The sequence below is a fragment of the Papio anubis genome, unplaced genomic scaffold (genome assembly GCF_008728515.1).
Source record: "Papio anubis isolate 15944 unplaced genomic scaffold, Panubis1.0 scaffold123, whole genome shotgun sequence".
Lineage (NCBI taxonomy): Eukaryota > Metazoa > Chordata > Mammalia > Primates > Cercopithecidae > Papio > Papio anubis.
Window position 1 is genome coordinate 1,545 of NW_022161170.1, and position 72,089 is coordinate 73,633.

Genomic DNA, 72,089 nt, shown 5'->3' on the forward strand with positions numbered 1-72,089 from the left:
TGGGCGTGATAGTGGGCGCCTGTAGTCCCAGCTACTTGGGAGGCTGAGGCAGGAGAATGGCATGAACCCGGGAGGTGGAGCTTGCAGTGAGCCCAGATTGCGCCACTGCACTCCAGCCTGGGTGACAGAGCAAGACCCCATCTCAAAAATAAAAATTAAAATAAAAAAAAAACCCAACACTTTACAAGATGTAATCCCTGTCTATCTATTTAGCCTTTCTTCATTCCTTTTATTTGCTATGCTTCAGGCACACTGACTTTCTTTTAATTCCTCAGGAGTCAAGCTCTTTCCTTCCTCAGGGCCTTTGCATACATGCTCTATCTGCTTAGTTACTCTTTTTTGGCCAATTTATTAAACTAGAAGATTCACTTTTTAGGTATCATTTTATTTTTATTTAATGAATTAATTTATTGAGACAGAGTTTTGCTCTTGTCACCTAGGCTGGAGTGCAACAGCATGTTCTCAGTTCACCGCAACCTCTGCCTCCCAGGTGCAAGCGATTTTCCTGCTTCAACCTCCCAGGTAGCTGGGATTACAGGCGCCCACTACCATGCTCAGCTAATTTTTGTATTTTTAGTACAGATGGGGTTTCACCATGTTGGCTAGGCTGGTCTCGAACTCCTGACCTCAGGTGATCCACCCGGCTCAGTCTCCTAAACTGCTGGGATTACAGGCATGAGCCACCATGCCCAGCCTCAGGCATCATTTTAAATGTGACCTTCTCAAATATATCTTTCCTGACACTCCCTAAGTTATAAGTCCTGAAAAAAGCAACTAAATTATAAATCCTGATAAAAACTCTCATAGCTTGTGATATGTATCCTTAACAAAATGTATCTCAGTAGAAATAAATTAACAATTATTTGTGTAATTATTTAATATCTGCCCCTTGTCAAACTAGGAGGTCCTTAATAGGCAGACACTATAGCCGCCTTGCTCGTGGCTGTATTCCGACTACTAGTGAGCACCCAGACATGATACATGCTCAATAAATATTTGTTAAATAAATGAATAAATCCTAGACTTGAAAGGTCAGGTTAAGTAAGAAATAAAATGATTTAGCAGTATTCACCATGTAGCAATAAATCTGATCCTTATATCCTTTGGCCTCAGAATTCTGAGGAGTATGGATGACTCTGGGCCCATATCTGACATAGACATAGCTAAAATGTTGAAGTTATACAAATGAGCTGTTGCTATAATCAAGATAGGGAGAGCCAGGGCTTTAAGGGTATTCTTACACAGGCAAACAAATCATTATTTTATACTACTCTGTGTAATTCACTGACTAAAGTGTTGAAGAAAATATGAAGATGTAATTCATGACCTTAATAAGATACTTTCGTTTAGAAAAAAAAATGACACATTTACATGGAAAGAAAACTGGTAACTAGGTATTAACCAATAAGGGCTAAAAAAAGATGATGTTGCCAATAACAGCTAGATGATGGTTAGACAATTGTACTCTGCCTTAGCTGCACATTAAAATCACCTGAAAAGCACTCAAAATTAATCATGCGCAGATCCCACCTCCATTTAATGGAGTTGGTGGTAGGTTCTGAGGACTGGCATTTTTTAAAAAGCTTCCCATACAGTTTTAGCATACAATTTGGGTTGAGAACCAGTGGTTTGAGGAAAGTAGAAGTAGCTTTACTGAAGAGTTAGTATTTGAAATGTTTCTTAAAGGATGGGTAAAATTTGGACAGGCAAAAAGGAATGAGAAGAGCTTTCCAAACAGGGCTTAAGGAGTGAGATATGGCAGGAAAGTGCAGAAATTAGAAGGTATAATGTATGTATGGGATGGAGGGTTATCAGTGAATAGACACCATTTTGGCTGAAGTAAAGTATTGGTGAATAGAACATATCTTGTATTTTTATCCCCATGCATGAAGTGCTACTGAACATTTTCGGTATATTATTGACGGCATCAGTACGGTATTCTACTATACTATTGAAGGAATCTATACCTTCAATAGGTATAAGGTGACAAACTTCTGAACTAAGTGAAAGCTCTAACAACAAAAAGAATGGCTATAAGAGATAAAAAGAGTAAACCAGTAAATGACAGAGCCATAAATGGCACTATAGGAAGAATTTAAAGCTACACATTATTAAAGAATTTAATGTTTGGTCACACCAAATTCATTAAACTTTAATAATAGCAAACCATCATAAAGGCAAATCATCTAAATAAATAAAAAAGTTTATTCTAAATTCCTTTAGCACTGAAATATAAACTTCCATCATTAGATGTCATCCTAGTTCTGGCCGGGCGTGGTGGCTCACGCCTGTAATCCCAGCACTTTGGGAGGCCGAGGCGAGTTATCACCTGAGGTCGGGAGTTCAAGATCAACCTGACCAAAATGGAGAAACCCCGTCTCTACTAAAAACACAAAATTAGCCAGGCATGGTGGCGCATACCTGTAATCCCAGCTACTCAGGAGGCTGAGGCAGGAGAATTGCTTGAACCCAAGGTGCAGGTTGTAGTGAGCCAAAATCACATCATTGTACTCCAGCCTGGGCAACAAGAGTGAAACTCCATCTCAAAAAAGAAAAAAAAGAAAAAAAAAAAAAAAGCCTGGGCATGGTGGCTTACGCCTGTAATCCCAGCACTTTGGGAGGCCAAGGCGAGCGGGTCACCTGAAGTCGGGAGTTCAAGACTAGCCTGACCAACATGGAGAAACCCTGTCTCTACTAAAAATACACAAAAATTAGCGGGGTGTGGTGGTGCATATGCCTGTGATCCCAGCTACTCAGGAAGCTGAGGTAGGAGAATTGCTTGAATCCGAGAGGCAAAGGTTGCGGTGAGCCGAGGTCGCGCCATCACACTCCAGCCTGGGCGACAAGAGCAAAATTCCATCTCAAAAAAAAAAAAAGAAGTCATCCTAGTTCTATCTCTAGGGTTTATCTTTTTTTGATTCTTAGAAAGAAAATAATAAAATACTTATTGCAAAGATCTGTGAAAAAGAAGTGGAGAATTAAAAAACAAAAAGTGATTTGAGGTGACACTTCAATTGTTAATCCATCCCATCCTTATAAAGTACTGTATTTAATAATTACCTTCATAATTTGATGGTTACAAAATATTATGCTAAAATCTTTTATTTATAAGCAGATCAAAAGACATCTCTAAATCAAGCTCTTTTGATTTAGAATCACAATTAAATAGCTATTTCTATATCATACCTTGTATTTGGTCATGGTGCTAAAATGATTATTCCGAAAGAACACACAAAGTTCTCCTTCCTGAACCGTTGAAGTTAGTTCACATAATCCATGGTATGTCAGTTGAGTGGCTGTGTTATTTAGAAACTGCTCAGCTACAAAGCCTATAGAACCAATGCATAATATTAGATAGAATAATTTCAAAATTAAAAAGTTATTCTTTTGCTATTTAAAGTGTGTTCCAAGCATGGAAAAAGGCCAATCATTATAATACTTTCCCTACTACTTTATGATGACTCCAAATTGGACATCTGTGATTTTAATTTTGCTATGAAATATGTGTATACAGAAATTCCTAACCTAAAGAAATAGTTACGTGAAATTCTTTTTTATAAACAAATGAATTTACTTATACCTCACCTACTATTACAAAGGATTTCATGCAGGTTGCAGTAAAAAAGCAGACACAATAAAACTAAAACTCATCAAAGCAAATAAAAAGACAGGTGTCAGGCAATTTTAAAAATGGGTAGGAAAGAAAAATGTCAGTCAACAGCTACCTTCCCAGTAGCAAGGTGTTTTCACATTAAAAGATTTTACAAAAATCGTAGATAATTCTTAAACTTCTCAATTCTTAATTGTACACTTCTCAATTTTTGCTTTAAAACTACAAGTAGGCATAAGGCTGAAGAGAAAGCCGTGGGATAAATGATGTCATTTGTAATGGTTTTTAATGCCATTTTTATTTTAATCTCCTCCAACATATGCCACTCATGTAGCTGTATCAAGTTTGGAAACAGATCTTATGGCTTTTGTTTTTGAAATACAATAAAATATGCAGAAGTGATCTGGGGTATAGTTTAAAACATATATATATACACACACACACACACACACACGCACACAGCTGATCTTCATAAACACAATTGATCCTCATTGCAAGTTCATATCTGCAAGTTCATCTGCTGGCTAAAATTTATTTAGAACCTTCAAATCAACACTTGCAGCATTTTTATGCTTGTTTGTGGACATGTGAAGACCGGTGAAAATTCTGAGTGGCCCAATGTGCACATTCCCAGCTGAGGTCAAACAAGGCAACATTCTGCCTTCTTGCTTCAGCTCTCTCACATACTGTAAACAAGTGTCCCTTTCATAGTCTATTTAGTGCCAAGTTTTTCACATTTTTATGCCTTCTGTTGGTGATTTTGCTGTTTCAAACAGCATCCAAGCATAATGCCAAAGTGCTGGCTAGTATTCAGTAGACAAAGGCTGTGATGTGCCTTACAGAAAAAATACATGTGCTAGGTAAGTTTCGTTCAGGCATGAGTTATACAGGTTGAGAGGCTGAGTATCACTTATCTGAAATGCATGAGACTAGAAGTGTTTTGGGTTTGGATTCTTTTGGATTTTGCAACCTTTGCATTATACTTATCAGCTGAGCATCCCTAATCTGAAAATGAGAAATCTCAAAAGCTCCAATGAGCATTTCCTCTGAGCGTCATGTTGGTGTTTAGATTTTGGAGCATTTTGGATTTTGGATTTTCAGATTAGGCATATTCTATCTGTAGTGCTGTTGGCTGTGAGTTTAACGCTAGTGAATCAACAATATATATTAAATAAGGTGTGTTTAACAGAAACACACATAAAACAAGTTTATGTATTGATCAGTTGATGAAAATGTTGTTACCAAAGGCTCCTTGGTAACTAACTCATATTTATCCTAGGGACAGTAGTTCAGCATTCACTAATTCAGTGTTCACAGCAACTTTATAGAACATAGCTACCATAAATAATGAGAATCAACTGTATACATATTTTTTTAAACTTGTATTTCTCTTCTTCCTTGCGTCCTTCCTTTTGGAGTAAGGAGACATGTCTCAGAAGCAATGGGAGAGGAGGGAAGGGAATGCCCTAAAAAGTTTCATAAGTGATCTGAGAGATATAGATATAAGGACTAAAGATAAATCTGTGGTATGAAAGTAACACTTCAACAATAAATTTAAAATAAAACTTGGTAGGGCCAGAAGCAGATAACATAGGTTTATTCCACTCCCTAGACATCCCTTAGTGTCAAACCATAGTACTTCAAGCTACAAAGTAGTTGTAAAAAGTTACCACACTATAGTTATCACACTACTGCAAGGACTTTGTTATGACAGAAGTACAAAAATTATAAAGAGGTCTATAGTCAAAAGAAATTCATTGAATACTTGCAACTTTTTCGGTTTATACATTTAGATATAAGAGGTTTCTTCACCTGATTACTGCTGTTACTTTGCCAAGTACTAAGTGACCATATACTAATGAATAGCATTTATGATGTACACTAGTAAATAGCATTTACTATTATGTAGCATTTAAAGAGTAGGCATTATGCCTGTGCTGAAAAGTACCACTGCTGTCTGTAATATCTGTATTACTAAATGTTCCCTTCAGAAAGATGTTTTTAAATGCCCCTTCCATACCTTACTCACACAATATCCTCTCTACAGATCCCTCTCAAAAAGATACAGAAATTCAGTAGATATATAGCACATTACTTTCATGTTAGTGTGAAATTCAAAAATTCAACATTAGAAAGGTCTTTCTCTGCTACTTCTTTTTACAGAATAGGACATAGGCTCAGAGAGAATAAGTGACTTGCCCAAGGACATAAAACTAGTTATGGCAAAGTGAAGACTGTAACCTAGGAGAATTATTATGGGTATTAAGTTTTAAAATTTATTGCAGACGAGTATTATAAATGCCACCTGAATTATATCTCTCCCAAAACCATAAAGCATAACTTATTAAGAACTAGAAAAAACAATGTTTCGTAATTCTCCTGTCATCTCTTAAACAGTGGTTTTAGTGGAAAAGGCTAATCTAGTTTTAACTTTTTACAACTATTTAAACAAACTTTGGAAAACAACTCTAAGTGTTACACAGCGGTTTATTTATCTGTAGACTTATCAGAGCATCATTATAACGCTCAAAGAGGTGTTACTGATTCAAATAATCCATGGTTTATTTACAACATTCACATTAAATCTCAATTTTATTGTTAGATATTGTTATTGATGATACTAAAGGTAAAAAAATTCATATAACGATAATAGAGCATTATTCATGAGAATAAATGTAAGCCTGATTTTCCTGAGAAGATTACTATATTTGAAAATATTTCTTATATTCAGAAATTCAAGGCTGGGTGCGGTGGCTCACGCCTGTAATCCCCGCACTTTGGGAGGCTGAGACGGGCGGATCATGAAGTCAGGAAATCGAGACCATCCTGGCTTACACAGGGAAACCCCTTCTCTACTAAAAATACAAAAAAATTAGCTGGGTGTGGTGGCAGGGGCCTGTAGTCCCAGCTACTTGGGAGGCTGAGGCAGGAGAATGGCATGAACCTGGGAGGCGGAGTTTGCAGTGAGCCGAGACTGTACCAGTGCACTCCAGTCTGGGCGACAGAGACTCTATCTTAAAAAAAAAAAAAAAAAAGAAAAAAGAAATTCAATAATAAATTAGTTCATTAAACTGTTTTCCTCTATTACTGGACAGTTATTAGAGAACATGAAAGTAATGAATGCCTTACAGATGGTGAAGTTAGAAAGACAGGTACTATCATTAGGTAAAAAGGAATAGAATGTAGAAATAGGAAGGAAGGAAATTTGATTTATTTAAAAATGTTGCCTAGATGTGGTCCTGTCTGAGATTTGTGTTCAAATTTAAGCTTAGTCAGAACTTAACTTGTCACTGTGACAGCTTTAAACAATCTAATTTTAAAGAATTTAATCTATATTTAAGTTTCAAAGATCAAATACATTAATGTATTTTTTTCTCAAAAGGATGGGCAAAACAATTTTTTTTTTTTTTTTTTGAGACGGAGTCTCACTCTGTCACCCACACTGCAAGCTCCACCTCCCGGGTTCACGCCATTCTCCTGCCTCAGCCTCCCGAGTAGCTGGGACTACAGGCGCCTGCCACCTCGCCCGGCTAAGTTTTTTGTATTTTTAGTAGAGACGGGGTTTCACTGTGTTAGCCAGGATGGTCTCGATCTCCTGACCTCGTGATCCGCCCGTCTCGGCCTCCCAAAGTGCTGGGATTACAGGCTTGAGCCACCGCGCCCGGCCCAAACAATTTATTTTAATGACAAATGCCCAGATTTTACTTGAAAAGATAAAAGCTCATATAATTTTTTTTTTCTTTTTTTTTTTGAGACAGAATCTCACTCTGTTCCCAGGCTGGAGTACAGTGACGCTATCTCGGCTCACTGCACACCTGGCTAATTTTTTGTATTTTTAGTAGAGACAGGGTCTCACCATGTTGGCCAGACTGGTCTCGAACTCCTGACCTCAGGTGATCTACCTACCTTGGCCTCCCAAAGTACTGGGATTACAGGCATGAGCCACCGCGCCCAGTCCACTCATATGATTTGATTCCAGGAGTACAGTAGGGAGCCCAGAACATTTTACTGTGCCAAAAAATAAGTGCTCAAGGAAAGATGAGGAGATACAAAAGAACACAAGACCCAACTTGAGGGCATCCCACTGGCCATATCATATTTAGAACAATTAAAGCATCAAAAAGAATAATGATAATGGATTATAATACACTGAATAAAAAGGAATCCATGAGTTTATATTGATATAATTTTTTTTAATGGGGAAGGAGGAGAAGGAAGAGAAGTGAAAACTGTTCTGTTACAGAAGAATAACAACTAATAAATAGAAGGAATAACAGAAATTATGACCACCACAGTAATAATTGATTCAGGCAAGAATCAATGGATGCCAGATCTACTGGGTGAAAGATTATTAAGGAATAGCATATTCACAGAGTTTAAAGAATAACATCACAGGTGACTTATTAACTACCAAGGGAAAAGGGCATCTTTACAGTATTAAAACCTGGCAGATATTATCTTATATTTGAACATCACCAATAATGAGATAATCAGGCTCATGTGCCCCCGATTTGATGCACTGGGAAAGACATAATCTCACCTATGTAGCATCCCTGCCAAAAATATATAACCTGAATCTACTAATGAGGAAATAATCAGATGAATCCAAATTGAGGAATATTCAATGGAACAACTGGCCTGGACTATTTTAAAAAGTCAATGTCATAAAAGACAAAAAAGGAAAGAAAGGAGGGAGGAAGCAAGGAAGGAAAGGAGGGAGGAAGCAAGGAAGGAAGGAAGGGAGGAAGCAAGAGAGGAAGGAAGGAAGAAGGTTATAGAACTATTCTACATTACAGAAGACTAAAGAGATGTGACAACTAAATGATTCTTAATTGGAGCCTACATTGAAAAAAATTAAAAGCTGTAAGGGGCATTACTGGGAAAATGGGATAATTCTGAATATGAACAATATATTAAATAATATTCTATAAATGCTAAATTGCTTGAGATAATTGTATCGTGATTATATAGGAGAATTTATATAAGAGAATTCCTTGTTCTTAGGAGACAAATGATGAAGCATTTACGGGCAAAGTGCTATATTTGCAATTAATTCTCACAAGATTTAGGGAAAAAAGAGTGTGTGGGGCTAGGTGCAGTGGCTCATGCCTGTAATCCCAGCACTTTGGAAGGCCAAGGCGGGCAGATCACCTGAGGTTGGGAGTTTGAGACCAGCCTGACCAACATGGAGAAACCCCATCTCTATTAAAAATACAAAATTAGCTAGGTGTGGTGGTGCATGCCTGTAATCTCAGCTACTCGGGAGGCTGAGGAAGAAGAATCGCTTGAACCTGGGAGGCAGAGGTTGTGGTGAGCCAAGGTTGCATCATTGCACTCCAGCCTGGGCAATAAGAGCAAAACTCCGTCTCAAAAAAAAAAAAAAAAAAAAAAGATTATGTGTTCGGTGTGTAGGAATACAGAAAAAAAGAAAACATTCAATATATTAACAATTGGTAAATTTAGGTAAAGAGCATATAAATGTTCATTGTGCCATTATAATATTTTTTATGGGTTTGAGATTTTTCAAAATAAAAGTTGAAGAAAGAAAAAGGAAACCAATATTATTTAATAAAAATAATAAGCCAAACTATAATGTTCAGTATTTATGGCACATAATAAAGGCTCAATAAATATTTTAATAAATGAATACATATCCTAGAAATATTTTTATAAGCGTATTTTTGTCCTAGGATCAACTGTTAAAGAAACATTCCTAGGCCGGGTGTGGCAGCTCACACTTGTAATCCCAGCACTTTGGGAGGCGGAGGTGGGCAGATCAGCTGTCAGGAGTTTGAGACCAGCCTGGACAACATGGTGAAACCCTGTCTCATCTAAAAATACAAAAAATTAGCCAGTGTGGTGACGTGAGCCTGTAGTCCCAGCTACTTGGGAGGCTAAGGCAGAACAACTGCTTGAACCCAGGAGGCAGAGGTTGCAGTGAGCCGAGATTGCACCACTGTACTCCAGCCTCCAGCCTGGGCAACTGAGCAAGACTCTGTCTCAAAACAAACAAACAACAACCACACACACAACAAAAAAGAACGATTCCTGAGAGCATCTGGAATTAAATGAATAGCTCTGGTGAAGTCTGGCTGCTGGTACTGTGCTTTTTTTTAAACTTGCTGATTTTTGCTGCCATGAAAAATCAGCATCATCACAACCAGATTCAAAAAGGTATTGTTTCTATTCATCACTATACTGGAAAAGAAGTAGAAAATAAAAAAGGTATCAACACCCAAAAGCACTGTGTTCTACAAATAAGTATTCTACGTAAAGTAAAAGTTCTATACCTTTACTTACAAGGTATTTGCATCAAGAAAAGTGAATGTTATCTAAAACAAGTTGAAAGAACACCTAACTCTATTTGATTATTTGCTAAATAACATTTCTTTTTCCTTAAAAAGGAATTTGAGGGAATATATTTCTTATTCTCCATACCTTGATAGGAAATAAAATGTGTGAATTTTTAAAAAGTTATTACCTGTGATCAAAACTTATTTTTTTTTTTAATAAAGATTAGAAATAAGTCAGCTTTGAGGTATTATACTGATTTAAAGGGAAAGCTACAATTGCAGGCTAAACAGAAAAAGAAAGCAGATTATTTCAACTGAACACCACTCAAGATAATATGATATATGATGGGCTGGCTGAGGTGGCTTATGCCTGTAATCTCAGCACTTTGGGAGGTCGAGGCTGGCAGATCACCTGAGGTCAGGAGTTCGAGACCAGCCTGGCCAACATGGTGAAACCCCATCTCTACTAAAAATACAAAAATTAGTCAGGCACGGTGGCACATGCTTGTAGTCCCAACTACTCGGGAGGCTGAGGCAGGAGAATTGCTTGAATCCAGGAGGCAGAGGTTGCAGTGAGCCGAGATCATGCCACTGCACTCCAGCCTGGGTGACAGAGCGAGATTGTCTCAAAAAAAAAAAAAAAAAAAAGATAATATGATAAAGAAAAATGATGAAGGAAACCTAATTGCTAAAAAGTAAGTAAAAATGTCTATTATGGTCTATTATGGCCTTTTATTTTCCATGATTTCTTAGTGTTTTATACAAGTAACCATTAGTGTTAAGTAATTATTTCAAATGAACTACATATTTGTAGTCACTTATGAACAAATATCTAGTTTAGCTTTTTAATTATGCTGAATGACACATATAATTATTCTTTAATATGGAAATCTGGCATGTAGAATTTCACCACTATGAAATTTATATATCAAGGAAGTAATCAATAAATATACCCAGTAGATATTCCTTAAAAATTCTATACCATTTTAGAGGGTTTCTTTCTTTGCTTTTACCATGATGTTCTTCCTAAATTATCAATAACACATATATTAACTATAGTTTTTCGTTATCCTGAGGAATCAATGTCAGAAAAATAATAATATTTGTGACATCAGGTTAAGGAAAAAGAAGTAATGAAGGGACTGACTTTTTTGTTCATTTTATTAATTATTGTAGTACTAAGTCCCATCCTTACTGTATTTGTAGACATAATTGGGAAAGATGTTAAAAGTGTTCCACATAACTTCATACTCCATAAGTCAGTTTATCCAAGTATTACTTCTTGGCTAGCATTCTGTCTGTTACCACTTTCTGAATCATATTGTTCCTTCAAGTACTACTGAATAGCATACTCTAGTATACTGGACATTACTGAAGAAGGATTCCACAGATAGACATTTTTAAAATAGGAGCTTCTTTTTAGTAATATATCTATGGTAATGAGAGCTTGTATAGGAATGCAAACTTCTAGTGGGTGGAGTTTTTCCCCCCTACAGTCTAGTTCATTGAGAAGGAATTTTGTTAATTGAGATAAAACACTTTTCTAACAGTTTTGTTGCTTCCTTCCCTCCTAAAATTTGAACATTGCTGCCTCATGCTGTAACGAAAGAGTTGTCAGAGAAATCAACGATCAACGACTGTATAATGTTTTTTGCTTTTTGGTTTTTTTTTAAGACAGATTCTATTCTGTTGCCCAGGCTAGAGTGTAGTGGCATGATCTTGGCTCACTGCAGCCTTGACCTCCTGGGTTCAAGTGATCTTTCAGCCTCAGCCTACCAAGTACGTGGAGCTACAGGTGCCTGGCTAATTTTTTATTTTTATTTTTTAGAAATGGGATCTTGCTACAATGCCCAGGCTAGTCTCAAACTCCTGGGCTCAAGCAGTCCTCCTGCCTCAGCCTCCCAAAGTGCTGGGATTACAGGTGTGGGCCACAATGTCCAGCCTGTCCCTGCATCTTTATATGTTTATTGCAAGTAGAAGACTAGCATAAACCTCCCAGCCTGATCAAGACAAAATCCCATCTCTACGAAAAATACAAAATTAGTGCATGCCTGTAATCCCAGCTACTCGGGAGGCTGAGGCAGGAGAATGGCTTGAACCTGGGAGGTAGAGGTTGCAGTGAGCTGAGATCGCACCATTGCACTCCAGCCTGGGCAACAAGAGTGAAACTCCATCTCCAAAAAAAAAAAAAAAAAAGATTAGGATAAACCTTAACTAAAATACTATGTATTTTCTTATTATTTTCCTCTTTTGCAAAAATGTGTTAAACTTCTGGATAATTAAGTAATATAATTAGTTGGGTTCTGATTAATATAGATGGAATTCATGCACATATCTTTTATATGCTCATATGTTCTTGTAGTCGTCAGTTTTAATTCTTAAAAATGTGATTATTGTAATAAACTTTCATTATATCTTATGTAAAATAATTGTGTGTCTGAGACAGACTAAAACTCATGCTCTACTTCTCATGATTTCTCTTTCTTTTTTGTTTACCTTTCATAGAAAGAAGAAGTATAGCCTCAGTATTTGTGTGTATTTTTGAAAGAGTAAAATGGGGACTAAGAAGGTATATCTACATGCTATACCTTTTGATAGCATTCTGTTTCAAATCTCCACTTCTCATCATTGACTGGAACACAGTTGAAAAAATATTAAACTGATTTTGTGATGATGAATTTAGGAATTTCAGTTAGCTAAGGATTAGGAAAACTGATTTTCAGAGGCATATTCTGATCCAGAATGGGGCTTTAATATATTATATTATGCTAAAACGTAAGGCAGTAGTCTACTAAAATAGAGTACTTGAGCACCATAATACTCATCTCAGTCAATTGAAGTATTCAGGATCAATGATAAAGTCCATTCAGTACTCCTAAATAATAAACCTTTTTTAAAAAAGTAATTATCAGTAACCTCTGGGTACATGACTATACCAAAGTTAGCAAGTGATTCCAAAGATTTTTAATAGAATCGAGGCCTGATTTTACAAGTTAAATGAAAAAGAATTCTAGGAAAAACCTTTAATTGGCACCTTTATGAAGGATTACTTCTTTTTTTTTTTTTTTTTTTTTTGATACAGAGTCACTCTGTTGCTCAGGGTGGAGTACAGTGGCGCGATCTTGGCTCACTGCAACCTCCGCCTCCTGGGTTCAAGTGATTCTCCTGCCTCAGCCTTCTGAGTAGCTGGGATTACAGGCATGAGCCACCATGGCCGGCTAATTTTTTGTTGTATTTTTAGCAGACACATGGTTTCACCATGTTGGCCAGGCTGATCATGAATTCCTGTCCTCAGGTGATCCACCTGCCTCGGCCTCTCAAAGCGCTGGGATTCCAGGCGAGAGCCACCATGCCCAGCCTGTGAATGGTTACTTCTTAAAATTCATACAAGTAATATGACATGTGTTTTTTAGAAGTCTTATTTAATAAATTTGAAAGATATTAAATTATTAGAAAAATTATCTTGCCAAGAATTTCAAAAGTCAGGAAACAGCAGCACTCACCCACCTTCACTAACCAGCTCACTATTGTCTGACTGTTTACAAGAGATGATCTTCTCCACTAGTTGGTTGTAGCTGCAGTTACCAACAGCTTTTACGATGTCATCAATCTAGAAAACAAATGACTGTCTCACTAATCATGGTAAGATTAGAAACAAAACAAAAGAGAGCCATATCACTCTTTATAATTTTATTCTAATACTAAATATAAAACTATTATTTAAGAAAAACAAAATCAGCACTAAAATCAACACCCAACAGTTTCCAAGTTTGTTTACAGCTCAGTATGACACATTACGAAAAATACTGCAGTTGTATTATTTTAATTATGCAAAAAAAGATTAAATAGGATTATTACATGCAACTTTATTTCTTAAGGTCATAAACATGTATTTAAGTGATCAAAATAAAACATAAACTATTTCAGGAGAAAAAATAAGAAAATATCCATTTTTTTTCACCCAGCATAAACTACCAAGCAACAGTTTTTTTTTTTTTTTAAAAACTAAAAAACAAATGCTGCATATTTAAAGCAAGGCAACTTTAAATATGTTAATTTATAAGATTAATAAAATTATTACATTTTATTACTTATTTCCTAGAGAAGTATAGTGGAGATGTGAGTAGAGATAACTAACGTTATTTTCCTGAAGAAAAGTATGTTAATCAGGAATGATATCTGCTTCATGATTCTTATTTAATCTTTGTTTTTGGAGGTACAGCAGAAGAGTAAATTTAAACTTTTAAGCTATAGGAAAATAAAACTGGGCTTCTTTACTCTGTCTCCATTACACTTTGCTTTGACTATAGAAGAAAAAGAGGTTTCTACTGTCTAAACAACTTATATAGTTGCCTTTCCATACATAAAAATATATTTATATTTATTTATAAATTATTTACGTGTATTGCTGTATTAACAAGTTATATACCTAATAAATACAAATTTTAGAATTATATAAATAAAAATAAGAGGAACAATGTTTTCTTCCTACATTCAAATGATCACCTTTGAATATCACAGGTCTCAACATATATCTGCACATACTCAGCAGTGGTTTTCAAAGTTGGGGAGCTTATTAAAAAGATGTAAAAGAATTTCAGGCTCAAGTTGCTTCTCAATTGTGTAAGTTTTCATTCCACTGAGCAGGTGATTCCGATGCATAACAAGTTTGAGAACCACCATTCTAGGCTATAATTTATTTTCCTTGTTTATGAAAAAGTCTACAATACTAAAAGACTCTTAACTCATTCAGGCATAGATATCCTAAACATTTTTTTTAGTGGGGGGAATCGAGTCTCATTCTCTTGCCCAGGCTGGAGTGCAGTGGTGTGATCTTGGCTCATTGCAACCTCTACCTCCCAAGTTCAAGTGATTCTCCTGCCTCAGCCTCCCGAGTAGCAGGGATTACAGGTACCCGCCACCACACCTGACTAATTTTTTTGTTTGTTTTTAGATGGAGTCTCGCTCTGTCACCAGGGTGGAGTGTGGTGGGGCAATCTTGGCTCACTGCAACCTCTGCCTCCCAGGTTCAAGCGATTCTCCTGCCTCAGCCTTCCTAGTAGCTGGGACTACAGGCGCCTGGCACCACGCCCAGCTAATTTTTGTATTTTTTAGTAGAGTCGGGGTTTCACAATGTTGGCCAGGATGGTCTTGAACTCCTGACCTCAAGTACTCTGCCTGTCTCAGTCTCCCAAAGTGCTGGGATTACAGGTGTGAGCCAATGTGCCTGGTCCATATCTTAAACATTTCATATTAACTTAAAACACAAAAATGTATTCAATGGTCAATCTTCTGACGCAGAGCCAAACAAATCCTTTTCTTTGCGAGAGGATCCTTGGGATAAGATTCTATGTAGATTGCACAAAAAACATCTATGAGTTCCAGCTTTGATTTATGTAAAATGAGAAGTTAGACCCTTAAGAAACAATTTGAGGGCACAATCTCTTCAGATGTTATTTTCCTCAACACCTTTACTTTATAGTGCTTTTCATTAGTGACTCAATTTCAGTAAGTCTTTTCAAAGAATCTGAATTTTCAATTCTAAGAAATCCACAAAAATACAGCTACAATAAGTTGGCTGTGGTGGCTCACACCATAACGCAAACACTTTAGGAAGCTGAGGCAGGAGGATATCTTAAGGCCAGGAGTTCAAGACCAGTCTGGGCAACACAGCAAAACTCCTGTCTCTAAAAATAAAATAAAATATTTTTTTGAGATTTTTTTCTTACTCTGTCTCCCATGCTGTGTCACCCACAATGGAGTGCAGTGGTGTGATCTGGGTCTCACTGTGTCACTCTCGCTGGAATGCAGTGGTGTGATCACAGCCCACTGCAGCCTCAACCTCCCAGGCTCAAGCAATCCTTCCACCTCAGCCTCCTGCATAGCTGGGACTATAGGCACACGCCACCACACTCAGCTAATTTTGAAATTTTTGGTAGAGACAGTCTCATTATGTTGTCCGGGCTGGCCTCAAACTCCTGGGCTCAAGCAATTCTCCCACCTTGGTCTTTCAAAATGTTGGGATTACAGGCGTTAGCCACCACGCAAGGCCTCTAACAAAACATTTTTTAAAAAATTAGCTGGACATGGTGGTGCACATCGATAGTCCCAGCTATTCAAGAGGCTGAGGCGAGAGGATTGCTTGAGTCCAAGAGTTCAAGGCTGCAATGAGCTATGATCATGCTACTACACATCAATCAGCCTGGGCAATGGGGCAAGACACTGTCTGTAAAACAAAACAAAACCCCCCAAAACCCAACTACAATAATAAACACAAGATCAACAGGCTGGGCATGGTGGCTTATGCCTATAATCCCAGCACTTTGGGAAGCTGAGGCGGGCAGATCACCTGAGGTCGCGAGTTCCAGACCAGCCTGGCCAACAAGATGAACCCTCATCTCTACTAAAAATACAAAAAATTAGCCAGGTGTGGTGGTGGGCACCGGTAAGCCCAGCTACTTGGGAGGCTGAGACAGGAGAATCACTTGAAACCGGGAGGTGGAGGTTGCAGTGAGCCAAGATCACGCCACTGCACTCTAGTCTGGGCAACAAGAACAAAATGCCATCTCAAAAAAAAAAAAAAAAAAAAAAAAGACCAATATACAAGAATCACATATATTTCTCTAGAGTAGCAATAAAAAAGATTTCAAATATTCATAGGCAGAATCCAGAATCTGTACATTAGTGTTTCACTCAAGGCCAGGTGTGGTGGCTCACATCTATAATCCCAACTTTAGGAGGCTAGTGGGGGAGGACTGCTTCAGCCCAGGAATTTGAGACCACCCTGGGCAACATAGCAAGACTTTGTCTTCACAAAAAATAAAAAATCTAGCCAGGCATGGGAGTGTGTGCCTGTAGTCCCAGCTACTCAGGAGGCTGAGACAGGACTGCTTTAGCCCAGTAGTCCCAGGTTGCAGTGAGCTATGATCATGCCACTATACTCTAGCCTGGGTGTCAGAGTAAGATCTTGTCTTTCCCACCCCAGAACTCCATTCATCCAATTTATTTGGATGTCTATTACATACTACTACATACAAGGTGCCATTAGAGAATCTATACACACAACAGTGAGCAAAATAGTTTATGCTTTCATAAAGCTTATATTCTAGAGTAATAATAAACCAAATCAACAAATACATAGTGTAAGGTTGTTGTATATAGTGGTATGCACATGTTTGTTTTCATTGTAGTATAGTATTCCATAGAATATACCATAATGTGGTTATTCATTTGTCTTCTGATGGTTATTCAACTTGTTTTCAGTTTGGGATTATGGCAAATAATACTGCTGTGAAAAACTCTAGGACATTTATCCTGTTCCACTCATCAGGAGTGTATGCCTTGCCAAATTGCTGGGTCTTAAGGAACGCTTAGCATCAACTTTAATGGATAAACTAAACTGGCTTCCAAAGTAAATGGTCAATTTCCATTCTCACCACAAGGAGTGAGACTTCTCTATGCTGCACATCTTTGCCAACATTTAATATTGTCAAATTTTTATTTTTTTATTTTTGTTTTTTGAGACAGAGTCTCACTCTGTCGCCCAAGCTGGAGTGCAGTGGTGCATTCTCAGCTCACTGTAACCTCTGCCTCCTGGGTTCAAGCAATTCTCTCTGCCTCAGCCTCCCGAGTAGCTGGGATTACAGGCACCCGCCATGACGACACCCATCTAATTTTTGTATTTTTAGTAGAGACAGGGTTTCGCCATGTTGGCCAGGCTGGTCTCGAACTCCTGGCCTCAAGTGATTCACCCGCCTCAGCCTTCCAAAGTGCTGGGATTACCGCGTGAGCCACCAGGCCCAGCCTACAGCAGTTTTATCATGATGGCCAGGGACTGGAAAACGCCCAGATGCTCTTTAACAAGTAAAACCACAGTATGTCCACACCATAGAATAGTACTCAGTAATAAAAAGGAACAAACTATTGATAGATGCAACAATCTGGATGATGCTTTGGAGACTTATGATAAATCTGAAATGCCAATCCAAAAAGATTACACACTGTATTATTTTGCTTATATAATATTCTAGAAATAACAAAATTATAGAAATGGAGAAAGATTAGTGGTTGTCAGGGGTTAAGAAGAGGGTAAGGGTGTGAGAGAAGTGGGTGTGGATATAAAAGGGCATCAGGAGGGATTCTTGTGTTAATAGAAATGTTCTGTATCTTGACTTTGTTTACTTATTTATTTATTTTGAGACAGGGTCTCGCTCTTTCTCTCCGGCTGGAACGCAGTGGTGTGATCACAACTCACTGTAGCTTCAACTTCCTAGGCACAAGTGATCCTCCCACCTCAGCTTCCTGAATAGCTGGGACTACAGGCATGTTCCATCATGCCTGGCTAATTTTTGTAGACATAAGGTTTTGCCATGTTACCCAGGCTAGTCTTGAACTCCTGGGCTCAAGTGATCCTCTTGCCTTGGCCTCCCAAAGTTCTAGGATTATAGGCATGAGTCACTGTGTCCAGCCATGTATTTTGACTTTATTAATGTCAATTTCCTAGTTTTGATATTTTACTAAATTTTGCAAAATTACTAAATTTTCCCATTGGGGAAAACTGGGTAAAAGGTATGAGGGATCGTTCTTTATTATTTCTTTTTTTTTTTTTTTTTGAGATGGAGTCTTGCTCTGTTGCCCATGCTAGAGTACAGTGGCACCATCTTGCCTCACTGCAAACTTCGCCTCCTGGGTTCAAGTGATTCTCCTGCCTCAGCCTCCTGAGTAGCTAGGATTACAGGTGCCCGCCACCACACCCGGCTAATTTTTGTATTTTTTTAGTAGACACGGGGTTTCACCATCTCGGCCAGACTGGTCTTGAACTCCTGACCTCATGATCCACCCGCCTCGGCCTCCCAAAGTACTGGGATTACAGGCGTGAGCCACTGCACCCAGCCCATTCTTTATTATTTCTTACACTGGCATGTGAATCTACAATTACTTCAAAACAAAAAGTTTAATTTATAAAAAAGGTAAATTCTCACCTCATACCATAAAACAAAATAAATTTGAAAGGCATTGGCTGGTAGGAGTCCTTTGTCTTTTTCTTTTAAAGTTCACAATTAACCAGTATTATTTTGAAATTTGAATCTTACTTATGTTAAAACATGTAAGTAAGTGAAAATAATATTACAACAGTATAGGAATAGACATAACAGATCAGTGGAAAAGAGAAGACTCTAACCTATAGAAAAATTTAGTATGTGATAGTAGAATTATTTTTTCCTTTCATCCTTCCAATTGACTCTCCATTTCTTCTCTATTCGGGAGACTAACCTCTATGGACTGCAGCAACTGGAATTCTTACTTTCTAGTTATCAGCTGAATTTGGCCACTGGGAGCTACTGGAGGAAATCAGAAAGTGGCAGTCAGAGAATGTTTTACCTATGCTCTTTCCCTGCCGGGCCATAGCTTGGTGGTAGTATTCCGCTCCTGCAGGTCACATCTCCTGGTCAGGAGCTCTGTGCTTTACTAATCAATCTTGCTGTGTTCTGCTAAGTATTCCCTCTCCTTGTCTCTTCCGAGTTAGGAGTGGCAATCATTTTCTGCTGTTGCTAGGTCTAAGATGCTTCACCAACCTTTGCTTTTCCCCTTAACTTTGTCCACACCTTTGTAAATAGTCTCTTCATTAAACTTCTGACAGTTATCCTTAAGTGTGTCATCTACTTCCTGCCAGGACCCTGATACCCTTGACAAGAGGCAAAATCTGGATTGCTAGAATGGATAGATGGCAGTGCCTTTTTAAAATAAATGTTTAGGTAATACAAAATCTCTTTTCAAAGCTATGCAATAAAGAATATGGTTTTGCCCAAAGAGAGGTTTGACCTTTGTCCCGGCTCCTATGAAATAACTTCTAAATCTTGGCAATTCCGTACCAACAGGACTGACTGTGTTATTTATCGTGGGCTCCTTGGGCCACACCTGCAGTTTATACTAATGATGGATCCCTTGAACCACATGGTGTCAGCTCAGCTTCCAGGGAGGAAAGGGTAGGAGTCTGGGTTCAATTACATGGGCAATAAATTAAATCATACCTACATAATGAAATCTCAATAAAAAATCTGAACACTGAAGGTTGGGTGAACTTCCAGGATTGGCAGCACTCCATGCATATTGTCATACATCAATTCCAGGACGGTATGATGTCCTGAGGATCCAAGGGGAAGCTTCACAGTTGGAACCCTCCGAGATTCTGCCATATATCTCTCTTTCCTTGGCTAATTTTAACCTGTACCTTTGCCCTGTAATAAACTGTAATGGTGAGTATAATAGGTTTCAGGGAGTCCTGTCAGTCACTCTGGTGAATTACTGAACCTGAGGGTAGTTTTGGGAAACCTCTGAACTTGTGATTGGTGTGAGAAGTAAGGGTGGTCTTCTATGAGCTCTTCCCTCTAACCTTGTAGTTGGGCCCTAGCTCCTTGCAGTTGGGGTCAGAGGTCTTGGGCAGACTTAGTAGTCTGGAGGACTGCGCTCTTAACCTCATAGTTTGGCTAACTCCAGGCAAAAGTGCAAAAAAAGTAAGTAACAAAAAATATAAATTGAGATTAATTTTCCAAATTAATACATTTTTCCTGCATTTGTGTTTATATAATTTAAATTCTTTGACTTACCTGAGGGTCTACTAACCACCCATGGTACAAAGGAATATCAAGAAGATCAAATACTATGCATTCTGGTGTATATTCAAACACTCGAACACCAGTGAATCTTACATTTACATCCAGGCCTGTCTGTAGTTTGTGCAGAATTGCCATGGCATCACTCATATTCTGAAAATAGAAAAGGGGAAAGTTCTAATTCAGAAACATCAAAACACGAACAAAAAAGATATTCAAGTACAAGCACATTTACTTTTAATTTTCCATTTTATCCAATAAATTCAATTCAACATATTTTTATTATTGAGTATCTACTATGTGTCAGGCACTAATTGGAGTTTGAAAGATGTAACAATGAATAAAACAGACACTGAGGTGGGCGGATCACTTGAGGTCAGGAGTTTGAGACCAGCCTGGCCCACAGGGTGAAACCCTGTCACTAAAAATACAAAAATTAGCTGGGCGTGGAGGCATGCACCTGTAGTCCCAGCTACTTGGGAGGCTGAGGTGGGAGGATCACTTGAACCCAGGAGGTGGAGGTTGCAGTGAGCCGAGATTGTGCCACTGCATTCCAGCCTGGGCAACTGAGCAAGACTCAGTCTCAAAAAAACAAAACAAAACAAGACAAAGTTCATGCTCTTATGCAACTAATATTCTATTGAGAGAGATAAACATGTATATATATAAAACAATGTCAAGTATTAGTAAGAAAAACTGAGCAAGAAGAGGTTGTAGAAAGTAGGAGAAATGAAGGACCTATGTTAGACCAGAAAGTCTAAAGTCAAATGTTTTTAAAGTCAAAGAGGAAGGCCTCTTCTACTGTTGAATCTAAAATAATTGAAAGTAGGATCTTGAAGAGATACTTGTACACCCATGCTCATTGCAACATTATTCGTAATTCTTTATCTATTCTTAGTTACAACTGACAAATGAATACAGAAAATGAGGTATATACATACAATGGAATATTATTCAGCCTTAAAAAAAGAAGGAAATCCTGTCCTATGCTACAACCTGGATGAACCTTGAGGACATCTTGTTGAGTGAAATAAGCCAGTCACAAAAGTAAAAATACTGTATGATTCTACTTACATGAGATATTTAGAGTCATCAAAACCATAAAAACAGAAAGTAGAATGGTTGTTTCCAGGGGAATGGAGCAAGTGGGAAAGGGGAGTTGTTTGATGGATATAGGGTCTCACTTTGCTGCTCAGGCTAGAGTGTAGTGGTGTGATCATGGCTCACCACAGCCTCAAACTCCTGGGCTCAGGTGATCCTCCCGCCTCAGCCTCCCATGTAGCTGGGGCTACAGGTACATGCTACCATGCCCAGCTAATGTTTTTGATATTTTGTAGAGATGGGCTCTTACTATGTTAACCACGCTGGTCTTGAATTTCTTAGCTCAAGTGATTCTCCACCTCATGCTCTCAAAGTAGTGGGATTACAGACACAAGACACCATGCCTGGCAAGTTTCAGTTTTAAAGATGAAAAAGTGGCCGGGTGTGGTGGCTCACACCTGTAATCCCAGCACTTTGGGAGGCTGAGGCGGGTGGATCACGAGGTCAGGAGATCGAGACCATCCTGGCTAACACGGTGAAACCTCGTCTCTACTAAAAATACAAAAAATTAGCTGGGCATGGTAGGAGGAAACTGTAGTCCCAGCTACTTAGGAGGCTGAGGCAGGAGAATGGTGTGAACCCGGCAGGCGGAGCTTAGAGTGAGCCAAGATTGCCCCACTGCACCTCCAGCCTGGGCGACAGAGCAAGACTCCGCCTCAAAAAAAAAAAAAAAAAAAAAAAAAAAAAAAGGATATATTTTATACTGTGTGGTTTCTAACACAATTAAAAAAAACAGAAATGAGCTATCAAGCCATGAAAAGACACAGAGAAAACTTAAATGCATATTAGTAAAAAAACAAGCTAATCTGAAAAGGCTACATACTGTGTAATTCCAAATGACATTCTGGAAAGGGCAAGACTAGAGACAGTAAAAAAGATCGGTGGTTGCCAAGGATTAAGTGAAGGGAGGAGTGAACAGGCAGAGTACAGAGAATTTTTAGGACAGTGAGACTATTCTGTATGATACTGTAATGATTGATACGCATCATTATACATTTTTCAAAATCCAGAGAATATACAAAACCAAGAAAGAGTAAATTATAGACTCTTGGTGATAATAATGTGTCACTGCAGGTTTATCAATAATAAATGAACCACTCTGGTGCAGGATGTTGATAGTGGGGGAAGCTGTGTGTGTGGAGTTAGGAGGAACAGTATAGAAATTCTCAGTACTTTCCATACTCAATTTTACAGTGAATGCACTGAAAAGGAAGGAAGGATGGAAGGAAGGGAGGGAGGGAGGGAGAGAGAGAGGAAGGGAGGGAGGGAGGGGAGTGGGGAATGTAAATGGGAGAGGAAAGAAGGAGAGGGAGGTGAGGGAGACAGGCCTCTTTGAAAATGACACTAGAATAGAGACCACAGTGAGCACTGACTCTTAGGAAGCTCTGGGCAAAGAGCATTCCAGACAAAGTAGACACCAGTGCAAAAACAAGTTTATTACTGTGTCCGTGGAACAGCATGGGGCCCAGTGTGGCTGAGACAAAATAAAAATGAAAAATTGTAGGAGATGAAGTCTAAGAGACAGGCAGAGGCTGGATCACAAAGACTTGTTTGTCAAATTAAGGAGTCATTCTGTCCACATCAGTTTTCTCAATAAATGTAGTCATATACATCTGGAATAAAGACTATTTTTAAATGCTTTTCTAAGCATGTTAACACATTAAATATGGACATATGTATAGAAAGTACACTTGAAAGAATAAAGAAAAATCGATACATAAAATTTAACACTTTTACTGAATCCTTACTGCTAATGAGACACTGTACAAGATACTAAAGACACAGAATATGAACAGTAGACTACAGTCTATAGAGGGGTTTGATAATAAAAAGGGTGAAAATGAAGGAAATCTTCTTATATTAAAACTAGGGATTCTCTTTCAAATTTGAAAAAGACAAATTTAGGTTACAAAAACGAAGTTCTGTTTTATGAAATAATTCACAAAATTCCATTCTAACAGACTGTACAGACTATAAACAGGAATCATTCAAATGTTTTAAATTCATGAATGATGCATTTATAATAGGATAACATTGTTATACTGCAGTCTTTTACCTTTGTCAGTTTCATCTCTTCCTACTATGTATGTTTCCCCCAAACAATGTATTTTCTCTACCTTCCCAAAAATTGAACCCTTAAAAACAATCAGCTTACATTTTTTCCCTTAAGTGTTTTCGAACTTTTCTTAAATCTACAGCAATGATGAATCTGAAAAAATACTAACAATAGCAATCTAAGAATTATAGTTTTACAATCACCAGATTTTCCTCTATTTTTGTAAATTTTTGGTTGTCAACCACCCAACTTCCTTCAGGGGCAATATGATTTCCAATGGCTCTGGGTTCAGGCTTATTCCTTCATATATTTGCTACAATTATTCCCCCTTATTTAGTATTAAAACAACTGAGTTAACACCATTTGATATCTTCATAAAGATTACTAAAACTGATGAAAGAGGCCAGTCACAGTGGCTCATGCCTGTAATCCCAGCACTTTGGGAGGCTGAGGTGAGCAGATCACTTGAGCCCAGGAGTTTGAGGCTGCAGTGAGCCACGACAGCACCACAGCAATCCAGACCATGTGACAGAGTGACAGACCTCGCCTCAAAAAAAAAAAAGGCTGGCACGGTGGCTCACTCCTGCAATCCCAGTCAGGCAGATCACTTGAGGCCAGGAGTTCGAGACCAGTCAGGCCAACATGGTGAAATGCCATCTCTACTAAAAACAAAAAAATTAGCCAGGAGACATGTCTGTAATCCCAGCTAATTGGGAGGCTGAGGCATGAGAATCCCTTAAACCTTAAAGGCAGAAGTTGTACTGAGCTGAGATCGTGCCACTGCATTCCAGCCTGTACAACAGAGGGAGACTGTCTTTGTTTTTTTGAGATGGAGTCTCGCTCTGTTGCCCAGGCTGGAGTGCAGTGGCGTGATCTTGGCTCACTGCAACCTCCACCTCCTGGGTTCAAGGGTTTCTTCTGTCTCAGCTTCTCAAGTAGCTGGGACCACAGGCGCATGCCACCACGTCCAGCTAACTTTTTGTATTTTTAGTAAAGATGAGGTTTCACCGTGTTATCCAGGATGGTCTCGATCTCCAGACCTTGTGATCCCCCCGCCTCAGCCTCCCAAAGTGCTGGGATTACAGGCGTGTGCCACCGCGCCCGGCCGAGACTCTGTCTTAATAAAAAACAACAACTGATAAATTAAACAAACTTATTTTAAAAGGGTTTTAAACTCTTGGGTAAGTATTTTACCACTTTGTTCCTAATTCCAAATTATACTTAATATTATAAAATACAAATGTGAGCTATGGTTGCTTGTCTTACAAGAAGGGAGTACTACTGGAAACTTTAAGGCAGTGGTTAAACTGTTTCTTAGAACTCTTTTCAAACGAACTTTTAACATGGTCAAATATTTTAAATTTATTTATTTATCTTTATTTTTTTATTTTTTTTGAGGCAGAGTTTCACTCTTGTTGCCCAGGCTGGAGTGCAATGGCACGATCTTGGCTCACCACAACCTCTGCCTCCTAGGTTCAAGCAATTCTCCTGCCTCAGCCTCCCTAGTAGCTGGGATTATAAGCATGTGCCACCAGACCCAGCTAATTTTGTATTTTTAGTAGAGACGGGGTTTCTCCATGTTGGTCAGGCTGGTCTCGAACTCCCGACCTCAGGTGATCCACCCGCCTCAGCCTCCCAAAGTGCTGGGATTACAGGCATGAGCCACTGCGCCCGGCCTAAATTTAAATACAAAATATATTTTAAGAATATATTTGCACTCATTAAAAATTTGTTATGAACACACACACATCATGTTTTCTTGTACTGTCAGTATATTATTAGACAAAACTGGAAAAAATAGGCTCTTTGCTTACATTACAACTTCTGGTAAAGAGTTTTAATTGGGAATATTGCAGCTCTGTGTTGGTCTTTCTAAAATTAGATTTGAAGAGGTCTGCTCAAGTAAAATTATACAAAAAAGAACACTATTACATCACACTTGTGGAACATTACACATTAGCTCAGACTGAGCCCAGCCATATAAGCTTGACATACACTATTTTCAAAACTAACAGTAATGTAATTATAACACCTTAGAGTTTCAGTGTTTATTTTAAAAGCAGGGTACTTTTTGCCTGATATGTTTATGAGAAATGCAAGCAGTTGTTAGATATTCTTTGTTTCAACTTTGAGCCAATATTTCCAATCTCTCTTTAAGATTCCTGATCAGTGTAATGGGAATGTATTCTAAGACTGCAAGATGGACTTAAACCAAATGCTGATAATATTTGCAAGCATTTTTATTTTTCTTTCTTTCTTAATTTTTTGATATGCAGTCTTCCTATATCACACCCAGACTGGTCTTGAACTCTTAGGCTCAAGTAATGCTCCTCCCTTAGTCTCCTGAGTACCTGGAATTACAGCTGCGAACCACTGTGACTGGCTGCAAACAGTTTTCTTTTCTTTCCTTTTTTTTTTTTTTTTTTGTAACAGGGTCTCACTCTGTTGTCCAGGCTGGAATGTAGTGGTGTGATCTTGGCTCACAGCAACCTCTGCCTCCTGGGCTCAAGCGATCCTCTGACCTCAGCCTCCCACGTAGCTGGGACTATGGGCGTGTGCCACAATGCCCAGCCAGTGTTTTGTATTTTTTGTAGAGATAAGGTTTTGCCATGTTGCCCAGGCTGGTCTCACTCTTGGACTCAAGTGATCCGCCTGCCTTGGCCTCCCAAAGTGCTGGGATTACAGGCATGAGCTACCATGCCTGGTGCCTGCAAACACGAAAATTAGGATTTTCTCATTTCAATCAAGATTTTCTCAGGATTAGGCAACGAAAGTAAGATGAATTTGGAGGTTGATATCAGACTGCAACTATCATCCACAGTCCCTAATTTTAACTTTTTAATCAAAATAGCTTCATGATTTCAGTAAGAAATGATATAAATTTCATAAATACATGATATAAATTGAACCACTTTATACTTATCATGTACTGGTTTTATATACTAGAAGGTGGATAAGATTTCATTTGAAAAGAGGTTTCTATTGCTAAAAATGTTTAAATATCACTGTTTTAAGGTACAAATTCCCCTGATAAAATTTAAATGACTTAGAATACAAATTTGGCTTTAGCTGTAGATTTCCTTTCTTCTCCTTCTCCTTATTTTTTTTTTTTTGAAAAGGAGTCTCACTCTGTTGCCCAGGCTAGAGTGCAGTGGTGTGATCTCGGCTCACTGCAAGCTCTGCCTCCCGGGTTCACGCCATTCTCCTGCCTCAACCTCCCGAGCAGCTAGGACTACAGGCACCTGCCACCATGCCCGGCTAATTTTTTGTATTTTTTTTTTAGTAGAGATGGGGTTTCACCATGTTAGCCAGGATGGTCTCGATCTCCTGACCTTGAGATCTGCCTGCCTTGGCCTACCAAAGTGCTGGGATTATAGGCGTGAGCCACCGCCCCCGGCCTCTTATTATTATTTTTTTGAGGCAGAATCTCCCTCTGCTGCCCAGGATGGAGTGCAGTGATGCAATCTCGGCTCACTGCAACCTCTGCCTCCCTGGTTCAAGCATTTCTCATGCCTCAACCTCCTGAGTAGCCGGGACTACAGGTATGCGCCGTTACGCCCAGCCAATTTTTGTATTTTTAGTAGAGATGGGGTTTTGCCATGTTGGACAGCTGGTCTCGAACACTTGAGAGTGACCCACCCACCTTGGCCTCCCAAAGTGCTGGGATTACAGAGCCACAGCATCTGGCCTAGATTTCGTATCTTATGATATGATGCAACGTAAGTTGTTGATTATTCTTTTTTTTTTTTTTTTTTTTAATGAGACAGAGTCTTGCTCTGTCACCAGGCTGGAGTATAGTGGCGGGATTCCAGCTCGCTACAACCTCCTCCTTCTGATTCAAGTGATTCTGCGGCCTCAGCCTCACAAGTAGCTGGGACTACAGGCGTGCACCACCCTGCCCAGCTAATTTTTTTTGTATTTTTAGTAGAGATGGGGTTTCAACATGTTGGCAAGGATGGTCTCCATCTTCTGACCTTGTGAACTGCCCACCTGGGCCTCCCAAAGTGCTGGGATTACAGGTGTGAGCCACCACGCCCAGCCAACTTGTTGATTTTTCAAATTCTATAGGACTAGATTATCTGAACATTAAATTCAAGAAATTTTGCAAGACTGAAATGAGTTATGCTTTCTTTTTGCAAATTTGATACTGGTGAAAGTATGTTAAAAAGGTTGCTTTGAAAGTAAATGTGAAGGTTCCAACAATGTCTCTTTCTTCCCTGGCTAATACTTCCTTCCACTCTAAGAAGCCAATTCCTTCTTGTCTTTGCCAAGTAAAGGAAGAATACTGACGAAAATAAAACTCCGCTTGCTTTTTTCCAGCACCAATAATTTTGAACCTAGTGATACCTCCTACAATGCAGAACAGGATCTCTAAAGAACATGTCAAGGAATGTGGATACTGAAACTATCAAATAGCAAAACTTGTCCTAATGACATTCCATATACATCATTTGTTCAACTTTCTCCTGAACATAACTTAATTACAAAATATAAATAAAACTAGGAAAGATACATCAATGACAAATTCACCTGGAAGTCAGTTTTTCAAGAAAAACATTAGGTTTGATCCATCATGGAATGAGAAAAAAAAAGGAAAAATACTGAGGAAAAAAATGAGAAGAAAAAGGAAAAAAAAAAAAGAGAAAAAAAGGAAAAAATCTGGCTGTGAGCTAAAAATGGATTTTATATTTTTAAAGAGGTATAAAAAAAGAAAACAAAGAATATGTAATAGAGACTGACCACATGTGGCCTGCAAAGTCTAAAGTGTTTACTATCTAATCCTTTATAGAAAAATGCTGCCAGCTACTAATAGAGACCAATGTATATATTTAAACTTTAAAATTATATACTTTATATACTTTAACAAAAATTGTGTTTATTACCTGTTCATAATTTAAACGTTGAATTTCTGAAATTTCTTTTGGCTTTGCATCAAGCATGTAATCTCCTGTAAAAAAAAGAATTGTAAAATGGCCTTTTAAAAACTTTTTTTTTCTGATTACAAAAGTAATAGATCTTATAAATGTTAAAACACTGTAGTTATAGCTAACATATAAAGTTGACTCACCAATCCTACCCAGAGAGAATCAATGTTAACTTTTCCTATCACCTCAAATATTTTTTCAATGTATATACTATAGTGCTTTTGAACTTTTTACTTCCATTTTATAATATATTTCAGCAGCATTCCCCGTTACTATGTATAAAGGTCCGAAAGGTTGTACCAAATTTCATGGCTGTGAACAATATAACTATTTCTTTTTTTTTTTTTTTTTTTTGAGACGGAGTCTGGGTCTGTCACCCAGGCTGGAGTGCTGTGGCCGATCTCAGCTCACTGCAAGCTCCGCCTCCCGGGTTCACGTCATTCTCCTGCCTCAGCTTCCCGAGTAGCTGGGACTACAGGCGCCCGCAACCTCGCCCGGCTAGTTTTTTGTATTTTTTAGTAGAGACGGGGTTTCACTGTGTTAGCCAGGATGGTCTCGATCTCCTGACCTCGTGATCCGCCCGTCTCGGCCTCCCAAAGTGCTGGGATTACAGGCTTGAGCCACCGCGCCCGGCCCCAATATAACTATTTCTGATTACCTCACCAACAATGGGTATTATCAGTCTTCTAAATGTTTGCAACCCTGAGAAGTAAAAAAAAAAAAAATTTAGCATCTGGCCGGTTTGGGTGGCTCATGCCTGTAATCCCAGCACTTTGGGAGGCTGAGGTGGGTGGATCACCTGAGGTCAGGAGTTCAGCCTGGCCAACATGGTGAAACCCCAACTCTACTAAAAATACAAAAATTAGCTGGGCGTGGTGGCAGGCACCTGTAATCCCAGCTACTTGGGAGGCTGAGGCAGGAGAATCGTTTGAACCTGGAAGGCAGAGGTTGCAGTGAGCTGAGATCGCGCCACTGTGCTCCAGCCTGGGCAACTGAGTGAGACTCTGTCCCAAAAAAAAAATTTTTTTTTTTTTTGCATTTAAAAAGATGGTATTTTTATATATGAGTTTTTATTTGGTATCACCTTTTAAATATATGTATAACCTTTTGGTATACGTGGCAACTTTTTAATATATGTAGAACCTTCTAAAAATATGGATCACAATTTTAATACTTTTAAATCTATGTATTATCTTTCAAATTATGTATTAACTGTATGTACATACTTTTTTCCTTTGAATTATCTACCTATATAATTTTCTTTTTTTTTTCTTTTTTTTTTTTTTAAGAGATGGGGTTTCGCCATGTTGCAGCATCCCAAAGTGTTGGGATCACAGGCATGAGCCACTGTGCCTGGCCTATCTTTTCTTATTGAACTGTAAAAGCTAAACTGGGCTGGGCATGGTGGCTCATGCCTATAATCCCAGTGCTTTGGGAGGCCAAGGAGGGTGGATTACTTGAGGTTAGGAGTTCAAGACCAGCCTGGCCAATATGGTGAAACCCTGTTTCTACTAAAAATACAAAAATTAGCCAGGCGTGGTGTTGTGCACCTGTAGTCCCAACTACTCAGGAGGCTGAGGCAGGAGAATTGCTTGAACCCAGGAAGTGGAGGTTGCAGTGAGCCAAGATCGCGCCATTGTACTCCAGCCTGGGTGATGGAGCCAGACTCTCTCTCAAAAACAAAAACAAATTTTATTTTTTTAAAATCTTGTCAACTGGTTAATCTGTCTCTACCCTTCCAGACAACTAGTTAACTGATTTTTTGTGAGATCTAGACTTAGTGACGTAACTGAGACTACACATTTTAGAAGACTTTTTTTTTTTTTTTGAGACGGAGTCTTACTCTGTTGCCCAGGCTGGAGTGCAGTGGCGTGATCACAACTTGCTGCAACCTTAACCTCCCTAGGCTCAGGTGATCCTCCCACCTCAGCTTCCTGAGTAGCGGGGACTACAGGCATGCACCACCACACCTGGCTAATCGTTTAAAAAAATAAATAAATAAATAAAGCTAAACTGGATGCAGAAAAATGAGCAAAACTTGGAAAGGCAATGGGAGAAAAAGCATCTTTTGAGGGGAAGAATGAATGGAGAAAACACATATAAGAAAGATCATGTCACATGGACAACTTATAAGAAGATTTAATACAAAAGATTTATATTGTAAAGTAGTGGCAAACACAGTTGAATGAGTAAACTTGAACAGATTTTAGAAAATCCTAAATAATATGCTGATAAGTTTGGCTGACTGTAAAAGATCACACGGATCTTTATACTATATTAAGTAGAGAAGTGAAGGATGAAATTGATGCTTTAGGAAAAGCACACTGATATGTAGGCTAATTTAGAGAACAAAGAATGATACAGTTTGCAGGTAAATCAGGTTGTGAAGTATCAGTATACAGAAACAGAAAAAATTTCAAGGAAAGAATTAATATAACCTTGCTACTAATGGGATATTCTAGATAAACAGAAAACAAGAAACCAAAATTTGACAGCTACTTTAGGCCAAAAAAATGGAAGAGACAGTTTGGCATAAGTTTACTAGCTTATACCAGGTGAACATTTGGAAAAAAGGAAATACAGGCAACTCTGGGAGAAATCAAAATGCTTCAACATTGACCTGTCTTTACAGCGTATTTATATTCAAAAGATAAAATAATTTTTTCAAAGTCAGACAATGCCACCATCTCTATTATTTTCCTTACTTTATACTATGCCAGTCTTACCATCATACTAACAATATCAGATGGCTGAAGTCACAATATACATTCCAGTTTATGTTGAGTTTCATATTCCTGCTCATTTCCTGCCTTCTCCCTCCATCTCTTCCCCTACCTTACTTTATTACTCTTCCTAACACTTCCTGGCTATAGTGTTTCTTTCTCTATGCCAAAGCCCTCCAAAAAGCCATGTCCATGTCTGGCTCTGCTCTCATATTCTAGTAACAGAAATTTCCAGATTGAAATTCACCACTCTTCTAATCTTTGCCAATCAAAATTCCCATTTCCTTGGGGTACTTCAGCTAGGCACTAGGAAAGCAATTATTAGTTTCTCTTACAATCCCTCTACTAGTGTTTGCTTTTTAACTAAAAAACATCTTTTTTCTCCAGAGAAATGGAGCAATCTCAACAGGAGAACATCTAAATAGCTTAGAAAATTAATTTGTTCTGGCACGACTGACCCTGAGTAAAGTTTACTTTTGGTGAGGCAGAGCCTTCAGAATTTATTCGCCTACACCATTCTTGTTCACTTCTCCCCCATATCCCATTAAAATATTACTTTTACACTGTCACTAATAGCTAAGTCCTCTCACCAGTGATTCCCAAACCTCTTTAGCTACACCAGGTCTAGCTATTTCCCCACTAATTTTTCTTTTTCCTTATTAAAGTTATCTATCCTATGTTCTGCTTCCTCAGGGCTTTCCTAGCTAAGAGTTAGATAAATTTAACACACCAAGATGTGTTAACTATTTCTTTTATTACTCTTTCCAAGAAAAATACCATGCTGACATTTTCGTGGTTAAAGTACACTTATGCAGCCACATTAACTACATGTTGACACCTCCAAATAACTAGCTCACAGAACATACTCAGTAAATATTTACTGGATTGCTGGGCGCGGTGGCTCACGCCTATAATCCCAGCACTTTGGGAGGCCAAGGCGGGCAGATCACCTGAGGCCAGGAGTTTGAAACCAGCCTGGCCAAGATGATGAAACCCCATCTCTACTAAAAATACAAAAATTAGCTGGGTGTGGTGGCAGGCGCTTGTAATCCCAGCTACTTGGGAGGCTGAGGTGAGATAATCGCTTGAACCCGGGAGGCGGAGGTTGCAGTGAGCCAAGATTGGGCCGTTGCACTCTAGCCTGGGTGACAAGAGTGAAATTCCATCTCAAAAAAAAGAAAAAAATGTTGCTGGATTAAAAAAGGCAAGAAAAGGGCTGGGTGTGTGACTTATGCCTGTAGTCCCAGCACTTTGAGAGGGCAAGGTGGGTGGATTACAAGGTCAGCAGTTCAAGACCAGCCTGGCCAACATGGTGAAACCTCATCTCTACTAAAAAAAAAAAAAAAATACAAAAATTAGCTGGGTGTGGTGGCGGGCGCCTGTAATCCCAGCTGCTTAGGTGGCTGAGGCAGGAGAACTGCTTGAGCCTGGGAGGCGGAGGTTGCAGTGAGCCAAGATCACACCATTGTACTCCAGCCTGGGCAAAAGAGCAAGACTCAGTTTCAGGAAAAAAAGAAAAGAAAAGAAAAGAAAGAAAAACACAAGTAGAGGAAATTTCAAACACCAAAAACACTTTGGGATGATAGAGGGGTAAGAGGGATATATTTTTGAGTACATGAGCTTTCAGCATTCTTTAAATCATAGAAAGTGCCCAGAGGGAGACAGCACATTAACCCTCTAAACATTGGTTTCCTCATCTGTAAAATAGAGGCATTACAATTTTGTGATGGCTTTATTTTTCCACCAATCTCATCCTTTGTACTATTAGTACTTCTGCACTTATGGCTCTGCTCATTGGTTCTCTGCCACCACAACTGTATTTCTTCATTTGCAGAACTCATGGCAAAAGAGCTCATTTTGTCTCAGAAGGTACGCAGACAAAGTCAAGTAGAGTGCTAGTGATAATGAGCAGGGAAGAGGTTAGGTAAACGGCATCAACTTGTGATAGCACAGAAAGTAGAGCCAGAATGAAGATAAGAGCTATGGAGTGGCAGCACAGTTTAACACTGTCCAGTCGAAATATAATGGAAGCCACAAATTTGAGCTCAATGTAATTTTAAATTTTCTAGTAGCCACATTAATAAAAGTCAAAATAAATAGGTAAAATTAGTTTTTTTTTTTTTTTTTTTTTTAGATAGGGTCTCACTTTGTCACCCAGGCTGGAGTATAGTGGCACAAACATGGTTCATGGCAGCCTTGAACTTCCAGGCTCAAGTGATCCTCCTGCCTCAACCTCCTGAGTAGCAGGGACTACAGGTGAGCTTTATTACACATGGCTAATTTTTAAATTCTTTGTAAAGACAGGGTTTTGCCATGTTGCCCAGGCTGGTCTTGAACTCCTGAGCTCAAGTGATCTGCCTGCCTCAGTCTCCTGAAGTGCTGGGATAAAAGGCATGAACCATCACACCTGGGCAAAATCAATCTTAATAATATATTTTACTTAACCTAGTATATGAAAATTTCAACAATCAATATTTTAAAATTACTGATATTCTTTTTTAACGAAGTCTTTGAAATCCGGTGTATATTTTACATTTACAGAACATCTCAATTCACACTGGCCACATTTCAAGTACTCGAGAGCCGCATGTACCTACCGGCTACTATATTCTTCAGTGCAGGTTTAGGTGATATATGGTAATGACCTAACAAAGAATAGTAAATGAGTCCAATTTGACTCAATCTGCCATCTGAGAACAAGGAAAGGAGGGTGGAGAGTGGATGGATATGGAAGAGCTGGATAGGAAACAGGGTCAGAAATACATGTAACTCATTACTTAAATTATATATAGTTATATATAAATGGCCAGGTGCGGTGGCTAATGCCTATAATCCTAGCACTTTGGGAGGCCAAGGCAGGTGGATCACTTGAAGCCAGGAATTCAAGACGAGCCCAGCCAACACCGGGAAACCCCGTCTCTACTAAAAATACAAAAATTAGCCAGGCATGCTGGCGGGCACCCATAATCCCAGCTACTTGCGAGGCTGAGGCAGGAGAATTGCTTGAACCTGGGAGGCAGAAGTTGCAGTGAGCAAGATCATGCCACTGCACTCCAGCTTGGGCAACAGAGAACCAGTTTCAAAAAACAAAACAAAATAAAACTACATTTAACTTTTTATTATGCCATTTAGGAAACTAAAATAGATTAAGCATCCTATTACAGTAAATTCAAACTTCCTGCCTGGCTCACAAGACTCTCTTGCCACAATCTACTTATCTCTATTTCTTTAACTATACAACATGCAGATTTACCAAGTATAGTCAAATTAGACTCATACACTGTTCCTTCAATATGCCTTACATATTTCCACCTCTAGCTTGAGCTTAAGATAGTTTCCACCTAGCCCTCAAACAACATTTCTTATTCTTTACAACAGCATAGATTCTAACTATCCTTCAAAGCCCAATACAAGTCACATGTTCTCCTTTAAGCCTTTTCTACTCCTTACCCACTTCCCATACCCATTTATACCCAAACTTCTCAAAAGTTTTCTGCCCTTGAGGCTCCACTTCCTTACCTCCCAGACACTCTTCAACTCACCACTCCATTTCCATCTCATCACTGCAGTGACACGGTTTGATGAAGGTCACAATAACCTTCACACTGCCAAGTCATAACGGGAGTATTCTCCAGTATTCAATACTCTTTCTCCTTTCTTCTAATAATCTTCACCTTCTCTGGGCTTCATTATACCACTCTATCCTGGCTTTTCTCCTATCTTACTACCAGCTACTTCTTCACTATTTCTCTGTCCTCTACTTCATTCATTTTAGCAGAGGTGATGTTGCACCTAAAGGAGCAAAAACTGGTTCTTGGTGCAGGAGGGTGGGTGGCAAAAAAAAAAAAAAAAAAAAAAAAAACAAAAAAACTTAAGATAGTATAATGGCTTATAGCCTTCAAATGGCCACAGTACAAAAAAAAACCCATACAATAGACCCACACAAAATGGCTCAAGCCTGTAATGCTAGCACTTTGGGAGGCCGAGGCGGGCGGATCACGAGGTCAGGAGATCGAGACCATCCTGGCTAACATGGTGAAACCCCGTCTCTACTAAAAATACAAAAAATTAGCTGGGCCTGTTGGCAGATGCCTGTAGTCCCAGCTACTCGGGAGGCTGAAGCAGGAGAATGGCATGAACCGGGAGGTGGAGCTTGCAATGAGCTGAGATCCGGCCACTGCACTCCAGCCCGGGCAACAGAGCGAGACTCCATCTCAAGAAAAACAAAACCAAAACCAAAAAATACATACAATATATTTACATTAAAATGTCCTGAAGTGAGCCATTAGGACATAAGTGTCTATAAAGGCTCCTCAGAATGGCAATAATGAAAAGAAAGTTGAAACACTGCTCCACCTAATCTCTACACGCTGGGAAACTTCAGGGGAGATTCCTGGACCCTCTTCTTTTCTCTCTCTATTATCTTATCAACTTCCACAGATTTAAATACCATTTTTATACTGATGACTTCTAAATTCTTATCTCAAATTTCAGTGTTCTCTGGAACTCATAGTCTTCCATTAGCAAATTCCCTAGATATTCAACTTCTCTGAATGTTCCCTTCACCTTACTATCTGAGTATCTGGCTCTGTCTTGATGACAATGCAGTTCTCTTAAGTGATAGTTCTGTTCTCTCTCATACTTCTTTTACCAGTGAGCCTCAAAGTGGAATAGGTACCCACTTGTTGTTGAAAGTAAGAGGGAAGGTATAAAATAATTGCCTAGAGAAATGAGAGAGTGAATGGATTAGAGACCTGTGGTATGATTTTGGGGTGTTACCTTTGAGGTTATTCTCTCTCCTCTTCCTCCCTAAATTCCTCAGTTTTAAAACTCAGATAATTCTACCCATTATCTACCCACCTTGTTGCAGTTATCTACTGACCTCCAGGCCAATACCCTTTATTCTTAGCTCCTTTCTCCAACACAAATCCCATAATTTTTGGTAATTCCAATAAGCATGGGGATGTCTCTTCCAACACCCTGCCTCTCTGTTCCTTGACCTCTTCTCCAACGAAAATATGTTATGCTTCAAACACACACACACACACACACACACACACCCCAGAAAAACCTTTTATTCTACTTTATCTCAGAAACTCATTTCCCATGGTAATACGTTTCATTATTACCAAAAATTCCTCAGCTGTATCAGGAATCGAGACTTACAATCCATTAATCTCATTACATTTTCCTTCCACACACTTACATCATTTCCTCTTTACGCAGCTTAAATTCTATGGCCCGTGATTATAATCACTCTCTATACACACCTTCATACTTTAGACTACTCCCCTCATCCCCCACCGCACAACCCTGGCCCCACCACTGGCAACATGTAGAGCAACATACCCTAGATTCTTTCGTCAACACACTCATCAGGCAAAAATTCAGCTCTGGTTAAATCCTGGCCTCCCATCATTCAGACCTGGACTCGTACAGCTGAACATGACTGAGAAAACAACAGCATCCTGGCTGGTTTCACTAACCCCAAAGGTAACATCCCAAAATCCTACCACAGCTCTCTAATCCATTCACTCTCCCATTTCTCTAGGCAATTATTTTATACCTTCCCTCTTACTTTTAACAACTCCTCCCTCATCCTCACTCCCAACTGATGACTTTGTTTCCTATTTCATTGAGAAAATAGAAGCACTCAAGAGACTAGCTACAACCACATCCACCCACTTACCTGCACCTATTTGTAATACGTTCTGTCTTTCCTCCTATTACCATGGATGAACTATCTAAGGCTAGATTTTCTATTTGTATAAAGTACTTTCTGCAGCTCCTTTTCTCTAGTTTTCTCTTTTATAAAATGGCTTTGAGGTATAATCCACATCCCATACAACCTACCCACTTAAAATGTACAATTCAATTATTTTTTGTAGTATATTCACAGGATTATGAAACTATCATCATGATCTAATTTTATTATTGACTGATTGATTGATTGAGACAGAGTCTCACTGTCGCCCAGGCTGGAGTGCAGTGGTGTTATCTCTGCTCACTACAACCTCTGACTGCTGGGTTCAAGCGATTCTTCTGCCTCAGCCTCGCAAGTAGCTAGGACTACAGGCATGCGCCACCACACCCGGCTAATTCTTTGTATTTTTAGTAGAGATGGGGTTTCGCCACGTTGCCCAGGCTGGTCTTGAACTCCTGAGCTCAAGTGAACCACCCACCTCAACCACCCAAAGTGCTGGGATTACAGGTGTGAGCCACTGTGCCAGTCCCATTTTGGTCCTCCCTAAAAGAAACCCTGTACCCATTAGCAGTCAACCCCCATTTCACCCGATCTCTTTCCCAACCCTAAGCAACCACTAAACTACTTTCTGTCTCTATAAATTTGCCTATTCAAGTTTTTTTTAATTTTCATTTTTTAGAGATAAGGTTCTTGCTCTCTTACCCAGGCTGGAATGCAGTGGTATGGTCATAGCTCATTGCAGTCTCAAACTCCCGGGTTCAAGTGATCATTCCACCTCAGCCTCCCAAGCAGCTGGGACCATAGGCATGTACCACCAGCCTGACTAATGGATGTTTCATATAAAGGGAATCATATACTCTTTTGTGACTTTGCCTCTTTCACTTAAATGTTTTAGGGTTCATCCATGTTATAGCATGTATTCATACTTCATACCTTTTTATGGCTGAATAATATTCCATTGTACAAATTTACATTTGTTTATCTGCTCATCAGTTGATAGACATTTCAGTTGTTTCCATTTTTTGACTACTAGGAATAATGCTGCTTTGAACATATTTTTTTTTTTTTCCCTGAGACAGAGTCTTGCTCTGTTGCCTAGGCTGGAATGCAATGGCATGATCTCAGATCACTGCAACTTCCACCTCTTGAGTTCAAGCGATTCTTCTGTTTTGGCCTCCTGAGTAGCTGGAATTATAGGCACGTGCCACCACGCCTGGCTAATTTTTATGTTCTTAGTAGAGACGGGGTTTTACCACCTTGGCCAGGCTGGTCTCAAACTCTTGACATTGTGATCCACCTGCCTTGGCCTCCCAAAATGCTGGGATTACAGGCGTAAGCCACAGCACCTAGCCCGAACATTTTTATACAAGTTGTACGGACATATGTTTTCACTTCTCTTGGGTAAATACCTAGGAATGATATTTCATGGTCATACGGTAATTCTCTTTAACTTTTTAAATTGCCAAACTGCTTTTCAAAGTGGCTGTATTATTTTACATTTCTACTGGCTAGGTGTGAGGGTTTCCAGTTTTCTCTTGTTTCCAGTCAGGTTTTCATCCCATACTCTCATCAAGGTTACCAATGACCTCCTTATGGCTAAATAGTCAATTTTTAGTCTTCCTCCTGTTTGAGCTATTAGCAGCATTTGATTCAGCTCATCTCTCACTCTTCCTTGAAACATTTCTTCATTAGGATTCTAGGAAATCACAGCCTCCTATTTTTCTTCTACCTGGCTGAGCATGCTGGCTCTTTCTCCTTCCCCATCTTCTAATCACTGGCATATCTTGGACTCAGTCTACTGACCTTTTCTCTTCAATCTACTACATTCCATCCCTTAATGATCTCACCCAATCTAACTACTGTTTATATATGTTGTCTGTAAATACATATTTACAGGCTAGACTTGTACTGTCTAATACAGTAGCCAGTAGCAATATGTGGCTATTAAATTTAATTTACATTATATAAAATTAAAAATTCATTTCCTTGGTCACATTACACACACACACACAAACACATACACACACACACAATTTTGAGATAGGGTCTTGCCCTGTTGCCCAGGGTAGAGTGCAGTGTTGTGATCTTGGCTCACTGCAGCCTCTGAATCCTGGGCTCAAGCAATCCTCCCACCTCAGCTTCCCAAGTAGCTGGGACTACAGGTGCACACCATCACGCCTGGCTAATTTTTGAATTTTTAAGTGGAGATGGGGTCTCACCATGTTGCCCAGGCTGGCCTCAAACTCCTGGGCTCAAGACAGGAGCTACATTTTAAGAGCTTGAGGGCCACATGTGGCTAGTGGCTACTGAACTGGACAGTACAGATACAGAACATTTCTATCATTACAGAAATTTTAATTGTATAGTGCTGATCCAGACCTCTCCTCTGAACTCAAGATATATATATCTCTCTCTCAATAATTGCTTTCCTGATGGCTCCATTTTTTTTTTGAGACGGAGTCTCGCTCTGTCACCCAGGCTGGAGTGCAGTGGCCGGATCTCAGCTCACTGCAAGCTCTGCCTCCCGGGTTTATGCCATTCTCCTGCCTCAGCCTCCCGAGTAGCTGGGACTGCAGGCGCCCGCCACCTCGCTCGGCTACTTTTTTGTATTTTTTAGAGGAGACGGGGTTTCACCGTGTTAGCCAGGATGGTCTCGATCTCCTGACCTCGTGATCCGCCCGCCTCAGCCTCCCAAAGTGCTGGGATTACAGGCTTGAGCCACCGCGCCCAGCCTCCAATTATACTTTCTAAAAAAAGGGTCTTCCTGCCGGGTGCAGTGGCTCATGCCTGTAATCCCAGCACTTTGAGAGGCCAAGGCGGGGGGATCGCTTAAGCCCAGGAGTTCAAGACAAGCCTGGGCAACACAGTGAAATCTGATCTCTACAAAAATAAAACTTGACCAGGCACGGTGGCTCACGCCTGTAATCCCAGCACTTTGGGAGGCCGAGGTGGGCGGATCACCTGAGGTCGGGAGTTCAAGACCAGCCTGATCAACATGGAGAAACCCTGTCTCTACTAAAAACACAAAATTAGCCGGGTGTGGTAGCACATGCCTGTAATCCCAGCTACTCGGGAGGCTGAGGCAGGAGAATCACTTGAACCCAGGAGGTGGAGGCTGTGGTGAGCCGAGATCATGCCATTGCACTCCAGCCTGGGCAACAAGAGTGAAACTCTGTCTCAAAAAAAAAAAATCAAAAATCTAAAAATTAGCTGGGTGTGGCAGCATGTGCATGTAGTCCCAGTTACTAGGCAGGCTCACGTGGGAGGATCACCTGAGCCTAGGGAGGTCGAGATTGCAGCAAGTCATGATCACGCCACTGCACTCCAGCCTGGGCGATAGAGTAAGACTCTGTCTCAAAAGAAAAAAATAAAAAAAGAGTCTTCTAAAATTTGCAGTGTCATTTATATCACTAAGTCTGTATCTCACAAAAAAATGAGTTAACTAGTTGTCTGGAAGGGTACGGACAAATTAACCAGTGGACAAGATATTTCTTTTCTTTTTTTTTTGAGATGGAATCTCACTTTGTCACCCAGGCTGGAGGACAGTGGTGCAATCTCGGCTCACTGCAAGCTACGCCTCCCGGGTTCACATCATTCTCCTGTCTCAGCCTCCCAAGTAGCTGAGACATCAGGTGCCCCCCACCACGCCTGGCTAATTTTTTTGTATTTTTTAGTAAAGACAGGGTTTCACCGTGTTAGCCAGGATGGTCTCAATCTCCTGACCTCGTGATCTGCCCACCATGGCCTCCCAAAGTTCTGGGATTACAGGCGTGAGCTACCGTGCCCGGCCCCAGGTGACAAGATTTTTAAAAAATAAAATTTGTTTTTGTTTTTGAGACGGAGTCTCACTCCATCACCCTGGCTAGAGTGCAGTGGCATGATCTCAGCTCACTGCAACCTCCACCTCTTAAGTTCAAGCAATTCTCCCACCTCATCCTCCCAAATAGTTAGGACTTACAGGTGCATGACACCACACCCGGTTAATTTTTGTAATTTTAGTAGACACAGGGGTTTCACCATGTTGGCCAGGCTGGTTTCGAACTATTGACCTCAAGTGATCCACCTGCCTTGGCCTCCCAAAGTGTTGGCATTACAGGCGTGAGTCACTACACCTGGTCTTAATAAAAATTTAATTACTGAAAAAACTGTAAGAATACGGATTAAGATTTCCTATTTGGTAATAGTATAAATATATAAATTCTTACTTGCCAGATTATAAAAGGCCACAATGTGATGTACAACTGCCTGCTCTCTAAACAAGTTCAACTCAATGTAGCCAGTCTACAAACTATATTACTGGTCTGTTTTGAAATAAGCAGCTTAGGCCGGCCGCGGTGGCTCAGGCCTGTAATCCCAGCACTTTGGGAGGCCGAGGCGGGCGGATCACAAGGTCAGGAGATCGAGACCACGGTGAAACCCCGTCTCTACTAAAAATACAAAAAATTAGCTGGGCGCGGTGGCGGGCGCCTGTAGTCCCAGCTACTTAGGAGGCTGAGGCAGGAGAATGGTGTGAACCCGGGAGGCGGAGCTTCCAGTGAGCCAAGATCGCACCACTGAACTCCAGCCTGGGCGACAGAGTGAGACTGTCTCAAAAAAAAAAAAAAAAAAAAAGAAATAAGCAGCTTAGAGAAGAATGCAATTCAATACATTACTTCCTTCAACAAGAAAATTTTCCTATAAAAAATTTCAGTTGAAATGAACAGTGTGCTTACTAATGTAAATATTTTACATCCTAGGAGAAGATTCTATCTCACTGCAGACTGATAACTAACATTTTGTAGACTGGCATAGGTCCATGAATCACACACTTTCAGTAGCACTGCTCTAAATCACCTCCTTTGTCTTTGATTCAAGTCTACCCAATATTTTTGAACACTTTCCACATGCAATGTCAGCGATTCTGTGCCATCTCCCATTCTACAATTTATTGGGATTAAGATGTATCTTGTTTTCTAGACGTTACCTAGATTCCTTATGTGTATTACAGAATTTCAATGCTGGTCAGAAAGAAGACTATACCATCTAAGAACAGTAACATACTGATAAAAATTTTTAATTAGCAGATTCAAAATTGTAATTTTAAAATAGATTATATAATAGCACTTCAGAAAGGTGAGACTGGGTAATAAACTAGCTTTGAAAACGTTTGTTTTGAAAGAGATATAAAATCCACTTTTCAACACTAACCTAAATATTCCATCAGCTGCTCAGCAGTTATGATTTCCATCATCGGTGGAAGTTTCACCTGAAAAACAAAATATTATTTCTATAAAATTAAATGTTTTAGGTGACTAAAGTGTTTCTTGCAGTCAGAAACACAAATACTTATGTCTATATTATGGATCTACTATACTTATACATTAGCATTCACATATATTAGAATCTTTATAGCCAGTCTTTTTTTTTTTTTTTTTTTTGAGACAGAGTCTCTCTCTGTTGCCCAGCTGGAGTGCAGTGGCGCAATCTTGGCTCACTGCAAGCTCCGCCTCTCGCGTTCACACCATTCTCCTGCCTCAGCCTCTGAGTAGCTGGGAATACAGGTGCCCGCCACCACGCCCGGCTAATTTTTTTGTATTTTTAGTAGAAACGGGGCTCTACGTGTTAGCCAGGATGGTCTCGATCTCCTGACCTCGTAATCCACCCGCCTCAGCCTCCCAAAGTGCTGGGATTACAGGCGTGAGCCACCGAGCCTGGCCTATAACCAGTCTTTACTATATTATTCTATTTATTAGGTTGATACAAAAGTAACTGTGGTTTTTGCTATTAAAAGTAATGCAAAGCTTAAAAACAGGCAAAATTTAACTATATTGTTTAGAGCTGCACACATAGGAGATAAAACTATTAAGAAGTAAAGAAATGGGCTGGGCACAGTGGCTCACGCCTGTAATCCCAACACTCTCAGAGGCGAAGGTGGGCAGATCACTTGAGGTCAGTAGTTAGAGGCCAGCCTGGCCAACATGGTGAAACCTCCCGTCTGGGCAATAAAATAAAAAGAAAAAAAAAAGTAAAGAAATAGGCTGGGTATAGTAGCTCACGCCTGTAATCCCAGCACTTTGGGAGGCTGAGGCAAGCAGATCACTTGAGGTTGAGAGTTCGAGATCAGCCTAGCCAACATGGTGAAACCATCTCTCTACTAAAACTACAAAAATTAGCTGGGCATGGTGGCACATGCTTATAATCCCAGCTACTTGGGAGGCTGAGGCAGGAGAATCACCTGGACCCAGGAGGCGGAGGTTGCAGTGAGCCAAGATTGTGCCACTGCACTCCAGCCTGGGTGACAAGAGTGAAACTCCATCTCAATAAAATATAAATTAGTAAGTAAAGAAAAGGATGCTATTAAAAAAAATCAAGATTATGGTTATCCCTAGTGGTAACGGAAGGAGTTATAGTTGGAAAGGGGCTTTTAAGGGGATTCTGACAAGCTGACAACGCTCTATTCTTTGACCTTCTTGACCTGCAATGGTAGTTCCACTGATGTTTGCTTTATAATAATTTATTAAACTGGACATCTATTTTATGTATGTTTCTATGTGTTACATTTCACAATAAAAAGTTTAAAAGTAAATAGATACATTATAGTGATATTTAAACTAAAAACCCCAGAAAATCCATTAAAATTAATTCAGCTGCAACAACACATTAGTCTAAATTAATTTTTCAAATGCATTGTCAAATGAATGACATAGATATTACAGTCAATGACTGCAAATACTTTAACTGACAGTCACAAGCACACTCCAGGGTATATTTATAGACTAGGAGAAAAAATAAATACTGTAGGATGGACACTCAAAGTAATTACTGTATCAATGATAGAAGAATAGTAACATTGTTAAAAATTCTTCAGCAATTATTTTGTGTTCAACTAAGGAAATCCTTTAAATCAGCGATTCTTCCAACAATTCTCCCAAATGTTGAAAAAGGTCCTCTAGGTGTTTATGTTATCAAATGTAATAATGTCACAATTTTGTTTTAATCAACAAGTAAAATAAGTTTTTAAAAAGACCCCTATAAAACAGAATGGTCTGAAGCCCTCTGTAAGCATAGATGACAGTCAATAGTTATAATTAGTCATCTAGTAGATTTATTATTCAGTAAAAACCAAGAGATGTCTTTGAGGTTTGATCGTCATTTCATTCTAAATTATTTTTATTGTCTGTGACTTTTTTTTTTTGAGACGGAGTCTCGCTCTGTTGCCCAGACTGGGGTGCAGTGGCGCGATCTCAGCTCACTGCAAGCTCCGCCTCCCGGGTTCATGCCATTCTCCTGCCTCAGCCTCCCGAGTAGCTGGGACTACAGGCACCTGCCACCATGCCCGGTGGGTTTTTTTTTGTATTTTTTAGTAGACACGGGGTTTCACCGTGTTAGGCAGGATAGTCTCGATCTCCTGACGTCGTGATCCGCCCGTCTCGGCCTCCCAAAGTGCTGGGATTACAGGCTTGAGCCACCGCGCCTGGCCGTTTGTGACATTTTTAAATAATTTCAGGTCAGGCCCGGTGGCTCACACCTGTAATCCAGGAGGCTGAGGTGGGCAGATCACTTGATGTCAGGAGTACGAGACCAGCCTGGCCAACTTGGTGAAACACCGACTCTACTAAAAAAACACAAAAATTGGCCAGGTGTGGTGGCGCACACCTGTAGTCCCAGTTACTTGGGAGACTGAGGCAGGAGAATTGCTTGAACCCAGGAGGCGGAGGCTTCAGTGAGCAGAGATCGTGCCACTACGCTCCAGCCTGGGTGACACAGTGAGACCCTGTTTCAATTAAAAAAAAAAAAAAAAAATTCAATAGACTATTTTTTTTAAAGCAGTTTTAGGGTTTACAGAAAAACTGGGCAGAAAGTACACAGAGTTCCCATAAATGACATATTTTTAAATTGAAACTCTGGCAAATTACTGTTGACTGTTTGTTTTTCTAAATAAACTTTCTTTTGGAACACATTTGTTAATGTACCGTCTTTGGCTGCTTTTCCACTATAATGCAGAGATGAATCTGTGCAGCAGACTGCAGGGTATGCAAAGCCTAAAATATTAGTATTTACTATCTGATCCTTTACAGGAAAAGTTTGCTGATCTCTGCATTAGATGATTTTTTTTAGAAGCAAATACACAAGTATTTCAACTCACTTATTTACAAGCAGTCAGTAGTATATTCATTTCCTGAATTGTAGCCAGTAAAGTACTTTGGATGTTTATTAAAACTAAAAAGTGCCTACTTCACACTAATACTATGGAGCCATCCACAGATCTTAATTATTTTTTTTTAACCATTTGAGATCTTCCCAAAAGCTTGCTTCTTTTTTTTTTTTTTGCTTTCCTTCACCAGCATCACCTCAAAAGCAAGTGCCAAGGGTTTTGTTAACAACCTGATAAGGCTTTGTTAATAACCTAAAAAGACTTGTAAGTCTTTTTAGATTTTTTCAAAGGAGAAACAAGTTATGAGATAGCTGGCTAAGAATATAGAACTAACAGTTGTGGCAGTCTGTCTGAATCTCTAAATTTTAAGTTTTACAATGAAAAAAAATAACTGGCTGGGTGCGATGTCTCACGTCTATAGTCCCAGCACTTTGGGAGGCTGAAGTGGAAGGATCACTTGAGCCCAGGAGTTTAGACCAGCCTAAGTAATATAGGGAAACCCTGTCCCTACAGAAAAAACCCCAACACAAACAACAAAACTTAGCCAGGTGCGGTGTTGCATGCCTGTAGTTCCAGCTATTTGGGAGGCTGAGGTGGGAACATCACTTGAGCCCAGGAATTCTGAAGCTGCAGTGAGCCACTGTCATGCCACTGCACTCCAGCCTGGGCAACAGAGAGAGACCCTGTATGACCTCTTTTGGTAATTATCTACAACATATTGTTTATAATAAATGAGTACTTTAACAAATACAAAGGTACTTGGAAGACACTTTAAGTAGTTTAAATATTCCTCCTAAAATTTGAGCAAAGTATCTCAACATATATTAAAAAATAGCTCCCAATTAATAGAGACCAAATAAATTTTTATTATCTAGGAAAATGTCCTACCCTATAAATATTACTGAATTAACTGGATTTCCTGAGGAAATTATTATTATTATTTTTAAGACATGTTCTCACTGTCCTCCAGGATGGATCGCAGTGGCAGGATCATAGCATACTGCAGCCTTGACCTCCTGGGTTAAAGCAATCCTCCTACCTGAGCCTCCCAAGTAGCTGGAACTACAGGCATGCACCACCACACCTGACTAATTTTTGTATTTTTTGTAGAGGTGGGGTTTTACTACATTGCCCAATCTGGTCTTGAACTCCTGGCCTCAAGCAATCCTCCCACGTCAGCCTCCCAAATCACTGGGATTACAGGTGTGAGCCACCGCACTCGGCCCTGGAAAATTATTAATATAAGCACAAGAATATTTAAATTAATAAAAGAAAAAAGCTACTCAGACTCCAGATGTTCCACTATAAGGTAAAACCTAAAATATCTAGCTCAATTATTCTATCGTCCAGGCTAGAGTGCAGTGGCAATATCATGGCTCATTGTAGCCTCAACCTCCCCGGGCTCAGGTGATCCTCCCACCTCCACCTCCCAAGTAGCTGGGACCACAGGCGTGCGCCACCATGCTTGGCTACTTTTTTGTATTTTTTGTAGAGACGGGGTTTTGACATGTTGACCAAACTCCTGGACTCAAGCAGGAGCCCAAACTCCTGCTTAAATTTGCCTACCTCAGCCTCCTAAAGTGGTAGGATTACAGGTGTAAGTCCCCGTGCCTGGCCCATTCTGTAATTCTTAATCATCTAAAGAAGAAAGTAAATCTGGGAATAGACTCAAGCAAGACCAAAAATAGTAACAACAAAACCTTCTGTTTAAACTGTAAGTGAAATCTTAAACAGGAATGTGAAACATCCTAAGAATGATACGCCAAGGTTTTGACACCTGTGATTTTGATAACCTAAAGGAAAAGATAAATGCAGGGGACTCAGCAATAACTAAGAAATAAGAAGCACTTTATATAGGTGATGGCAAGTACAAAAATTACTACTAGCCAAATAATGTTTTTAAATGCTTAACAATTAGAATACCAATATAATAAGTATTCAAGAAACACACTTTGAGTTCCAACACCTCTTCAAAGTTGGGAAGATACTTGAGAAAATATAAAATTGAGTTATTTGCCAGTCTCTGCTCTTTAGAAAAGAGAAGTCAGGGGCTGGGAAGAGTGGCTCACTCCTGTAATCCCAGCACTTTGGGAGGCCGAGGTGGGTGGATCACCTGAGGTTAGGAGTTCAAGACCAGGCTGGCTAACATGGTGAAATCCCATCTCTACTAAAAATACAAAAAATTAGCCAGGCGTGGTGGCAGGCACCTGTAATCCCAGCTACTCAGGAAGCTGAGGGAGGACAATCACTTGGACCAGAGAGGCAGAGGCTGCAGTGAGCCAAGACCATGCCACTGCACTCCAGCCTGGGTGACAGAGTGAGACTCCGATTCAAAAAAAAAAAAAAAGAGAGAAAATTATATATTGAACATCTACTAATTGTCATTCGATTTTATGTTACCTGAATCCCCAGCAATCCTATGAAGCAGGCATTATTAACCCCATTCAAAGAATAAACTAAGGCTTTAAAACGTTAATTTATCCAAAGTAAGTAGAAGTACTGTGATGGGAAGTGAGATCAGACACCAAAGCCAATTGCCTTTTCCATTATACCAATACTCACAGGCTTTTCTAACAACAGCAGAACACTTTCCACTCAATGAAATCTTATATAAAACATCATCTGAAACATATTTTAAATCAATAATTGATAGAACTTTGTGACCAGGGAAAAGTGGAGCATGATGGGGAAAGAATAATCAAAGTTGACTCTAAGGCTCAGGAAACTAAAAATCAAGATCCATACAATTGATAGCAGTGGAAATTTGGCAAGTGAAGATAAGTTTGTAGAAGAAAATGATGTCCGCTTTGGAACTGTGACATTTTTAGTTTGACATTCAAACAGGGAGTTGAGTTTGGAACAAAGAAGATAACATTTTTATATTGCAGTTTATTTTTGTATTACTTACATATGGCAAAATGGACCCACTAAATAATAGTCAAATTTCACTAATATGAAATACGCAGTGTTTACATACATATGTGTGTATATATGTAGCATTTATATATTCAGCATGAATATATAGTATTCGTGATTTTTTAGTTGAAATTGTAAAGAAATTATTCTTTAGAAAATATTAGAAGTAATAATGGGAATCAAAGAGAAGCTTTACCCACTTTTTTCAAAATAAGGACTCAAAAACTTAAGGATTCTTTCAACATGCCTTTAATTCTGGCTCCAGCAAATAAAAATGTATGTATTATAAGCTATTACACATCATGCTTTACATTTTAATTTCTTGTATGTACTATTCATTTACTACTAGTAATATAATACTTACTAAAAAATACTCAAATTGAGACTTTTTAGTAAATCTAATTGGCTTTCTACTTGCTATCAGTATTTCTTTCTTTTTTTTTCTTTTTTCAGATGAAGTCTCGCTTTGTCACCCAGGCTGGAGTGCAGTGAGACAATGTCGGTTCACTGCAAACTCCATCTCCTGGGTTCAAGCAATTCTCTAGCTCAGCCTCCCAAGTAGCTGGGATTACAGGCACCCGCCAGCACGCACGGCTAATTTTTTAATTTTTAGTAGAGACAGGGTTTCACCACCTTCACCAGGCTGGTCTTGAACTCCTGACCTTGTGATCCACCCACCTTGGCCTCCTAAAGTGCTGGGATTACAGGCATAAGCCACCGCGCTCCGCTGCCATCAGTATTTCAAAACAGAAAAATTTTATGAGACAACCCACAAGTTAAAAAGGCTTTGAAACTCTGAAACGCTTTTGTCAGTTTTTATCATAATTTAGACCCTATCCTCAGAGTAGGACCAAGGCCTATTTAAAACTGTCAGAAACTGCAGATATATTCACACATATTAAATTTGCAGGAAAGTCTTATTTTATAAGCACTTCAAAGTGTTTTAGAGCAATAAAGAATGTTGTTGCAGTGGGATTTACTAATAAAAGATTTACTAGTAGGCTGGGTGCAGTGGCTCATGCCTGTAATCCCAGCACTTTGGGAGGCCAAGGTGGGCTGACTGCCTGAGGTCAGGAGTTCGAGACCAACCTGGCCAAAATGGTAAAACCCTGTCTCTACTAAAAATACAAAACAATTAGCTGGGTGTGGTGGCAGGTGTCCGTAATCCCGGGTACTTGGGACACTGAGGCAGGAGAGTAGCTTGAACCCAGGAGGCGGGGGTTGCAGTGAGCCGAGACTGCACCATCGCACTCCAGCCTGGGCAACAAGAACTAAACTCTGTCTGAAAAAAATATATAAAGATTTACTAGTAAAAGAAGGCATCTTCCATTCAGAATTCACCATGTATATTTAAGAAGCTCAGCAAGCTTACTATGTTGAAAAATCTCCTCCCCAAAATATTAATAATTAAATTTTACATTAATTGCTTGAAAGATAGATGAGAATAGGGTAAGGTAAGAGACCATTTTGAAGGCTACTAAGGTAGTCCAGGTGAGAGATGAAGGCCTAAACTAGGGTAGTGGCAGTAGAAAAAGAAGTTACTAATTGCTGAAAAACATCTAAGAATATATTTAATAAACTACAATGGGAAAGTCAAGTTTATTCACCATAGTACCCCAAAGAGACTCTGAAATTAGAAGTGTCAGACACTTCAGAAGACATAAGATAAAGCACAGAGAGCTAAAAACAGGAGTCTGTATAAAGAGCAACTAGTACCAGATTGCAGAATTTGATCTAAGAAATCATGAAGTCTATTTCTGCTTCTCTGACTTTATCATTGGCTCTCCCATCCTGTTTTGCCCCAGACCTATTGTCCACCAGACTTAGTGCTATCTTGAACTTTATCTTCCCAATCAAACATCCTGAGTGAGAGCTCTGGTTCTAGAGTAGGTGATAATCTTACCTTGGACTAGTTATTTAAACTTTATGCACTTCAATTTTCTTTTTTTTTGAGAACGGAGTTTCACTCTTGTTGCCCAGGCTGGAGTGCAATGGCATGATCTAGGCTCACTGCAAACTCCGCCTCCCAGGTTAAAGTGATTCTCCTGCCTCAGTCTCCTGAGTAGCTGGGATTACAGGTATGCGCCACCACGCCCAGCTAATTTTGTATTTTTAGTAGAGATGGGGTTTCTCCATGTTGGTCAGGCTGGTCTCAAACTCCTGACCTCAGGTGATCTGCCTACCTCGGCCTCCCAAAGTGCTGGGATTACAGGCGTGAGCCACTGTGCCTGGCCTCAATTTTCTATATACATAAAATAAGAACAACAGTCTACATAAGGATTTCATGATGTGGTTGAGAAAATTAAAAGGGAAAACATACAATGCATGTAAAATAATGCACAGTATCCGGACACATAAATAATTGAGTACTTACTATTATTATTCAAAGTCCCTATGATTGTTAGTACCACCTGTGCCTAAATGTCCTTCACCTGGGACTCAACAGATAAGGTTGGATAGGGAGTGAGGTTTTTCACTAAAAGACTACTCATATCAAGGAGAGAAGAAGAAATGAACACATCTATCACTATTAGAGGGCAACTCCTACTGGCAGTATTTATTCTCTCCTCAGCCCTTGTCTACCTTATCTTACAAATCCAGAGTTACAACACCAATTCTTGGAAGAGACTGGGAATGAAAGCCTCAGAAATGTTCTTAAGTCTTTTGTGTAAACAAAACCCCACAATTGTGTGAAGTTTTAATCTCTTTTTACAGGATCTATATTTAAAAACAAGGTGGGCAGAGGCTAAGATGGAACCTTTGGCTCACCATCTGTTTTTCCTTTTTTATAAGTAATAAACACACTTGGAAAACCTCAAAAGAGCTCTGTGCTTACTTACTTCAGGAAAAGAAAATTTGTGTGATTACAATGTTTCTGCAAGTCAGGGGAAAAAGCATAACCTAGATGGAAGTTAGAAGTGTCTGTGAAAGGATATGAGGTAAAAAAGTCATCAAGGAGGGAGGGAGAACTAGAGAAAAAACTCACCCCTGGCAAAAAGCTCACCTTCATCGTGCCTCACTTTGCAGGTGATAATGAGACAAAAGCGTATGTCCATTTGAACTTTGAATTTTCTGTTAATAGCCTTTTGTTCATTTTGCCATTGTGCTGCTCATCTTTTTCTAATTTATAAGGGCTCTTTGTAAATTAAGAAATTAGGGTTGGCCATAGTGACTCACGCCTGTAATCCCAGCACTCTGGGAGGCTAAGCCAGGATTACTTGAGGCCAGGAGTTCAAGGCCAGACTAGACAACATGGTGAGACACATCTCTACAGAAAAAATAAAAAAGAAACTGGGCACAGTGGCTCACACCTGTAATCTTAATACTTTGGAAGGCTGAGGTGGGCAGATCACTTGAGGTCGGGAGTTCAAGACCAGCCTGTCCAAGATGGTGAAACCCTGTCTCTATTAAAAATACAAAAATTAGCCAGAAATCGCATGAACCCAGGAGGCAGAGGTTGCAGCGAGCCAAGATCGTGCCACTGCACTCCGGCCTAGGCGAATGAGTGAGACTCCGTCAAAAAAAAAAAAAAAATTAGGTGGGCATGGTAGCACACACTTGTGGTCCCAGCTGCTCAGGATGCTGAGGTTGGAGGACTGCTTGAGCTCGGGAGGTCGTAGCTATATAGGGAGCCATGATTGCACCAACACGCTCCAGCCTGGGTGACAGAATGACAGTCTATCTCAAAAAAAGAAAAAGAAAAAAAAAAAAAAAAAAGGGAAATTAGCCCTTAGATAATCCAGCAAAGAGTTCTCTTAGTTTAGTGGGTTTTGATTTAGTTTGTGTCTGTTCTTTTTTTTTAAGCTTTTTTATATTTTACAGAATCAAACATATGAATCCTTATTTTACAGTTTATAGGTTTGATGTTTGGAGAAACCAACTTTATATTAAAAATCCTTCTTCAGGACCCCAGCATCCCTCCCATGACTTGGAACAGGAGATAATCTCAGCTTATACTAAGCAAAAAAAAAAAAACTGGGAAAAGAATTCCCTACCAAAAACAGTTAAGAAGGAGAGGAGATGTGTTTCCAGCATCTTAAATTAGTGCATTCATTTTTCTACTAAAATGCTATACAATGATTAGATATTGCAATACTCTGTCTTCTCTATCACAACGTATAATATAGGTTATATGTAAGTTTTTTTGTATGTATATTGGCCTCAGAACCTATAACATTCTAAAAGAAAAAAAAAAGTATAACCAAGTAGGGATTCCCTCTATTATTAAAGAAATACCTTTGTAAGCCCTAAAATATATATATTATTTACCTCTAGCTTAACTTCATAAACACCTAATTGCATGGGTTACAGCCCTCAAATATACCTATAAAAAGCATTTTTTTTACAGCTAAAATAAGATTTTTAAAAATTAAAAATCAAACACAGTCAAAAAGAAGCAAAATAAAAATGTATTCTAAGTGATACATTTGATACATTTTGATAAGTTTACCTGGTATAATTTGTAATTTGAGACTAGCTGGGGCAATATAGTGAGACCCCATCTCTACAAAAAAACAATAAAAAGGAAAAACACAGAGGTAGATGAAACTATCTCTTGAAAATGACAGGTAAACAGAATTACAAATTTGAGCTTGAATTAAATGTAATAGATTTCTTTCTTGATTTGTTAGATTATCACAGCTCAACTATTTAATAGATTTTCTTTTTTTACAATTAAAACAATTTTTTTTTTCTTTTATAGAGATGGGGTCTTATTATGTTGACCAGGCTGGTCTCAAACTCCTGGGCTCAACTGATCCTCCGGCCTTGGCCTTCCAAAGTGCTAGGATTACAGGCGTGAGCCACAGTGCCCAGCCAACTATTTAATAGATTATGAATGATCACCTACTCTCTGTCAGTTCTGAACCAATACTTTCAACTCAGTCCTTACCCTGTTTGATCACTTTTACTGTCACTTCTCATCCAGAACTACTACACTTATACCTTTGCTCAAATCCTCCCAGTTTGTTCAGTCTATTGATTTTCTAATAATTTCATCCTCTCCCAAAAGAGATTATCAGCTGTTTTCCCTTTCAATTCTCTAATTCTCTCCCCCTACACCCCAGGTGTCAGTTCTTGAAAGAAAAGCCCAAGTCTTGATAACTCTAACCAGTCATTCTTCCTGCTCCTATTTCCAGACATAAGCGAACTAGGGAAAGACCAAAAACAAAGCAAAACTGATAATCTAATCGTTTTTAAAGGATACCTCAATTTATCCATGCTACTAATTGGCAGTCTTTCTGTTTGTGCCTCAAATTCCTAAGCATAATCTCCACTGAGATTCTTCTTTAAAATGCAATATACTTTTCTCACAAAATTCACCCTGTCAAATGCTTTACAATCTTAATTATTAATGAGTTCAATAGTTACTGCTTATGAGTTCAATGATTATTTTGCCAAATTGAAAAATACAAGGCTTCAGTTTTCATCTACCTCTCTTTTTTTCCTTATTATTATTTTTTTTACAGACATGGGGGGTCTCACTACATTGCCCCAGCTGGTCTCAAACTCCTGGGCTCAAGCGATCCTCCTGTCTCAGCCTCCCGCAATGCTGGGATTACAGGCATGAGCCACCACACACGGCCAACTTCTCTATCTTAATGTGACCTTGTCTCTGTATTTTTCTTGTTCCATTCCTCCCAATACTTCAGAAAATACAGTTGTTGTTCCTTTCCTCTAAAGACAACTGAGGATTCCATGTTATCCTGACTTTTCAGTGACCTTGTCCCTACACCTGTCATCTTCGGCAGAATCTTCCCTACTCCATCAGCTCTCTGATGCTGCTGCATTTGACGATAGTAATGTACTAAATTTTTATTACATTATCTTTCTCTGAATACTCTCATGACATTGCCCTATTTCTAGTTCTCATTCCACATCTCAAATTGTGCCTATGCTGGTTTTTCACTCCCTCACCCTTAATATTCTTCCCTTCCTCCCCCAATTTGATCTTTATTCCTGTTTTCTCTCTGTCTCCTGGAGAATGAGGTAGGGGAGGAGAGGGAGTGGGGAAATTGAGACAGGATGGAGAGGATGTTTCTGCTGGCAATTTGTCACTCTCACATATTGGGATGGCAAAAAAAGTTGAGAACTATTGCTCACTACTCTCTGGAGAATTCATTTAGTCTCAGAACTACCATATTTACTCTAGGTAGTAATTCTCCAATTTGATTTTTCTCTATAATTTTATAGCCTCTTGCAGGTGGATCACCTGAGGTCAGGAGTTCAAGACCAGCCAGGCCAACATGGTGAAACCCTGTCTCTAATAAAAATACAAAATTAGCCGGTGTAGTGGCACACGCTTGTAGTCCCAGCTACTGGAGAGACTGAGACAGGAGAATCACTTGAACCCAGGAGGCAGAGGCTGTAGTGAGCCGAGATCCTCCCACTGCACTCCAGCCTGGGCAAGACAGAGTGAGACTCTGTCTCAAGAAAAAAAAAAAAAAAAAAAAAAAAATCAGCCTCTTCCCTGAGACCCAGTCCATGCTTCTAACAGCATAATGAATATTTATATTTTTATGTCCCACTACTGGACATTTCCAACTAAACACAACCAAACTTTGGCATCAACTTCCCCATCTAAAATAATTCCCTTAATACCTTCCCTATCTTTTGAAAGATCCAACCAATCTCTGTTACTCAGGTTTGAAAAATGGGGTTACTGTCTTCACTTCTTATAGCCAGTCAGTGATGAAATCATCATTGGGAATGCTACATTATCCTCATCAAAGAGAGGGGGCAAAGAACTCTAACCAAAGCGCTATCCGCATCAATTCTTCCTGCTACACTCACTACAATCTTACTTCTAGCCTAATATCAAAGTAAAAGACCACTTTCTTCATGTCATTTCTTTATCTAGCAATTTAGAATAGCTCCAATATCAGCTATATAGAAAGTCTAAACACCTACATCAATGGATCCTCTGAAATCTGACAACCACCTTCACACCCCATTTACTATTTTTCTCTACTAGAGCATTTCTCAACCTTTTTGTTCCCAAAGCCCTTTATAGTCTTAAAAATGATTGAGGACCCCCAATAACTTTCATCTATGTGGATATCTATCTATATCCACCTTATTATAAATTAAAATTGAGAAAAATTTAAAACACAAAGTACAGAGGCATACACTGCATTAACTGTCAGAGCGATGCCATTACATCACGTAGCCTGAAAAATTCCATGGACACTTGTGAGAGAATGAGAGTGAAAAAGGCAAATAGGCCGGGCGCGGTGGCTCAAGCCTGTAATCCCAGCACTTTGGGAGGCCGAGACGGGTGGATCACGAGGTCAGGAGATCGAGACCATCCTGGCTAACACGGTGAAACCCTGTCTCTACTAAAAAAATATATATATAAAAAACTAGCCGGGCGAGGTGGCGGGCGCCTGTAGTCCCAGCTACTCGGGAGGCTGAGGCAGGAGAATGGCGTGAACCTGGGAGGCAGAGCTTGCAGTGAGCTGAGATCTGGCCACTGCACTCCAGCCTGGGTGACAGAGCAAGACTCCGTCTCAAAAAAAAAAAAAAAAAAAAAAGAAAAAGGCAAATAACTTCTTAGTATTATTATAAAAATAGTTTTGACTTCTAGTACCCGGCTCACTTTGAGAATACTGCTCTACTTTGCTTCTCTCATCCATCTCTTTATCAATCATCAATGATTACTTATGACTGGTTTTTGTTTGCATCAATAAGCTGGAGGAAAAAAAAAAAACACTGATAACCACAGATTTACAAAGTAATCTCCAAATTCATTAGCATGCTTGCTGATTCATAATCTGACAAAACCTATCAATTTTATTTCCTGCTATTACCACCATTTCCTTTACCTCCTATGCTGCACAATTCAACCCAGGTTGAAGGTCTCAAGTAGAAGAAATCCTTTTCTGCTTCAGTATCTTTCAATACACTATTCTCTTTGCCCAGAAGGTCTTCTCTCACTCATCCTTTGGATCTAGTTCACAGGTTATCTCTTCTATGAAGTCTTCCCTTGATAATCCCCTCCCCAATTACCCTTTTCTCTGGGCTTCCATAGCATATTAGAGCTTCTCACATTGCACTGTAATTATTGTTTATATGTCTGTCATCCCACTAGATAGCTACGTGAAGGCAGATTTGCATCATACTCATCTTTGCATTTCCTTTTTTTTCTTTTTTGGGGATGGGGTTTCGCTCTTGTTGCCCAGGCTGGAGTGCAGTGGCTTGATCTCGGCTCACTGCAACCTCCACCTCCTGAGTTCAAGCAATTCTCCTGCCTCGACTTCCCAAGTAGCTGGGATTACAGGTGCCCACCACCATGCCCGTCTAATTTTTTTGTATTTTTAGTAGAGATGGGGTTTCACTATGTTGGCCAGGGTGATCTCGAACTCCTGACCTTACGTGATCCACCCGCCTCGGCCTTCCAAAGTGCTAGGAGTACAGGTATGAGCCACTGCGCCTGGCCTCATCTTTGCATTTCTAGTACCTCACACATAGTGGGAACCCAAATATTTGATCATTCACTTGAATCTGTCTGAATTGAATGAGTCAGTTTAATATGCATCTATCCCCAAATACTCCAGACCACAGTACTTGCCCTTTCCTCTGAATTTCTGCAGTACTATATCAGAAAAAGGACTACAGGAAAGTAATAGCTATTCCTTCCTACAAAAAAGATTAGGGACTCTGGCCCATTAGAGCAAGTCTAACTCCCCAGTTGAGAGCCTCTATCAAGTGGCTCTTCTTTACCTTTTCAACCTTATTTTTCATTATTCTCCAACATTAACTTACCACCTCTGTCATTTAATAAACATATAAACACACAATATCCATTCTGTTTTCATTCCTTTGGTTTATACTCTTCTCTCCCCTGGGAATTCCATTTCCCTGTTATTCTAAATTCTCTTCCTTAAAAGATCTGTTAAATTGCTGTAATGGTGGTGTCTTTTTAAAAAAGAAAGAAAAAAAAAAGATTGGTTCAAGATCCATAAATCCCATGAAGCTTTCTAGGACTATGCCATACCAAATGAAAATTTCCCCTTTCTGAATATCAAATGCATTTCCACAGATTTACCACAATTTACCTACCACTTGTCTCATATAACTTACTATTTCTTGTTCTTAAACAGTTTCAAGTAAGTCAATGATGCCACCTCAAACAGCTTGACAGCCTTTTAAGGGCAGGTACTGTCTTCACTCAAAACATCTCAGTGCCATTATGCACCAGACAATGGCAAGGTTTCTAATTTTATTTCTTTTGTATCAGCCCTTGCTAGTGACAGGAAAATAAAGGCATGTTTGATAAACACTATTCCCTTTACGTGATTTTCTTCCTAACTGTTCAGAAGAATCCAGGTTACTTTTTTCTTTTCTTTTTCTTTTAATATAGGGTCTCACTATATTGCCCAGGCTAGTCTCAAACTTCTGGGCTCAAGCGATTGTCTTGTCTCAGCCTCCAGCGTAGTTGAGCTTACAGAGTAGCTGAGATTACAGGCGCACACCACCACACCCAGTTTGGGTTATTTTTTTTTCTAGGAAACATTGCATCTATAAATATAATTACCAATTTGAAAATAAAATAGGTGCTGTGAGATGCATCTTCTTAGCACCCTAACACTGCAAGCTTAAATAAGACACTTCATTTTACAGGTAACTCTCTCTGAGTCCTCATCATACCTATTTTTAAGGGTCCTTCCTTTTTTTGCTCCTTCACCTTAGCTATATCTTTTCTTACTTTAGTTTTTAAGAGTTTTAGCTCCTTTAACACATTCGGATGCATGGTTACTGGTAATAATGCCAAACCATTTGAGAGCCAAAGAAATGAGGCAAGTAAAAATCATGCATAAAATGAAAACAATCTTTGAAAACCAAGAAGTTATGGTAATTGGGTCTCAGACCAATGCTTTTCCTTAAATGGAATTTGTCTAAAGAGCCACATCTTTCCCATCACCATTCTCTTAAGTATCTACACACGAATGGGGCATTAGTTGGAAATCAGACTAAACATAACCATCAAAACTTAGTCCATGATATCACGGATTGATGGTAACTTCTGAAGATTACTTTCTCCAATTCTTCACTTCTTTGCATATGTGATAAAGTCGGCAAGAAAACATAGGAAATTATAGTTTAAAATAATCACAAGATTAAAGATACTCTAAGTCCTTCTTGTTTCTAAGTGTATCAACCACAATTGAACGTTGAAACAACACTACAAGAGAAAACGGAGGTTAGGGGCAATTCTTTTCGATATATATACAAGGGAATATTCTTTCAACATGGAAGTCTTGGAATGAATTTCATGTAAGAAGGGGACTGATGAATGAGGAAAGAAAGGAAGCCATCACCTGACATGCAGCAGCTCCCTCACCCCGTTTTCCTCCACCCCAAAAGCTGTAGGAAGTAGAAAGCTGCAGAATGTACCTTCCAGGCCAGGAGCAAAACATTGAGGATGGCCAGCAAGGGGCAGGGTCCGTTCTCATTCTGGGTGATGATGGGTGTGTTCTCTTCCTTCCACTGGATCCACTTGATGTGATACACAGACTGTCCCGGGAAGCGTTCCTTGGAGGCCGCCAGCACCTGAGCGGTCTCCTCCTCCTCCTCCTCCCCCTTGCACAGAGGAACAGCCCCGGGCAACACCGCCGCGCCCTCCTCCTCCTCAGGGACCCTGTTCTCCGCTCCCTCCTCACTATTGAACTCGCAGCTACTGGGAAAAGAATGCAGGTTAGAGAATGACTCCAGAGAGTCCAGGCTCGGCGATTCCCCAGGAGGGGTCGGGTCGCTGCAACTGCTGCTGAGGCCGCCGGCGCTGCTGGGCTCTTCGGAGCCGGCGGCCGTCAGCTCTGCTTGGCAGGTGCCGGCGAGATCCGGGCGGTCTCCCGCGTCTCCGGCGGGACCCAACTCATGACCCACTCCGGCCACGGCTGTCTCCGGGGAGGCGGTCACCTTGTACTGCCCTCTCAGAGGCGCCTCGGCGGCAGCAGGACTCTCCACACCACTATCCTTCAAGTCCAAACCCGGGGAGGAGCTGCAAGGTCCGGGAACCTCAGGAGAGCCCGCGGGAGAAGCCGAGTCCGGGAGGCTCCTGCTGGCGGCCGCCGCCCCCAGCCCATTCCCGCCGCTGCTCTCCGCCGCCCATACCCCAGGACCATCACCAGCGGCAAGCCTGGTCTCTTGTAGCCCTTCCTGCGAAGAACCTGTCCCTGACGCTGGCCCGGCCGCCACCCCGTGTTCTAGCGGCTGCAGGCTCTCGGGGCTGCTCTCCATACCGGGCCGCCCGCCCCCAGCTCTATGGAGACCGCGGCCAGTTCTCCGCAGCCAGCGCCTCGGACGCCATGACAGCTGTATTGGCAGCAACAGCGCCCTGGCGCGGCCCCGGCCAGGCACGTCACCGGGGAGGGCACTAAGAACGCGCGCGCGCGCGCTACCGCGTTCTCCGTGCGCTCTGAGCTTGCCTCCGCTTGACAGCGCGCTGAGGGGCGAAGGCGAACCACTCAGCAGCCTCCCACGTGGCCCAGCCCCTTCCGTGTGCCCGCCCGAGCTCGCGCTCCGAAGGCCGGGCGTGGAGGGCGTGGCTAGGAGGGCGCGGCCGGGGGGCGCGCCCCCGCGGCTCAGCTCCAGTAGGAAAACATCCTCTCACTATGTGGCCGGAAGTTGAACTCCGGGGCAGCCCGCTTGTGTGCGGCTTCTTTAAAGACAAGGCAGGCGGCGGACAGCTTGGTTGTAACCCTTTAGCGCTGGGTCGTGTGTGGCCCACCCTCGGGCTCAGGCGTTGTGGAGTGGTTGGAGGTGGTTGTAGTATTTGGCAAAGAACTTGTCCCTGAAGGGCTCAGGAGACCTGTTTTCTCAGCTCCTAATATGGAAAATTGAAGGCATTTCTTACGAGATGCAGATTTTAAAGCGGGCGTATCTACTCGAGGGGTTTGGATTACTGCACTGCACAAGTTCCAGTAGCTCTCGGTTTTGGCTGAGAAGAGCTGTGCTTCTCACCAGCTACTGGTGAGACACTCGCCCTACAGGCAGAGTCAGTATGGTTGTGGACATTGACCTGCGCAGCAAAAGAAAGTGGCTAATTTGCGCCAATAATAATAAATTAGCTTGTGTTTGAATTAGCCAAGTGTTTGCGGTTTTGCTAACTTGGCTTCACTTTGCATGGAGTGGGAAGTGCCTGCTTCTGAAAAGGTGACTTTTTTCCTAATTAGAATAGACTCCTCTTAAGGCCATGCAGTTTTCAAAGAAAAAAGACAAGCTGGACGTTTTGTTAGTAACAAAATGTATGTGGGTCCTATTCTAACTTGTTCCAGAAAAGGGCTTTTCCCCCCATTTTTTTCCTTTCAACATTTTCTGGGCTGTTGGGGATACAAAATTTAACAAGACAGGTCTTCCTTCGCAGACATATAAATACCTCTGTTGGTTAGAGAAGGCAGACAAAATTGCAAAGTAGTATTTCATTCAGTCGTTTAATACATTTTAGTACCGAGTAAGTTGCTGGATACTGTCTGGCACTGGAGATGCCATAGTGGATCACAGAGCTTATATCTTCGTGGAGCTTACTGGTTTTTTTTTTTTTTTTTTTTTTTTTTGAGACGGAGTCTCGCGCTGTCGCCCAGGCTGGAGTGCAGTGGCGCGATCTCGGCTCACTGCAAGCTCCGCCTCCCGGGTTCACGCCATTCTCCTGCCTCAGCCTCCTGAGTAGCTGGGACTACAGGCGCCCACCACCGCGCCCGGCTAATTTTTTGTATTTTTAGTAGAGACGGGGTTTCACTGTGGTCTCGATTTCCTGACCTTGTGATCCGCCCGCCTCGGCCTCCCAAAGTGCTGGGATTACAGGTCTGAGCTACTGCACCCGGCCAATGTTTTTTTTTTTTTTCTTATTGCTATATTTTTAATGCCTACTTAGATGGTTTTTTTTTTTTTTTGGAGACGGAGTCTCGCTCTGCCCCCCAGGCTGGAGTGCAGCTCCACCTCCCGGGTTCAAGCGATTCTCCTGCCTCAGTCTCCCAAGTGGCTGGGACTATAGGCGCCTGCCACCAGCTAATTTTTTCTATTTTTAGTAGGGATGGGGTTTCACCATGTTAGCCAGGATGGTCTCGTGATCCGCCAGCCTCGGCCTCCCAAAGTGCTGGGATTACAGGCGTGAGCCACCACACCCGGCCACACTTAATATGTATTACATATAATACATGCATTTTTAATACTTATATTCTTGTTTACCTGAGAATGCAGAAGACTGTGCCTTTTTTTTTTTTCTCTTGAGACGGAGTGTGGCTTTGTCGCCGAGGCTAGAGTACAGTGGAGCAATCTTGGCTTATTGCAACCTCCACCTCCCACGTTCAAGTGATTCTCCTGCCTCAGCTTCCCGAGTAGTTGGGACTACAGGGGCACACCACCATGCCTGGCTAATTTTTTTTGTATTTTTAGTAGAGATGAGGTTTCACTAGCTTGGCCAGGCTGGTCTCGAACTCCTGACCTCATGATCCGCATTGACATGATACTATGATATATGTCTAACTGTGGGGTCCAGCCCTAGGGAGCTTGGCGGGTATTCTCCCCGTGTGCGGAGATGAGAGATTGTAATAAAGACACAAGACAAAGAGATAAAGAGAAAACAGCTGGGCCTGGGGGACCACTACCATCAACATGCGGAGACCGGTAGTGGCCCCGAAGGGCTGGATTCGCTGATATTTATTGCATACAAGACAACTGGGCAGGGTAAGGAGGGTGAGTCTTCTAAGTGATTGACAAGAGAAGCAAGTCACGTGATTACAAGATAGGGGTAGCTGAAGCCTAGCGAGAAGGCAGCATACGTCAGCGTTTTCTTCTCTGCACTTGTAAGAAAGATCAAAGACTTTAAGACTTTCACTATTTCTTCTACCGCTATCTACTTACGAACTTCAAAGAGGAACCAGGAGTACGGGAGGAGCATGAAAGTGGACGAGGAGTGTGACCACTGAAGCACAGCGCCACAGGTTTAGGCCTCCAGATGACTTTGGGCAGGCCTGGATGATATCCGGCCTTCCATAAAAAGCTGGTGGAGCAGAGTGTTCCCTGACTTCTCCAAAGAAAGGACACTCCCTTTTGCGGTCTGCTAAGTAACAAGTGCCTTCCCAGACACTGGCCTTACCACTTGACCAAGGAGCCCTCAAGCGGCCCTTATGCGGGCATGACAGGAGGCTCACCTCTTGCCTTCTAGGTCACCTCTCACAATGTCCCTTCAGCACCTGACCCTATACCTGCTGTTATTCCTGGAGTATATTAGTAATGCAACAAAGAGTAATATTAAAAGCTAATAGTCAATAATGTTTATAATAATGATTGATAATCATCCATAATCATCTCTATATCTAATTTGTATTTTAACTATTCTTATTCTAACTGTTTTCTTTATTATACTGAAACAGTTGGTGCCTTCAGTCTCTTGCCTGGGCACCTAGGTAGTCCTTCGCCCACATCCAAATCTTGGACAACAATAAAAGATAATGGAGAGCTTTTTCAGAATGTTGAATTTAGGAGTTGTGTGTGCTTTTGATCTTCATGTCAATCCATAAACAATAAATCTTGTTCTTAAATTTGAATTTGTTGCCTAAAATGGAATTGGAGATGTTAATAGATTAAAATATATGCTGCTGGTTTAAGCATTTTATGGTATTTTAGGCAATGAAATATAAATAAGAATAGTACAGATTTCAAGGCTGGGCGCAGTGGCTCACGCCTGTAATCTCAACACTTTGGGAGGCTGAGGCGGGCAGATCACCTGAAGTCGGGAGTTCAAGACCAGCCTGACCAACATGGAGAAACCCCGTCCCTACTAAAAATACAAAATTAGCTGGGTGTGGTGGCACATGCCTGTAATCTCAGCTACTTGGGAAGCTGAGGCAGGAGAATCGCTCGAACCTGGGAGGCGAAGGTTGTGGTGAGCTGAGATTGTGCCATTGCGCTCTAGCCTGGGCAATAAGAGTGAAACTCCATCTCAAAAAAAAAGAATAATACAGGTTTCAGGAAATTTAGAATTTAGCATGGTACCTCAAATGTAAAAAGGAAATCTATAAAGCTGTGTTATATGAATAAATTAAATGAATGAATCATTTATAGACCAGTGGGCCATAGGAGAGCCAAAAATCATGGCATACACTTCTCAAACAATGGCCTTTCACCATTTTTCAAAACCTTTACTTGGATAAACCTATACTTGCTGTGGTAGTTTTTCTTGGTATATCTTTCAAATGCTCACATGGCATCATTTAATAATTTATTTGTAACAAACAGAACCAGTTTTTATTTTCATGTGTTGTCAACAATTAAGCCTAGATAAACAGCTGTGAAAATATAGTTATTTAAGTTCATGAAAATATACATAGCTATTTTTTAAGGGAGGTGAGGAGTGGCATCTAGGGAGAATACCAGAAGACAAACTGATATTTTATTCTTATTTTGCTTATATGTATCTTTAGGTAAACTCGGAGGTAAGATTGCCATTTTTAAGTTAAATAGTTACCATCCAAATTTAATTAAATTAATTTATTTAAGACAGGGTCTCACTCTGTCACCCAGGTTGGGGTACAGTTGCACAATCATGACTCCCTGAAATCTGAACCTCCCAGGTTCAAGTGAGCCTCCTGCCTCAGTCTACTGAGTAGCTGGGACTACAGGTGTACACCACCATGCCCTGCTAGTTTTAAAAATTTTTGTAGAATATGTTGCCCAGGCTGGTCTTGAACTCCTTAGTTCAAGCAATCCTCCCACCTCGGTCTCCCAGAATGCTGTAATTATAGGCATGAGCTAGTGTGCCTGGCTACTATCCAAATTTTAAAAATTATTTTTCAAAGTATCAGATGTAATAGTCTTAAAAGTTAAATAATTTATATAAAAACAAAGCAGTTCCCTGTTCTGTCCTTCCAGACCCTTGAGTCCTGTTTTTTATAAACAGCCTCACAGTCTCTTTCAACTCATGATCATCGGTATGACTGGTCATACTGCTAACTCTGTGGCTAAATTAGTGGGAAGTGAAGAATTAAGCAAATAAAATAATGAGGCAACTAAGTAATTTTTGTTGTTTGTTCTTTTTTATTCTTTGAGACAACTGTTAATTCCAAGACAGACAAAAAGCTTAACACAAAAATAAATCACAGTAAAATACCTGACTCAGCGGTGAATACTTATGTAGTTCTAATGCTTTAATCTTTGAGTATGTAATCAAAAATTGTTTAATAACTGGAAGATTGGAGCAATAGGAGGAAGAATGATATAAAAGGAAAGAACTAAATCCTCATCTTCCATGGGAATAAATCAATGAACAATATATACAATTATTTTTTTCTGTCCAGTGAATGGAATACAGTGTTTTGGGTTTTATTCTCATGATTTAACTCATGATCAGTTCCTTTTTTTTTTTCTTTGGAAACAGGGTCTCACTATGTTGCCCAGACTGGAGTGCTGTGGCTATTCACAGTGGCTCTTGTGGCACACTACAGCCTCTAACTTGGCTCAAGCAATCCTACTGCCTCAGCCTCCAGAGTAGCACAAACTACAGGTGCTCACCACCACACCCAGCCTCATAGCTGTTCTTTAGCTCTTCGTACCCTTGTTTCTGAGAAACAAGTTTACACTCTGGTTTCTTCATTTAACAATTGTAGGCTGGGTGCTGTGACTCACTCCTGTAATCCCAAAACTTTGGGTGGCCAAGGTTGGAGGATTGCTTGAGCCCAGGAGTTCGAGGGTGCAGTGAGCTACGATGGCCTGGATAACAGAATGAGACCATCTAAAAAATAAAACCCAAAACACTGTATTCCATTCACTGGACAGAAAAAAATAATTGTATATATTGTTTATTGATTTATTCCCATGGAAGATGAGGATTTAGTTCTTTCCTTTTATATCATTCCTCCTCCTATTGCTCCAATCTTCCAGTTATTAAACAATTTTTGATTACATACTCAAAGATTAAAGCATTAGAGCTACATAAGTATTCACCACTAAGTTAGGTATTTTACTGTGATTTATTTTTGTGTTAAGCTTTTTGTCTATCTTGGAATTAACAGTTGTCTCAAAGAATGAAAAAGAACAAACAACAAAAATTACTCAGTTGCCTCATTATTTTATTTGCTTAATTCTTCACTTCCCACTAACTTAGCCACAGAGTTAGCGGTATGATCAGTCATATCAACTTATTCCTCAGGTCCATGTTAATACTGTATACGTTCTTCCTGGAACAGTCACTTCTTTCCCTCTGCTCTGGACTTTTTTTTTAATAAGCCTGCTACACAGGTGTCATCCTGGGATTTCTCTTGATCACTTTTTGAGGAATTCCTTCTTCTGTGTTGATTCCTTTGTTTCTTGGATCTCCTTTTTCTTTAATGATGCATATTTTTGCTTTTTTCTTTTTTTAAATAATAGAGATAGGGTCTCCCTCTGTTGCCCAGCCTGGAATGCAGCGACACGATCATGGCTCATAGCACCCCCAAACTCCTGGGCTCCTGTGGTCCTCCTGCCTCAGCCTTCCAAGTAGCTAGGATTACAAGCACATGCCACCATACCTGGCTCATTAAAAAAATAAATTATTTGTAAACATAGGTTCTCACTATGTTGCCCAGCCTTATCTCAAACTCCTGGCCTCAAGTGATCCTCTGCCTTGGCCTCCCAAAGTGCTGGGAATATAGGTGTGAGCTATGACACCCAGCCAACTGTATTCTTTTATTTTTTATTTTTTTGTGGGTTGGAGTCTCGCTCTGTCACCAGGCTGCAGTGCAGTGGCATGATCTCAGCTAACTGCGATCTCCACCTCCTGGGTTCAAATGATTCTCCTACCTCAGCCTCCCTAGTAGCTGGGACTACAGGCACGTGCCACCATACCCAGCTAATTTTTATACTTTTAGTAGAGACAGGGTTTCACCATGTTGGCTGGGATGCACTTGATCTCTTGACCTTGTGATCTGTTCGCCTCAGCCTCCCAAAGTGCTGGGACTACAGGTGTGAGCCACCACACCCAGGCTTTTGTTGTTGTTGTTGTTGAGATGGAGTCTAGCTCTGTGGCCCAGGCTAGAGTGCAGTGGTATGATCTCGGCTCACTGCAACCTCTGTCTCCTGGGTTCAAGCAATTTTCTGCCTCAGTCTACCAAGTAGCTGGGATTATAAGCACCTGCCACCATACCCAGCACATTTTTGTATTTTTAGTAGAGGTGGGGTTTCATCATCTTGGCCAGGCTGGTCTTGGACTCCTGACCTTGTGATCCACCCGCCTTGGCCTCCCAAAGTGCTGGGATTACAGGAGTTAGCCACCACGCCCAGCCCAAATGTATTCTTAATTAGCTTCCTGAGGAAGAGTGCAAGGGAAGTAAATTTTTGTAGACCTTGTAGGTTTTTACATTTTATAGTTTGGCTGGGTATAAAATTGAAGATTGGAAATACTTTTTCTTCATTTTAAAGTAATTTTTCAATTGTATTCTAGCTTCCAGGTAATTATAGAGAAGTCTGATATTATTGTGACTCCACAACCTTTGTCTATAACCTCTTACTTCTCTCTGAAGTTTATTGATCTTCTCTTATTCTTGATGTTCTGACATTTCAGTATTTGATATATCTTTGTGTGGTCTTGCTCTGTTTCTTGGGCTGGCTACTTGTGTGATCACATTCAGTGTAGAAACTTACGTCCTTCAGTTCTGTGAAATTATCTGGTTTTATTTTATAATTCTTATCTTTTCTCTGATTTTACACTCTTCATCTTTTTATTCTACTTTGCATGTTTAATTTACAATAAATCATTCTAGTTTTTGTTTAATGGCATCCTGACCTTTTATCATCTTTTAGAATATTGATTATAATTTTTAATATATCCTTTATATTTTTCAAAACATATCTGAACCATACACTTCAGAAAAGTATACTTAGTGAACATATAGTTAGTGATTGTGCTAGAGAGTGAGATATGGGGGATATAAGTGTAAAACATTTGACTTATTTTTTGGGAGTACAAAGTTGTTTGGGGAATTAAGAAGTATGTTCACATGAAATGATCATTGAGAATACTCACTTTATAATTAACCCTAAATGACTAGCACAAACAGTAAACGTTATAAAAGTTCAGATGAAGAAAAATATTTTAGTGTGAAATAAGGAAGATTTAAGCTATACAGTGCTTGTCTAATTAAAATAACAGGCTGATTACTACCTCAGGCTTAAGAAATCCAAAAAATACATCAAAATGATTCTTTTAAAATTCAGTTTTTCTTTTTTTTTTTTTTTTTTTTTTTTTTGAGACAGAGCTTCGCTCTTGTTACCCAGGCTGGAGTGCAATGGCATGATCTCGGCTCACTGCAACCTTGGCCTCCCAGGTTCAAGCAATTCTCCTGTCAGCCTCCCAAGTAGCTGGGATTACAGGCGTGGCCATTTATATTTTCAGTAGAGATGGGGTTTCTCCATGTTGGTCAGGCTGGTCTCCAACTCCCGACTTCAGGTGATCTGCCCACCTCGGCCTCCCAAAGTGCTGGGATTACAGGCGTGAGCCACCATGCCTGACCTAAAATTCAGTCTTTCTTAGTTGAATTGTATTATGTTTGGCTATCATGACAGAAAATTTGGTGCCATCTTTGATTTTTACGCTAGTTTACTGATTATTATCTCATCGATAAGTCTTGCTGATATTATATACCCCTTTCCTTCATTCCCTTTGGGGCCACTCCTGAGTCCTTATCTCCTTACCACTAGAGTGTAGCAGCATTCTAATTATTCTCCAGCCTATGATCTCTTCCTTATCTTATTCTGCATAAACCTACAAGAGCTATAGTTCAAACATCTTGGCTTTGTTATGTTGATGATGCTATGGAAAATAAACTGATCGTTCTTTATTGTTAGCTGCGTCAAAATTAGCTCAGACCAGAAGATTGCACAAGTACAGGGCATATATACATTTACTCCTCCTCTTTTAGCCTTCTATTCAAGATATGTGAGAAAATTCTGAGTTAAAAATCAAAGGTTTCCATGTAACTCAAATTGCCCTGGCTCTGGCCTTCAACTGCTTGCAGAAACTCCAGCCTCCTGCAAAGAACATCCCCGACTCAATTATTTCTGAGAGCCCCCATGGGGAGTCCCACACCTGTTTAGAAATAAGTCCAATCCTATGATATTCCACCAGGTGCTGCTTCTACTCCATGCTGCTTTACCAGATGCCCATCTGTCCTGGTAATGTTAAAAATACTTGATGGTGAATGGAGGGAAATAATTTTCTCTTCCCTCTTATTATAGCCCTAATGTGTGACAGTATTAATGAAACAGTTCTCTCAGTTTTACTTATGTAGTCCTTTATGTAGTCCTTTTTCAAAGTGAGGGCAAAATGTGATTCCAGGTAGGTTGCACCAGAAGTGAACGTAAGAAATATATAACATCTTCAACTTAGAATCCCTGCTTCCCTAGTCTTATGGCCAATGGTTAAAATTTTGTCATTGGATCACGTATATTATGCCTGCCTCATTCTTTCCTTAGAACTTTTCTCAGAAATACTTCTGCCCTGCCAGCCCACCAGTTTGTCAGACATCTGTCAACTCTAGTTCTCAAAGTATGGTTTTTGGGTTGGTAGTATCAGTATCACCTGGGAACTACTTAAAAATGAAAATTCTCAAGCCCTACTCCAGATCTACAGAATCAGGAGCTGTGTGTTTTTTTTTTTTGTTTTTGAGACGGAGTCTCGCTGTGTCGCCCAGGTTGGAGTGCCGTGGCCGGATCTCAGCTCACTACAAGCTCCGCCTCCCGGGTTCACACCATTCTCCTGCCTCAGCCTCCGGAGTAGCTGGGACTACAGGCGCCCGCCACCTCGCCCGGCTAGTTTTTTGTATTTTTTAGTAGAGTCGGGGTTTCACCGTGTTAGCCAGGATGGTCTCGATCTCCTGACCTCGTGATCCACCCATCTCGGCCTCCCAAAGTGCTGGGATTACAGGTTGAGCCACCACGCCCGGCCAGAGCTGTGTGTTTTAACAAGACCTCTGGGTGATTCTGATCTTTGATAAAGTTTGAGAATTACTACTCTAGCATTGGGGGAAGCAACCCCTTCTGACTTACATGACAAATAAATAAACCTTAGCAAGAGACAGCGAGAGGCTTCTAAATTCACCCTCCATATTCACTGTTATTTTTCATTACTCTTCTGGAACTATGCAATCCTCCAGAACTATGCAATGCTCTTTTGGCTGTGTTTTTCTATACACTTTTCCTTGAGAGGGGTGTGGGTGGGTGTGTGTGTGTGTGTGTGTGTGTGTGTGTAGACAGAGAGATATACTTTCAAAGTAATGTCTAAGACTATATTTATCATTCTGACGTCAAATTGTTTTTGGTTCTTGTCTGTCTCATGTTTTTTTTTTCATATTAGTATCATTCTCTCAGTCAGTCAAGTGGTTCTGTTTTATTTTTCTCACAGTCAAGAAGTCCTATTTTGAATTTGAAAGGTTTCATTCTTTCGCCCAGACTGGAGTGCAGTGGCACAATCAGAGATCACTACAGCCTTGAACTCCTGGGTTCAAGCAATCCTCTCACCACAGTCTCCTGAGTAGCTAGGACTATAGGCATGTACCACCTCACTTGGCTAAAGAGAATGGGGTCTTGCTATGTTGCCCAGGCTGGTCTCAAACTCCTGACCTCAAACGATCCTCCCCACTCAGCCTCTTAAAGTTTTAGGATTACACCACACCTGGCCTAATTTTGCTTTCTTAAGACAAAACCTAAACATACCCATTTTATAAAAACTAGTAAACCACTGTTTTCTTCAAAGGCTACTATTAAATCAATGGTGTATCTTACAATTGAGGGTATCTTAGAATTGGGGAAATATGTCCTCTCTTCTGCTGTTTTTATGCGTTGACACTGACTTTCCAGCAGTACCTGGTCTTTTATTTTCACTACATCCCTTACTATGTTTGTTTAAAACGGCGGTTGCCAAACTTTAGTGTAATTAACTCCCATGTGGGAAGTCTATTAAAATGGGTATCTAGGCTCTATCCCCAGGAACTCTATTCAACGGAACTGGAGAAAAGCTCTGTAATCTGCAGGGGTTTTTGTTTGTTTGTTTGTTTTTTGAGATGGGGTCTCACTGTGTCACCCAGGCTGGAGTGCAGTGGGGGTATCAGGGCTCACTGCAGTCTTGACCTCCTGGATTTAAGTGATTCTCCCTCCTCAGCCTCCAGAGGAGCTGAGACCACAAGGGTGCGTCACCATTCCTGTCTAATTTTTAAATTATTTGTGGAGATGAGTTCTCTCTATGTTGCCCAGGCTGGGGACTCTGCGGTTTTGATAAGCATCCTAAGTAACTCTAATGCAGTTATTTCATGAGCTATACTTTGAGGAACACTGACCTAGAATGATATCAGGCAAAAACTACTTGCATCGTTGAGAAGTATAGTTTTGTTAATATGCAAACAGTAAGAATTTGGACCCATTTGGTTTATAATCACAATAATGAACCTCATAATTTTCACTGACTGTCTATGATGTGGTGCTTTGGGGCACAAAAGAGAATATGAAGCATGGTCACATGGAGGCAACCCAATGTAGCCGAAAGTGTGATGAATGGAGACTACAAGAACCTGGTCCTGCCACTGACTAATTTTACAAGCTTGGGTAAAAGTAAATTCATAAATTTACTTCAGTTTTCACATTTTGTAAAAGAAACAAAAAAAGGAAGACTATACTTTCAGGGATCATTTCTATAGTTCGTTACTAGAGAAGTTTCTCTGAATGTGTAGAACATCAGAAACCATGAGGAGGAGGCACAGTGTTGTCTCCCGAGCGTGAAGCCAGGTCCTGGTGTTGCTTCGCTGCAACTGCCATTTGCCATTGATTATAGTTTTTCTCTTCCTTTGGGAAAGTAAGAGGGAAAGGATGCAGTCTGAGTGGTTCCTATGAAAAAAAACAAAGAAAGAAAGAAACAAAAAAACCAGGAGGAAAATAGCTTGGATGATTTTGCTATGTGGTACTGTAGATGAAATGGAACTTATAATAAAGAGTTTATAAATTATAAATATATTTTTAAATATATTCTTATTGCCACTGCCCTCAAGTTGGTTAGGAAGACAAAACGTAAGTGTCTATAAGTAAAATAAAAATGTGACCCCTATAGGCAGTGCTTAAGGGGTAGTATGAAGTGCTTCTCAGAAAGATAATTAAATAACCAAATCAACAGAATAAATCAGCTTAGCTATTTTTGTTTGTTTGTTTGTTTGTTTTAGATGGAGTTTCGTTCTTATCACCTAGGCTGGAGTGCAATGGCATGATCTCAGCTCACTGAAACCTCCACCTCTTGGGTTCAAGCAATTCTCCTGCCTCAGCATGCCTGGCTAATTTTTTTTTTTTTTTTTTTTTTCTGAGACAGAGTTTCACTTTTTTGTCTAAGCTGGAGTTCAGTGGCACGGTCTTGGCTCACTACAACCTCCGCCTCCCGGGTTCAAGCAATTCTTCTGCCTCAGCCTCCCGCTTAGCTGGGATTGCGGGTGCCCACCATCACACCAGGCTGATTTTTTTTTTTGGAGTTTAGTAGAAACGGAGTTGCACCATGTTGCCCAGGCTGGTCTCGAACTCCTGAGTTCGGCAATCTGCGCATTTCGGCCTCCCAAAGTGCTAGGATTACAGGCGTGAGACACCGTGCCCGGCCTAATTTTTTATACTTTTAGTAGAGACCAGGTTTGACCATATTGGCCAGACTGGTCTCAGAACCCCTGACCTCGTGATCCGCCCACCTCGGTCTCCCAAAGTGCTGGGATTACAGGCATGAGCCACCATGCCTGGCCTAATTCTGTGTTTTTAGTAGAAACAGGGTTTCACCATGTTGGCCAGGCTGGTCTGGAACTCCCGACCTCGGGTGATCCACCTGCCTCAGCCTCCGAAAGTGTTGGGATTACAGGCGTGAGCCACTGTACCCGGTCAGCTTAGCTATTTGTAACAGTTACCTTAGAAGACAGGATTTGTTCAGTGTTTAAAAGAAGTGAGAGTAAGGCTGGAAATAGAATCAAAGTCTGAATAAATGCAAAAAAAAAAAAGTGGTCTAATCAATTATATTATTTCTAAAG

The 72,089-nt window shown here is 40.2% G+C and overlaps 1 protein-coding gene and 1 non-coding gene across 2 annotated transcripts; one reads left to right on the forward strand and one right to left on the reverse strand.

The window, feature by feature from the left end:
- Positions 1-2,900: 2,900 nt before the first annotated feature.
- On the reverse strand, positions 2,901-59,507 carry LOC116272538 (ubiquitin carboxyl-terminal hydrolase MINDY-2-like). The gene is made up of 6 exons (XM_031661273.1): positions 58,471-59,507; positions 42,213-42,270; positions 28,557-28,621; positions 20,511-20,669; positions 13,411-13,513; positions 2,901-3,329 (listed from the first exon to the last, which is right to left on the reverse strand). The coding sequence occupies exons 1-6, from the start codon at positions 59,311-59,313 to the stop codon at positions 3,181-3,183; spliced, it is 1,377 nt and encodes a 458-aa protein (XP_031517133.1). The 5' UTR covers positions 59,314-59,507; the 3' UTR covers positions 2,901-3,180.
- Positions 59,508-70,705: 11,198 nt separating this feature from the next.
- Positions 70,706-70,921, forward strand: LOC116272540. The gene has a single exon (XR_004181205.1). It is a non-coding gene; the product is annotated as a small nucleolar RNA U3 (small nucleolar RNA).
- The last annotated feature ends 1,168 nt before the right edge of the window (positions 70,922-72,089 follow it).

Coding starts and splice junctions, on each gene's coding strand:
- LOC116272538 (XM_031661273.1), bottom strand. CDS start 59,313: ATGGAGAGCAGCCCCGAGAGCCTGCAGCCGCTAGAACACGGGGTGGCG. Junction 28,622..42,212: donor GCAGCTGATGGAATATTTAG/GTTAGTGTTGAA, acceptor TTTTTTTTACAG/GAGATTACATGCTTGATGCA. Junction 20,670..28,556: donor AACGTTTAAATTATGAACAG/GTAATAAACACA, acceptor TTCTATTTTCAG/AATATGAGTGATGCCATGGC.